The sequence below is a fragment of the Lolium rigidum genome, chromosome 3, assembly GCF_022539505.1.
Source record: "Lolium rigidum isolate FL_2022 chromosome 3, APGP_CSIRO_Lrig_0.1, whole genome shotgun sequence".
In the NCBI taxonomy this organism is placed as follows: domain Eukaryota; kingdom Viridiplantae; phylum Streptophyta; class Magnoliopsida; order Poales; family Poaceae; genus Lolium; species Lolium rigidum.
The window spans coordinates 120,760,345-120,828,840 of record NC_061510.1 but is presented as its reverse complement, the minus strand read 5'-3'; the positions used below and the strand labels follow the sequence as shown (position 1 = coordinate 120,828,840).

Here is a 68,496-nt window from a genome sequence, read left to right as displayed (position 1 = left end):
AACACAAAAATATCTGGTCTAATTGAAGCTATAGGAACCGGACTGTTGGCTGTTCTATCGTGTTTGTGCCTGTATCGTAATATATTTTTGTAAGCATACCATTTTTATTTCCACCACTAATATTCAAAGTTCACAGGTCAAATTGTAGCACATGTGAAAGCATGTGTTGGCTTGCTTTTTCATCTGTATAATACTTTTAGTATACAATTTATGTAGTTACTATTTATACCATAAAAATATGTTTTCACCTGTTCATCTTTTTTGTTGCAAAATAAAAAATTCTTTAGACCTCCATATAGTTGTTAAGGTATACCTTTGACCACTATTTTGTATATTAATATATTATGTTTCTAAGAAAATATGAAAAACGAAACCTTGCAAAAAATAGGTAACTCACATTAAAATTACCAGTTACATATAAAATTTGCCATTTTAATTTTACAAGCCAATGATCAACATAAAATAAAGTTTTAGTTCTACTAATGCGACGCTATCTTATGTACTTTTCTTTTATCACCCTTCAAAAATTTCATACTCCCTCCGATCCATATTAATTGACTTCAATATGGATGTATCTAGAACTAAAACGTGTCTAGATACATTCATATTAGAGTCAATTAATATGAACCGGAGAGGAGTATATTGATTATAATCATATGTAAACCTTATGATTGTGATAGTAATTTTCCGATCTGGAATAGTCGGACACGAACCTGTATTGCCGAAGACCATCGACAATACATCCGGCGACTCCAGGTCGTCCTAAATGTTCCATTGTCTTCCCCGGGATTGTCGTAGTTGAAGTTATTGGAGGGATCAGATATCGCGGGTGTATATGCGATGTGGAGCTTTTCCTTCTTTTTTTAACCGGTGATTTTTTTGGATTTTAATTAAAAAATAGGCAGTTATAGTCTTATACAAATACGTGTTTCATTGTTTTCCTTTTTCATATTTCCTACCAAATATAGTGTCATGTGGAATTGCTCATCTACGTGAAATTAATCGTTTGCCAATATCAATCTCTTGTTAAATCTTAACCATTAATTATAGATTTAACTATTAAACGAATTTAATTGATGTGGCTTAACGTGACATCCGTATATTACTTTTATACGTAGGTTTCTTTCCGGCTACCACGTTCCAACATAGCTATATCGGCTTGGTTTGCATGTCTAAAAATAAAATAGAAGTACTCTTAGGCTGACTTTGTAAACTGACGTATCTAGGTAGGTTTTTTTTTGCAAGCAGCAATGACGTCCGTACAATATTGCTACTCCATCCGTCCTAGTTTGTAGGTCACAATTTTTAAATATCTTAGCCCAAGGTACTAGCTGATTGAGTCTCATTTTCTCTCTCTCATTGGTGCATGCAACCTCTTTCTCTCTCTCATTGGTGCATGCATTCTCTTTCTCTCCCTCATTGGTGCATGCAACCCCTTTCTCTCCCTCATTAAATAAAATTATGCCTTAGAGGTGGGGGTTATGGGAAAATAGTTTTTGGGAATATGACTTACACTTTAGGACGGAGGGAGTAGTTTCCTACATAGATGTGTTTTTGAATGACGTGGGCAGCAGTTACGATTTTCCATATATAAAGCATATTGCTTTACTAAAGCAGTCCATGCCACGTACGATGAGATGTGATTTGCTTGACATATATATCGTGTCAAACATGTTACTTAACTACTATTTTTTCATAAAATCTGAGCCATATATTTTAGATCTAACTATCAAAATTAATTCAGATAATGTGGATTAACCTGGTGTCTCCGTTAAAATCTCTTATTTTGCTTTTAGTATATAATAGATGTAAAGTGGACTCGTCACATAAGAGCTCGGATTTAGACGTTTAAATAGGCAAGCAAAGCTTTGGAAAGAAGGCAGAACTGTCATGTTCTGATTTATTTTATTTGATAACATCTTCCGAAAGCCTTTTCGGAATTCCTAAAAACTGGTCCATAAGGGATAAGATTTTGAGAAAGTCTGAATTTCACTGCAAAGAGAGGATACTTCGTGATTTTTCTAATATCCATGCAATACCTACACATGAAAGTGTAAATGAAAACGTGTGCATTTTTACTACTATTAATATGTTAGTCCTAATAAATAAATATAATAACAAAACAAAACAAAATTCAAAATATATAGATTTGTTTCATGTGAGTGTGCTACATCGGTCGAGGGATATCCAAAGTCTTGTTGAAAGTAATAAATATTTTTTAAATAAGCTAGAGCTTTGCCATCGATTAGGTATTCGACGGAATTAAAGCTTCACTATTGGTACATTCGTATGTTCCACTTCTATTTAAAAAATGTTGCTATTACCTTGTGTATGTAAATAATACTGTAATTCAGTTAAACGACTTTTACCTTGAGTTATGCGAACTGATCTTCATTGGAATCCTTTAACAACCGGCAAACCTTGTTCTTTTGCAATAAAAATATAGGGGAGGCGGGCAACCGCCGCCACTGTGTTCAGTTGACACCTGCTGAATTCCTTCTTTGGATCTTTGTCCTGGTTTGGCAATCATACGTAAAGTTTCTGACTTCGCGAAAATAGAACTCCCAATCACCACTCCGAGGAAAACGGTCGATACAATATCACTGGATGGTGTTAGACCCAACTTAATACATATAAAGCAATTTTTGCCGTCGTAACTATCTCGCTTTGATTCACCTCCAATTATGCCATTAGCATGGAGGGGCCACCGTCAGCCTCATGAGGGACACCCATTAACCTGTATGTAGAGCCAATGGGAACAAAAAATAAGAACAAAAAATAGATGCATAGTATTTAAAAGGGTAGTCCTTTTTTTTACATATCTGTAGAAAAGCTAACATCGTCTAATATTATGAGTTTATGTCAATACTTACAAATCCAGATTGTGTTGTGGTCTTATCTATTGATAAAAAATACAAACCATTTACTTTTTTCCAAAATAAGAGTGGTTTCAAGTTTAATGTTTTCAAAAAGAACATACATTAAAAGGGTATAATTTAGATGAGCTAAACAAGGAAATCATGCAATTAAATGAATACAAATAAATATTAGATGCATCACCTTCAATATAAAACCCAAGGAACTTGGATGTGAAGAAACGGACATTTCTAACCTTACAAGTGATCCCCTAGATCGACACCATGAATTTCGTCTTTTTCCTCCTCCAGCTTCTCACCATCTCTCTCCCTTGCATTCCAAAAAATGTTGTTGAACGGGTCTATGATACAGAAGGTAAGGAACTAAGTAGCAAACACAACTACTACATCCTCCTAGCTAAACGTTTGAGTAGCAGTGGCCTTACGACAATCCCGACTGGCCAGCTATGTCTGCATTTCGTGCTTCAGGAGCCTAACACAACTAGCCATCCCAAACTCCTCTCCTTTTCTATTTAAACTAAATATGGACAACCTTAGAGAAGCAATAACTAGAGTTTGGAAAGTCCAAACGACACGAAACCAATTTTGATGAAAATATGGAAACTGGAATGGGATGATTTTCTATGAATTTTAGAGGGACAACCCATCAATACAAGAAACCGAGAAAATCACCGTATTCGAAAACACAACAAGGGATATACACGAAATCCGTTTTCGATGAACTAGAGCTTATCATGGAAATAACCACAAGCTCTAAAACACCACATGGATACGATCCAAATAACAACCAAGAAAGATGATGCAATAATGCAACGGTTTGAGCTATCTCCGAACAAGATACGATTGAGTTACTCACTCAAGAGTCCTCTTGATAGTACGACCACTATCGTATAAACCGGTCTGCCAACTAAACCACAAGATTGGTAAGAAAGAAACCCTATCAAGAGCAAACATTAAACTTGCACATTCCACTTGAGCTTGATGACGACGACCTTGACCGCAACAAGATGGAATGCCTTTCTTGATTGTGCTTGTTTGATGAAGTCTTGGGGATTTCTCCCCCATACTCCACTAAGGACAGCTTCTTCTTCACATATCCCTAAACACCATATGTGAACGGAAAGATTCAAGCATATGATATCCTCGAAAAAATTTATTCCTATTGATCGGTGGTACAAGTGTAGTATCTGAACTTGTGTACCAACTCACACCGCACGCACACACACCCCTAGGCTCATCTTAAACTTGCACCTCATTTTTTCTTATTGCAACATTGAAGCCAACATATGGTTCAAGCATTGCATATGGACAACTCTACAAGTATAACTTGATGCAAATATTAATCCATAGGGAGTCATTAGAGCATCTCCAACAGTACGCTGGAAAGGGGCGCGTGGAAAAAAAACCGCCGGTTTAGCGCGCGGCGCGAACCCCCAGCGGATGCGGGAAAAAGGAGCGCGCGCGAAAAACTTTGCCGCGCCCGCGCTTTTGCGCCATCCCGCGCGGGAAAGTTGGCGTGTCGGCTGCCGCGCGCGCTATAAACGCGACACGCGTGCGCACACCAACCGCATGAACATTCCGCGTGTCCGCGCCTCCGTCTCTCCCTCTCCCTCTCCAGCGCTCCGCCTCCCGCTCCGGCGCTCCGCCTCCGACTCCGGCAAGATGCCTCCGCTCCGGTGCTCCGCCTCCGGCTACCGCGGTGTTCGCGCGAGGCCGAGCGGCCGCTTCAACGCGGAGATCCGCTCCGGCGAGGAGTGTATCCGCCTCGAAACATTCGACACCACGCACGAGGCGGCGTGGGCCTACGACGCCGTCGCCTGGCGCCTCGGCCGGCCGCGCCGGCAAATGAACTTCAACGATGTTTGGACGCGCGAGCAGGCGGAGATGCTCGCGCCGCCATCGCCGGCCGTCACGACCGAGCAGCGGCGGCGCGCTCGCGAGCTCGGGCAGCGCCCGCACGTCGCGGAGCAGGACGAGCGCCTCCGCCTCGAGTGGGCGCGCGCGTTCCCGAAGGACGTCGCCGCCATGGAAGCTTTCTACGCCCAGAAGAAAGAGGCGAAGGCAAAGGCGGCGGCGAAGAAGAAGGCCGACCGCGAGAAGCGCCGCGCTGAGTCAGCGGCGAGGAAGGCCGAGAGGGTGGAGAAGGTGGCGCGGAGGGCGAGGAGGGCGGATGAGAAGAAGAGAGGCACCGGACCATCCACGAACATGCCCACCTTCTCCTCCTCCTTCGAGTGGACGACCACTCCGGTCTCCGACACGACTCCGGCTAGCGGATTGTCGGACTACGACTGAGAGGACTCGGAGTAGATTAGTTTAGTTTAATTTAAATAAAATGTGGGTGTTTTTCGAACTTCTAATATATTTCGTAATTTTCAGTTAAATTTTCGTAATTTATTTGATTCGTTTTGAACGATATACAATCAAACTAGCCGTTCGCGTGGCCGCGCGCGTGTATTTTGCCGCCTCCGCCGGAGGGCGAGTTTACCGCCCGCGCACGCGCTGCATGTTGGCGCGTCCGGCGGAGCAAAGTTCGGGCAAACGCGCGCAACCGTTTACAGCGCGGCGAAAGGGAGGTTTAGCGCGCCAAATTTTACAGCTGTCTGTTTGAGATGCTCTTAATTACCAAAACCACACATGGGGCTCTATGCTCTTTCAGCCCCCAACTACAGCGTGCCAACGGTCCTGCAGCTCCTTCCCTATCTTGGGATCTACTTTTTTCATCTCGGCAAGGTGGTGGAGCTTGGCGTCCCTTCCAAGCGCAGAGCAAGCGGATAACAATGGAGGTGCTTATCCCGGAGGAATCCTTGCTCTAGTTTGTTCTAGAGACGATCACGACGGCTTTGGAATGGCGTCAATAAATGTCGTTGGGGACGTGGTTTTGGAGAGGCACATCCTGTTAGATTCTTGTTGTGGTTCCAAGTGAAAGCTTTGCGACGATGGTGCCTGCGGGTGTTGATTTTCTTGTTGAAGCGTCACAAGGGAAACTCGTGCTGCTTGTCCGGTGGTGCAATTAGGTTTGGTTTGGTGCGCTTCGACTTCATCTCTTGAGGGTCGTGCAAGCTTGGCTAAATCCGATGATGATGGTAACGGTATTGCCATGAGCTTCGTCTTTCTGTTGCGGTCTCAGTTGATTAGCCCCCTTCAACGGTGCAGCTTGCCTCCTCACCTCGCAAGTGCTTGGGGGCTATCCCTCTGGCCCAGTTCGCGATCAAAGTTTGTTACATTGGCGGAATCACAGTTTTGCAATGGCGTTGGCAGAAACTCCTCGCAGTCCTGGCACTCAATCAGCCGCGCAAGCTTCGTGTATGCATTGTTCTCTCGGTTGAGTAAGGCCCTTCGGCTATGCTAGCTTCACTTGTTGGCCCTCTTCTTCTCATGGTTTGCCATCTAGTGGATACTCGCCATTCAAGTAGGTGTTGGTGCTGCAATCTGCAAGATCTCGGGAATGTGATAGCCTTCGATGGTGTCAATGGCACTCCTCAGGCACTACTTATGCATGTCTTCCTGGTGATGGTTGCTGTGCGAGCACGCCGGTAGTGCTTCTCAAAGTGCACATGTAACCCTCCCGTCCCCAACAGTGTGTGAGTTGGTGTGTGTTGGTTTTGTTTTATCTCTCTCGCAGTTCTTCCCTGTAAGTTTCAGGTTCACTTGAACCCACCCATCTTGTAACAGGTTGCAAAGCCTTATAGGCAACATTGAATACAATTCAGGCAGAGGGTCTTCTTCTTCCCACGGTGAGCATTCAAAAAAAAAAGTCATGCATCATTGTTAAGAGAAAGTCCTCAAAATTTATAGGAGGGGCAAATAGAGGGATGCTAGTGTAACAACGAAAGTAAAAAATGAGCGCAAGAAGGATTTTGTTTTACAACCTAATTACAACACCCCTAATTCGAATTTTTTACTCCTTCCGAGTTCCGATCCATATTAACGGTTGCTAATTTAGTTCAAGTTTATACTAAATCAGCGACATTTTGTATACTAAATCAGGGACACTTAACATGGATCGGATGGACTACTACATTCTACAATCATGATTTTCAAGATGCACATATTATCTACAATCTCCTTTTATATTCCAATTGCTAACTGAACGAAATAACTATTCCCAGCAGATATATAACACTATAAATCAAATCTAGCCGCCCAAGAGATCAGGAAATGCATATTTATTTCTGAGTTGTCAGTGTATGAATGTAAACCATCATGTATGTTGAGCGTAAGTTTTGTTTCTCCAGTACACCTGAGTGTGCAGGGAAGCACTAAGGCTCAAATATCACGTTGTTTTTGAAATTTAGCAAGGAGCTCTAGGAGAATGCATATATGGAAGATGGGGGCATGTGAACCCACTTTTTTGAAAAGTTCCGTTTGTGATCTCAAAACATGTTTTCAAAATCGAAACACAAAATGATTTCCCAGATGATCTCAAATATGTGTCCTGGACATGAGTTTCTTAACGAAAAAATCTTTTATTTTGTCTCGGCAAAAAAGTGAAATTTTGCATGGCTATATAGCAGTATATATATGGAAAAAAATAGCGCGCTATTTCAACGCTAATAGCACGCTATAGCATATCTGGAGAGCCGACGCTACGCTATTTCGGCGCTATAGCAAGCTATTCGCCTTAATAGCACGCTATAACATGCTAATAGCGTATTTTTAGATCCACGTTATTTTATTATAGCGCGCTATTTTTTTCTTGAGTATATATGTGACGTATTTTGTCTTTTTTAGATTCTGAAATAAAAAAATGGTTTCTCCGCGAAGACTTTCTACGCACACATGGAACATGCGTACGTACCCGGATATTTTTATTTCAGAATTTTTTAACATTTGGAAAATGCATTTTCAACTAGGGTTCAAATGCACCCAGGTTCAAACCGGACTTTTCCGGAGCTCTAGGAACTACTAGTACTACGTAGTAAGTACTATACTAGTTATGAAGTGTTGGTTCTAACCGACAGCTTCCGTGCTACTTGGGGACAGATTTAGGCAGTTGGTTTCATGCTTCACGCGAAGGTAGAATGTTAGCTGAAAAAATTGGTGCCAGCACGTATAGGTATAGTCTCTGTCTTTAACTGGAGGATCTCTCAGCAGCGACAAGCGGACAGGGGACAACGCTACTTGATTTAAGAGAAGGATAGTGGCGGCCTTCTCATCACTTCTCCAATTTCTTGTTTGCATTCAGTATCCATGTTCCTTCTTTGTCCTACTTGCTACACACTCGCAGAAAATGCTTCCTAGCGAAATCAAAGTCGATTCAAAAAAAAAAAAAAAAATCGTGGGAATGCAGCAGCAGGACTCTAATATAACGTCTGTTTCCGCCAAGAGAGGATAGAGATGCAACAGTGGGACTGTAATATGTGTACAGCAAAGAAATCGTGGGAATGTGCAAGGCATTTGATTCCGTTGTCTTCTCCCTTCCGTGCGTAACTTCTGTTTTTATGGGCTAGCCTGATCTGCTGGTTCTAACCGATATCTTCCGTGCTACTCGGTTTCATGCCTCATACAAACGCTGCTGTTTTGCTGTTGAAGACTGTTGCTGTTAGTTCTGTGTACATGCTGTTTTAGATATTGTTGTGAGCGCTCTATTGTTGTTGTCTGCTGCTGCTTTTCTTCTAAAGCGTGTGCTATTTTATAAACAGAAGGCCTCACGGCCCGGCTTTATAAATAAAGCCCTCCAGGCAACGGTACATGCAGTATCAAGAAATACATTCCACGCACACATAACACGCTCAAGGCGTCACAAGTACGACCCTCCCAGGTCCAGGAGACACATTACACACCGGATACAAAGCCAAAGGGAGCTACACAGGGGGCTCAACCAAACTAGATAGAAGCTGAAGCAAGTCCTTGGTCGAGTCGCCGCACGAGTCATCCGCTACTCAGCCCGCAGTCGCGCGTAGAGTCTCCTGGACGTCGTCCACCGCCGCGTCCAGCATCGCCCGGTCCTTCTGTCCGACCAGAACCCTCCGAGGACTGCATATGAATGAGCATGTGATAGAAAATATCAGCAGGGTTCCCAATCATCTTGCCTTCAAAGATTAGTTTGTTGCGCGTGTTCCAGAGAGTCCAGCACATAGCCGAGAACGTGAACCAAACTAGCCTACGAAGGGGGCCGTATAGGCCCTGGGCGATTGCAATGAACTCCCCCGGTCCCGTGGGGTTCCAGTCGCAGTGGAGGAGTTCCCTAACTCCCGCCCACTGATGGCGTGTAACTCACACGTTCATTGGGAACCCCAAGAGGAAGGTATGATGCGCACAGCAGCAAGTTTTCCCTCGAAAGAAACCAAGGTTTATCGAACCAGGAGGAGCCAAGAAGCACGTTGAAGGTTGATGGCGGCGGGATGTAGTGCGGCGCAACACCGAGGGATTCGGCGCCAACGTGGAACCTGCACAACACAACCAAAGTACTTTGCCCCAACGAAACGGTGAGGTTGTCAATCTCACCGGCTTGCTGTAACAAATGATTAGATGTATAGTGTGGATGATGATTGTTTGCAGAGAACGAGTAAAGAACAAGTATTGCAGTAGATTGTATTTCAGATGTAAAAGAATGGACCGGGGTCCACGGTTCACTAGAGGTGTCTCTCCCATAAGATAGCATGTTGGGTGAACAAATTACAGTCGGGCAATTGACAAATAGAGAGGGCATAACAATGCACATACATGACATGATGAATATTGTGAGATTTAATTGGGCATTACGACAAAGTACATGGACCGCTATCCAGCATGCATCTATGCCTAAAAAGTCCACCTTCGGGTTATCATCCGAACCCCTTCCAGGTATTAAGTTGCAAAACAACAAACAATTGCATTAAGTATGGTGCGTAATGTAATCAATAACTACATCCTCGGACATAGCATCAATGTTTTATCCCTAGTGGCAACAGCACATCCACAACCTTAGAACTTTCCGTCACTCGTCCCGGATTTAATGGAGGCATGAACCCACTATCGAGCATAAATACTCCCTCTTGGAGTTAAGAGCAAAAACTTGGCCAGAGCCTCTACTAATAACGGAGAGCATGCAAGATCATAAACAACACATAGGTAATAGATTGATAATCAACATAACATAGTATTCTCTATCCATCGGATCCCGACAAACACAACATATAGAATTACAGATAGATGATCTTGATCATGTTAGGCAGCTCACAAGATCCGACAATGAAGCGCATGAGGAGAAGACAACCATCTAGCTACTGCTATGGACCCATAGTCCGGGGGTGAACTACTCACTCATCACTCCGGAGAGCGACCATGACGGTGAAGAGTCCTCCAGGGAGATGAATCCCCTCTCCGGCAGGGTGCCGGAGGTGATCTCCAGAATCCCCCGAGATGGGATTGGCGGCGGCGGCGTCACAGTAAGGTTTTCCGTATCGTGGCTCTCGGTACTGGGGGTTTCGCGACGAAGGCTATTTGTAGGCGGAAGGGCAGAGTCGGAGGGGTCACGGGGGCCCCACACAGCAAGGCCGCGTGGGCCCCTCCTGGGCCGCGCCGCCCTATTGTGGCGGCGCCTCGTGGCCCCACTTCCTTTCCCCTCGGTCTTCCGGAAGCTTCGTGCAAAAATAGGGCCACGGGCGTTGATTTCGTCCAATTCCGAGAATATTTCCTTTGTAGGATTTCTGAAACCAAAAACGGTAGAAAACGAGCAAGCGGCTCTTCGGCATCTCGTTAATAGGTTAGTGCCGGAAAATGCGTAAATACGACATATAATGTGTATAAAACATGTAGATATCATCAATAATGTGGCATGGAACATAAGAAATTATCGATACGTCGGAGACGTATCACCCACATGAGCTTGGCGATGGGGCAAGAGAAGAAGATGTGATTACAATCTTCAATCTCCTGACAAAGAGCGCACCTCCCATTCGAGGGTCCGTGGCGCTTGGCAACTTGTTCCGCCGAAGGCAGCCTTCCACGGATTAGTTGCCAAAGGAACACGCGAATCTTCGGGGAACCCTGGTGCGCCAAGCATCTATAAAACAAGTGACCGTCGCTCCCTGCGTCAGTGCAAGATAAACCGAACTGGTTGTGTAGGTCCCCGAAGCGTCAAGGGACCAAGACACCTTGTCCTCCTCTAGGCCCGGATGCCAACCCATGGCCTCCCGCCGGAGGTTGTCCCATTCAACCATTTCAACCATCCCAAATTGTCGCTGAAACTCGATACCCCATTCCCCGGGGTGCCCCTCCGGTGGTTTTAGCATCAAACACCGAAATGAACGGGTCCGTGCAGCAACTGAACAGGTGCGGGAACCTAGCCATAAAAGGGCCCCTCCCCATCCACCAGTCCAGCCAGAACCTGGTGCGTCTCCCATTGCGCGCCTCGTGTTTGGCTCCCAGTTTGAAGTACCATTTAATCTTTCGAATGGAGTTCCAAAATTGGGAGCCTCTCGGTAGGGACCGTATCGTCGAAGAGGTCCCTCCCGCTAGATACTTAGCACGGATTATGTCCGCCCATAGACCGTCCGCGTCTTGGTATAATTTCCAAATCCACTTGAGCATCAAGCGATGTTCATGAGTTTGGTAGTTGAGGATTCCCAATCCTCCGAAACGCTTTAGGTTTACATACCGTAGCCCAATCTACCATGTGGTACTTGCGTTTGTTGCCCACTCCTTCCCAAAAGAAGCGAGCTCTCAGTTTGTCCATGGCCTTATGGGTACTATCGAATAGCATGTAAGAGGCTCATGGCAAGCCGAGGGAGGCCGGACAGAGCACGAGTTGGTCAGTCTCCAACCTCACCTGCCGAGGCCAAGAACAAGCCCGTGCCATGGGTCAACCTTGTGTCCTATCTTTTCTGGCAGGAAGTTCCAATCCGCTACCCTTAGCGCCTTATCACCGATCGGTAGGCCCAAGTATTTGATGGGGAATTCACCCACCCTTGCGATTGAGCATGTGGGCCACCCGGTGTTGAAGTTCCAGTGGGATCCCCAGTCACCACCACTTCGCTCTTATCAAAGTTGATGTTCAGACCTCGACATATTCTCGAAGCACAACAGGATAACCTTGATGGTTCGCAATCCCTGCGCTGTTGGCCGATCGGACCAAAGTATCATCGGCATATTGTAGTGTGTCACCCCCCCCGGGGATGAGATGCGGGACCACTCCCTCGATATGCCCCGCCAAGCTAGCCTTAGCCGGGATGGCCGCTAGCCCGTCTACAATGAAATCGAATAAGATCGGAGAGAGTGGGTCGCCCCGACGAACGCCCCGCGCATTGCGAAAGTACGGACCAATTTGCCCGTTCACATTGATGGCCGTCTGGCTGCCCCCGACCAATTGCATCAGGCGGTGCACCACTCGTGCCGAGAAGCCCTTCCGTAGGAGAATCTCATGTAGAAAGTCCCAGCCGACTCGTCATAGGCCTTCTTGAAGTCTAGCTTGAGGAGCAAGCCCTCTTGCTTCCCAACTCCGAGTTCATGTGCGATCTCGTGGAGAGGCGGAGCACCCTCGTGCAAGCATCTCCCTTTGATGAAAGCCGATTGGCTCCGGTCCACCGTCCTATGAGCTAACGACGCTAATCTAATCGCATAAGCTTTCGCCACAAATTTAAAAATGACATTAATCAAGTCAATTGGCCTAAACAAGGTGATCTCGCTCCGCCCCTTGATCTTCGGAATGAGGGAGATAATCCCAAAGTTGAGTATAGCGACAAAAATCCTAAATCCAAGCATGAAGTGTGCGCCGCGCAGATCCAAATCGACCGTACCCGCCAACAACGCTTGAGCATGAGGTAATCAGCACAGGGGCATCGTGAACGCCGACACATCGTGTTCTCGTTTCCGACTACCTCGACTAAATCTGCCCCGGCTGGCACGTAGAAGACACCATCGACGATGTCTCCTTCGCCAACGCCGCGGCCATAAGTCTCCGCCCATCTTTTTCCGTTGTTTCCCGGGCGAGGCCGCGGATGCGTGGGCCGTAGTATGGTGCGCCGGCTGTTCAACCGTGGGGCAAGGCTTGCTTTTGCTGCCACTGGCGCTGAATCACCGCGGACGGGACGTTGAGCAGCTGGAGGAGAGATGGGGGACCAGAAGCGTCAGGTCAAGAGGTCACACGCGCGAGACATGAGAGAAAAACAAAGGTGAGGCGAGCGACCAAGGAGAGGAAAGGCGGAGGTAAAACATACGAATCGGTATTTTATTTACCTAGTGGCATTGTGCTGTAATTTTAACTAATTTTATGGGCAACAAAAGATGGACAAATAAGAAATCTTATTTTCTTTATTGGTATAGATATAGATATATAAAATTATTTTAGGTTCAAACATTTTTGAAATTTAAAAAAATTTAAATTTTGAAAAAAATTAATTTAAAAATTAATTTGAACACTTTTACTCTGGACATTTTAAAATGTGACTTTTTCCGTATTTAAACATTATTGAAATTTAAACTTTTTCAGTTTAGAACATTTTCGATTTCATATCTGAACATACTCAAACGAGTTCAAAGAAACTACTTGTTAGGGTACTGATGGCGTGTATTTCACACGTTCGTTGGGCAACCCCAAGAGGAAGGTATGATGCGCACAGCAGCAAGTTTTCCCTCGTAAAAGAAACCAAGGTTTATCGAACCAGGAGGAGCCAAGAAGCACGTTGAAGGTTGATGGCGGCGAGATGTAGTGCGGCGCAACACCAGGGATTCCGCGCCAACGTGGAACCCGCACAACACAACCAAAGTACTTTGCCCCAACGAAACAGAGGAGGTTGTCAATCTCACCGGCTTGCCGTAACAAAGGATTAACCGTATTGTGTGGAAGATGATTGTTTGCGAGAAAACAAGTAAAACAAGTATTGGCAAGAGATTGTATTTCAAGAAAGAGAATTGGACCGGGGTCCACAGCTCACTAGAGGTGTCTCTCCCATAAGACGAACAAGCATGTTGGGTGAACAAATTACAGCTTGGGCAATTGACAAATAAAGAGAGCATGACAATGCACATACATATCATGATGAGTATAGTGAGATTTAATTGGGCATTACGACAAAGTACATAGACCGCCATCCAACCGCATCTATGCCTAAAAAGTCCACCTTCGAAGTTATCATCCGAACCCCTTCCAAGTATTAAGTTGCAAAGCAACAGACAATTGCATTAAGTATGGTGCGTAATGTAATCAACAACTACATCCTTAGACATAGCATCAATGTTTTATCCCTAGTGGCAACAAGCACAACACAACCTTAGAACTTTCTCGTCATCGTCCCAGTGTCAATGCGTGCATGAACCCACTATCGAGCATAAGTACTCCCTCTTGGAGTTACAAGCATCTACTTGGCCAGAGCATCTACTAGTAACGGAGAGCATGCAAGATCATAAACAACACATAAGCATAACTTTGATAATCAACATAACAAGTATTCTCTATTCATCGGATCCCAACAAACGCAACATATAGGATTACGTATAGATGATCTTGATCATGATAGGCAGCTCACAAGATCCGACAATGATAGCACAATGGGGAGAAGACAACCATCTAGCTACCGCTATGGACCCATAGTCCAGGGGTAGACTACTCACACATCACACCGGAGGCGACCATGGCGGCGTAGAGTCCTCCCGGGAGATGATTCCCCTCTCCGGCAAGGTGCCGGAGGCGATCTCCCGGATCCCCCGAGATGGGATCGGCGGCGGCGGCGTCTCCGGAAGGTTTTCCGTATCGTGGTTCTCGTGCATCGGGGTTTTCGTCACGGAGGCTATTTGTAGGCGGAAGGGCAGAGTCGGGGGCCGGACGAGGGGCCAAACCATAGGGCGGCGCGGGCCCCCTCGGGCCGCGCCGCCACGTGGTGTCGCCACCTCGTGGCCCCACTTCGTGTGTTCTTCGGTCTTCCGGAAGCTCCGTGGAAAAATAGGCCCCCGGGCTTTGATTTCGTCCAATTCCGAGAATATTTCCTTACTAGGATTTCTGAAACCAAAAACAGCAGAAAACAAAGAATCGGCACTTCGGCATCTTGTTAATAGGTTAGTTCCGTGAAAATGCACGAATATGACATAAAGTGTGCATAAAACATGTAGATAACATCAATAATGTGGCATGGAACATAAGAAATTATCGATACGTCTGAGACGTATCAGCATCCCCAAGCTTAGTTCTCGCTTCGTCCCGAGCGAGTAAAACGATAACACAGATAATTTCTGGAGTGACATGCCATCATAATCTTGATCATACTATTTGTAAAGCATATGTAGTGAATGCAGCGATCAAAACAATGTGTATGACATGAGTAAACAAGTGAATCATATAGCAAAGACTTTTCATGAATAGCACTTCAAGACAAGCATCAATAAGTCTTGCATAAGAGTTAACTCATAAAGCAATAATTCAAAGTAAAGGCATTGAAGCAACACAAAAGAAGATTAAGTTTCAGCGGTTGCTTTCAACTTGTAACATGTATATCTCATGGATATTGTCAACATAGAGTAATATAATTAGTGCAATAAGCAAGTATGTAGGAATCAATGCACAGTTCACACAAGTGTTTGCTTCTTGAGGTGGAGAGAAATAGGTGAACTGACTCAACATTGAAAGTAAAAGAATGGTCCTCATAGAGGAAAAGCATCGATTGCTATATTTGTGCTAGAGCTTTGATTTTGAAAACATGAAACAATTTTGTCAACGGTAGTAATAAAGCATATGCATCATGTAAATTATATCTTATAAGTTGCAAGCCTCATGCATAGTGTACTAATAGTGCCCGCACCTTGTCCTAATTAGCTTGGACTACCTGGATTATCACCGCAATACATATGCTTTAACCAAGTATCACAAAGGGGTACCTCTATGCCGCCTCGTACAAAGGTCTAAGGAGAAAGCTCGCATTTGGATTTCTCGCTTTGATTATTCTCAACTTAGACATCCATACCGGGACAACATAGACAACAGATAATGGACTCCTCTTTTAATGCTTTAAGCATTCAACAACAATTAATTCTTTTCTCATTAGAGATTTGAGGATGTTTGTCCAAAACTGAAACTTCCACCATGGAACATGGCTTCGGTTAGCGGCCCAATGTTCTTCTCTCACAATATGCATGCTCAAACCATTCAACTCGTAGTAGATCGCCCTTACTTCGTACAAGACGAACATGCATAGCAACTCACATGAAATTCAACAATGAGTTGATGGCGTTCCCGCAGAAACATGGTTATCGCACAACAAGCAACTTAATAAGAGATAAAGTGCATAATTACATATTCAATACCACAATAGTTTTTAAGCTATTTGTCCCATGAGCTATATATTGCAAAGGTGAATGATGGAATTTTAAAGGTAGCACTCAAGCAATTTACTTTGGAATGGCGGAAAATACCATGTAGCATAGGTAGGTATGGTGGACACAAATGGCATAGTGGTTGGCTCAAGTATTTTGGATGCATGAGAAGTATTCCCTCTCGATACAAGGTTTAGGCTAGCAAGGCTTATTTGAAACAAACACAAGGATGAACCGGTGCAGCAAAACTCACATAAAAGACATATTGAAAACATTATAAGACTCTACACCGTCTTCCTTGTTGTTCAAACTCAATACTAGAAATTATCTAGACCTTAGAGAAACCAAATATGCAAACCAAATTTTAGCATGCTCTATGTATTTCTTCATTAATGGGTGTAAAGCATATGATGCAAGAGCTTAATCATGAGCACAACAATTGCCAAGTATCACATTACCCAAGACATTTATAGCAATTACTACATGTATCATTTTCCAATTCCAACCATATAACAATTTAACGAAGGAGAAACTTCGCCATGAATACTATGAGTAGAAACCAAGGACATACTTGTCCATATGCTACAGCGGAGCGTGTATCTCTCCCATAAAGTGAATGCTAGGATCCATTTTATTCAAACAAAACAAAAACAAAAACAAACCGACGCTCCAAGAAAAAGCACATAAGATGTGATGGAATAAAAATATAGTTTCAGGGGAGGAACCCGATAATGTTGTCGATGAAGAAGGGGATGCCTTGGGCATCCCCAAGCTTAGACGCTTGAGTCTTCTTGATATATGCAGGGGTGAACCACCGGGTGCATCCCCAAGCTTAGAGCTTTCACTCTCCTTGATCATGTTGCATCATACTCCTCTCTTGATCCTTGAAAACTTCCTCCACACCAAACTCGAAACAACTCATTAGAGGGTTAGTGCACATTATAAATTGACATATTCAGAGGTGACACAATCATTCTTAACACTTCTGGACATTGCATAATGCTACTGGACATTAGTGGATCAAAGAAATTCATCCAACATAGCGAAAGAGGCAATGCGAAATAAAAGGCAGAATCTGTCAAAACAGAACAGTTCGTATTGACGAATTTTAAAATGGCACCAGACTTGCTCAAATGAAAATGCTCAAATTGAATGAAAGTTGCGTACATATCTGAGGATCATGCACGTAAATTGGCTTAATTTTCTGAGTTACCTACAGGGAGGTGGACCCAGATTCGTGACAGCAAAGAAATCTGGAACTGTGCAGTAATCCAAATATAGTACTTACTTTTCCATCAACGGCTTAACTTGGCACAACAAAACACAAAACTAAGATAAGGAGAGGTTGCTACAGTAGTAAACAACTTCCAAGACACAAAATAAAAACAAAGTACTGTAGGTAAAAACATGGGTTGTCTCCCATAAGCGCTTTTCTTTAACGCCTTTCAGCTAGGCGCAGAAAGTGTGTATCAAGTATTATCAAGAAATGAAGTGTCAACATCATAATTTGTTCTCATAATAGAATCAAAAGGTACCTTCATTCTCTTTCTAGGGAAGTGTTCCATACCTTTCTTGAGAGGAAATTGATATTTTATATTACCTTCCTTCATATCAATGGTAGCACCAACAGTTCGAAGAAAAGGTCTTCCCAATATAATGGGACAAGATGCATTGCATTCAATATCCAAGACAACAAAATCAACGGGAACAAGGTTATTGTTAACGGTAATGCGAACATTATCAACTTTACCCAAAGGTTTCTTTGTAGAATGATCAGCAAGATTAACATCCAAATAACAATTTTTCAGCGGTGGCAAGTCAAGCATATTATAAATTTTCTTAGGCATAACAGAAATACTTGCACCAAGATCACATAAAGCATTACAATCAAAATCTTTAACTTTCATCTTAATGATGGGTTCCCAACCATCCTCTAGCTTTTTAGGAATAGAGGCTTCGCGCTCTAGTTTCTCTTCTCTAGCTTTTATGAGGGCATTTGTAATATGATGCGTGAAAGCCAAATTTATAGCACTAGCATTAGGACTTTTAGCAAGTTTTTGCAAGAACTTTATAACTTCAGAGATGTGGCAATCATCAAAATTCAAACCATTATAATCTAAAGCAATGGGATCATCATCCCCAATGTTGGAAAAAATTTCAGCAGCTTTATCACAAGCAGTTTCAGATAGCTTTAGCAGCTTCAGTGCAGCTTTTCGCGCTTTGCATTAGAAGTGGAAACATTGCTAACACCAATTCTTTTATTAGTATGAGTAGAAGGTGCAGCAACATGTGTAGCATTAGCATTACTAGTGGTGGTAATAGTCCAAACTTTAGCTATATTCTTCTCTTTAGCTAGTTTTTCATTTTCTTCTCTATCCCACCTAGCACGCAGCTCAGCCATTAATCTTATATTCTCATTAATTCTAACTTGAATGGCATTTGCTGTAGTAGTAATTTTATTATGATGATTCTCATTAGGCAAAACTTTTGATTTCAAAAGATCAACATCAGCAGCAAGACTATCAACTTTAGAAGCAAGTATATCAATTTTCCCAAGCTTTTCTTCAACAGATTTGTTAAAAGCAGTTTGTGTACTAATAAATTCTTTAAGCATGGCTTCAAGTCCAGGGGTGAACTCCTATTATTGTTGTAAGAATTCCCATAAGAATTACCATAGCCGTTGCCATTATTATAAGGATATGGCCTATAGTTGTTACTAGAATTGTTCCGGTAAGCATTGTTGTTGAAATTATTATTTTTAATGAAGTTTACATCAACATGTTCTTCTTGTGCAACCAATGAAGCTAATGGAACATTATTAGGATCAATATTAGTCCTATCATTCACAAGCATAGACATAATAGCATCAATCTTATCACTCAAGGAAGAGGTTTCTTCGACAGAATTTACCTTCTTACCTTGTGGAGCTCTCTCCGTGTGCCATTCAGAGTAGTTGATCATCATATTATCAAGAAGCTTTGTTGCTTCACCAAGAGTGAGGGACATAAAGGTACCTCCAGCAGCTGAATCCAATAAATTCCGTGAAGAAAAATTTAGTCCTGCATAGAAGGTTTGGATGATCATCCAAGTAGTCGACTCCATGGGTTGGGCAATTTTTAACCAGTAGATTTCATTCTTTCCCAAGCTTGAGCAACATGTTCAGTATCTAATTGTTTAAAATTCATTATGCTACTCCTCAAAGATATAATTTTAGCAGGGGGATAATATCTACCAATAAAAGCATCCTTGCATTTAGTCCATGAATCAATACTATTCTTAGGCAGAGATAGCAACCAATCTTTAGCTCTTCCTCTTAATGAGAAAGGGAACAATTTTAGTTTAATAATATCACCATCTACATCTTTATATTTTTGCATTTCACATAGTTCAACAAAATTATTAAGATGGGCAGCAAGCATCATCGAACTAATTCCTGAAAATTGATCTTTCATGACAAGATTCAAGTAAAGCAGGTTTAATTTCAAAGAATTCTGCTGTAGTAGCAGGTGGAGCAATAGGTGTGCATAAGAAATCATTATTATTTGTGGTTGTGAAGTCACACAACTTAGTATTTTCAGCGTTGGCCATTTTAGCAACAAGAAATAAAGCAAACTAGATAAAGTAAATGCAAGTAACTAATTTTTTTGTGTTTTTGATATAGCGAACAAGATAGCAAATAAAGTAAAACTAGCAACTAATTTTTTTGTATTTTGATTTAGTGCAGCAAACAAAGTAGTAAATAAAACTAAGCAAGACAAAAACAAAGTAAAGAGATTGAGAAGTGGAGACTCCCTTGCAGCGTGTCTTGATCTCCCCGGCAACGGCGCCGTAAAAGAGCTTGATGGCGTGTATTTCACACGTTCGTTGGGCAACCCCAAGAGGAAGGTATGATGCGCACAGCAGCAAGTTTTCCCTCGTAAAGAAACCAAGGTTTATCGAACCAGGAGGAGCCAAGAAGCACGTTGAAGGTTGATGGCGGCGAGATGTAGTGCGGCGCAACACCAGGGATTCCGGCGCCAACGTGGAACCCGCACAACACAACCAAAGTACTTTGCCCCAACGAAACAAGTGAGGTTGTCAATCTCACCGGCTTGCCGTAACAAAGGATTAACCGTATTGTGTGGAAGATGATTGTTTGCAGTAAAACAAGAAAACAAGTATTGCAAGAGATTGTATTTCAAGAAAGAGAATTGGACCGGGGTCCACAGCTCACTAGAGGTGTCTCTCCCATAAGACGAACAACATGTTGGGTGAACAAATTACAGCTTGGGCAATTGACAAATAAAGAGAGCATGACAATGCACATACATATCATGATGAGTATAGTGAGATTTAATTGGGCATTACGACAAAGTACATAGACCGCCATCCAACCGCATCTATGCCTAAAAAGTCCACCTTCAGGTTATCATCCGAACCCCTTCCAAGTATTAAGTTGCAAAGCAACGTACAATTGCATTAAGTATGGTGCGTAATGTAATCAACAACTACATCCTTAGACATAGCATCAATGTTTTATCCCTAGTGGCAACAAAGACAACACAACCTTAGAACTTTCTCGTCACCGTCCTGTGTCAATGCGGCATGAACCCACTATCGAGCATAAGTACTCCTCTTGGAGTTACAAGCATCTACTTGGCCGGAGCATCTACTAGTAACGGAGAGCATGCAAGATCATAAACAACACATAAGCATAACTTTGATAATCAACATAACAAGTATTCTCTATTCATCGGATCCCAACAAACGCAACATATAGGATTACAGTATAGATGATCTTGATCATGTTAGGCAGCTCACAAGATCCGACAATGATAGCACAATGGGGAGAAGACAACCATCTAGCTACCGCTATGGACCCATAGTCCAGGGGTAGACTACTCACACATCACACCGGAGGCGACCATGGCGGCGTAGAGTCCTCCGGGAGATGATTCCCCTCTCCGGCAGGGTGCCGGAGGCGATCTCCCGGATCCCCCGAGATGGGATCGGCGGCGGCGGCGTCTCCGGAAGGTTTTCCGTATCGTGGTTCTCGGTACCGGGGTTTTCGTCACGGAGGCTATTTGTAGGCGGAAGGGCGAGTCGGGGGCCGGACGAGGGGGCCACACCATAGGGCGGCGCGGGCCCCCCGGGCCGCGCCGCCACGTGGTGTCGCCACCTCGTGGCCCCACTTCGTGTGTTCTTCGGTCTTCCGGAAGCTCCATGGAAAAATAGGCCCCCGGGCTTTGATTTCGTCCAATTCCGAGAATATTTCCTTACTAGGATTTCTGAAACCAAAAACAGCAGAAAACAAAGAATCGGCACTTCGGCATCTTGTTAATAGGTTAGTTCCAGAAAATGCACGAATATGACATAAAGTGTGCATAAAACATGTAGATAACATCAATAATGTGGCATGGAACATAAGAAATTATCGATACGTCGGAGACGTATCAGGTACTAGATCATATCCTCGCGTCACGCACAGGCACTAGATCATAGTATCGAGTTTATCTGGATGAATCCAGTACATGAGGAAGAGAAGAGGAGGTACAGACGGAGGGGATGAGCAACGCTCAGTACAATAATCAACGATAACGTGATTCCTCTTCCTAACGCCTATTTGTCTCATGCCGTGACCTCGGAGTTGTTGGCTGGGCCTTCTCGGTGACGGGCCGTGCTTGGCGGGCTAAGGCCCGTCTCTGGTCGCGACGACGGTGCCATGTCTTGATGGGTGGTGTCGTAGAACTCCCCTCCCCTTGAAAAGCTGGTTGTCCCCAAGCAGCTGCACCAGGATAGCGACGACGGAGCTCCGTTTCAGGTTCCCGTGTTGCCGTGATGCCGGTAGTCCATTCCATCCGACGTGGACTTGGTTGGTGAATCCGCGGCCGCGTTTGATCATGCGGTCGCCCGAGCACCTCATCGGGATAGACCGAGATCGAATCATCGTAATAGAAAGGAATGCTAAGTCGAATCATGAACCTGATTAGGAGGAACCGCCGCCTTCGGCTGCGAAACGTGCAGGACAGGATGTATCTTGGCGCCAATGGGTAATTTAAGTTTGTATGCCACCTTCCCAATGCGTGCCAGAATTTCATACGGGCCAAAGTACTTGAATGCCAGCTTTTGATTTGGTCGACAAGCCATTGATGTCTGAATATAAGGCTGGAGTTTCATGTACACCTTGTCCCCGACTTGAAACTCACGTTCACTACGTTTTTTATCTTCCTGGTGCTTCATTCTTTGTTGGGCTCGCAGCAGATGCTGCTGAATAACAGCAGTGAGTTCTTTTCTGTGCTCCAACCAAGCTGCCAGCTCTGGTGGAGTGTCAGACTCAAGTTGCTAATGCCCAGGTGCCTAGGCTGGTTGCCGTACGCGATCTCGAAAAGGGGTCTTACCGAGAGCCGAATGAAAATTGGTGTTGTACCAATGTTCAGCTAAGGGAAGCCACTTGGCCCATTTCTTTGGTGTAGCATGAACTGCACATCTCGATAAGTTTCCAGCATTGATTAAGCTTTTCTCGTTTGTCCATCTCGTTTGAGGATGGTTGGCTGAGCTCATGTTCATCTTGGTGTCGCAGAGCTTGAACAATGCTTGCCAAATCTTGCTTGTGAAGACGGGATCTCGATCGAAATAATAACCGAGGGAAGCCCATGTAACTTGTATACCGTGTCCACAAACTTTTGTGCAACAATCATAGCAGAGTAGGGTGTGTAAGAGGTATGAAGTGGCCATACTTAGTGAATTTGTCAATGACAACTAGAATACAGCTTGTAGGAACCTCGACTTGGGCAGTCCATCGATAAAGTCCATGCTAATGATGCTCCAGGCTTCTGTTGGGATGGGTAATGGATCCAAAAGACCAGGTAAACGGACATGCTCTGACTTTGCTTGCTGACAAATTTGGCACTGCTGAACATAAGTTTTTATATGTTGTTTCATGTTAGGCCAGGCAAACAAAGCTTTGATTCGCTGGTAGGTTCCAAGAAAACCAGATGCCCACCAACACCACTGGAATGCAAGGATAGAAGAATCGTCTGGTGTGCTTCACTATTTTTACCAATCCATACACGATCCTTGTACCTAATGAGGCCATTGCACAAAGCATATCCTTGTGAGTTAGGGCTGTGTAAGCTCAACTCCTGGAGAAGCAATTGAGCTTTTGCATCCTTGAGGTAGCCTGCTACAATAATTTCTAGCCATCTGGGATGAGCCAACGAAATGTTGTATAGCTCATTAGCAGCTGGATTGCGAGAGAGAGCATCAGCTGCAGTATTGTCCTTTCCTTTTCTGTATACAAGCTTGTATTGTAACCCCATAAGTTTGACAAACGCTTTCTGCTGCATGTCTGTTGTTATCTTTTGATCAGCCAAATGGACCAGGCTGCGGTGATCTGTAACAATGGTGAAGGGTGCATGTTGCAAGTACTGGCGCCATTTGTCCACAGCCAACAATATAGCTAGACACTCCTTTTCATAAGTGGAGAGGGTCTGAGCTATCTCGTCCCGTGGCTTTGCCGAGATAAGCTACCGGATGGCCTCGCCCGCATGAGAACTCGCTCCTACTCCACGCTTAGATGCATCAGCTTCAATAGTAAAAGGAATGGAAAAATTGGGCAACGCAAGAACTGGTGCTTCCAACATTTTCTGCTTTAACTGCTCAAAAGCTTGTTGCTCTGTTTGAGTCCAGCGAAACACTGTGTCTTTTTTGAGCAAATCTGACAGTGTACGGCTGATGAGACTATAGTGCTGAATGAATTTTCTGTAGTAACCAGTGAGACCTAGGATTCCCCTTACTTGCTTGACATTAGTGGGAACTGGCCAATCTTGGACAGCTTTGATTTTACTTGGGTCTGTGGCCACCCCTTCCTTGCCGATGATATGTCCCAAATACTCTAGTTGCCGTCGGGCAAACATACATTTGCTTCGTTTGATGGAGAGCTGGTTCTGTCGCAAGTATGTGAAGAACTTGTCGCAGCTGAACTAAATGCTCACTCATAGATGGGCTATATATGAGTATGTCATCCATAAACACGAGCACACACTTGCGCATGAGGTCAGCAAATAAGGAATTCATGGCATTTTGGAAAGTGGCCGGAGCATTTGTGAGCCCAAAGGGCATCACCTTGAATTCAAACAAGCCTTGATGAGTTTTGAATGCTGTTTTGTGCTGATCAGCCGGGTTGAGGCGAATCTGATAGTATCCAGACCTTAGATCCAACTTAGTGAACCATTGTGCCCCAGCAAGCTCATCCAGAAGCTCGTCCACCACTGGCATAGGATACTTGTTCTTGATAGTGATGCTGTTGAGTGCTCGGAAATCAATGCAGAACCGCCAAGTGCCATCCTTCTTGCGGACCAACAAAACAGGAGAAGCAAATGGGCTCGAGCTTTCTTGAATAATGCCCCTTGCAATCATTTCAGCCACTTGTTTTTCAATTTCAGTTTTCTGGTGAGGGGCATATCTATAAGGCTTGACGTTTACTGGTTTGGTGCCGGGTAACAGAGGAATATGATGGTCAAATTTGCGATGAGGTGGTAGAGTTTTTGGATCATGAAAGAGCGTGTCATACTCCTGCAAAGACTCGCCTCGAACCTCCTCCGGAATTTGCTGTTCCGCCCTCCCCGTGTTTCTGCCATATGTTGTAACTCCAGGATTTGACAAACTTCCCCACTGTGAATTAGACCATGCAAACTTGCTGCAGATATCAGAGTGCAACTGTCCATATTGTTCTGCACTCCACGGAGAGTGATTCTCTTGCCCTCATGTTTGAAACGCATTGTCTTCTTCTTCTTCTAGTTTACCCACATCTTGCCATCATTTTGGCTCTCAAGCCAATCCATTCCTAAGATCACATCATATGAAGTGAGGGGCAGTACCTTCAGGTCAGTGACGAACTGATGTCCTTGTGTGTGCCAAGTGACTGCTGGTAACATTGCTGTGCAGGCTAACTTCCCGCCACCTGCTACCTGTACCTTGGCTGGAGGAATATTTTCAGCTTTGTATTGCAGGCATTCAGCTAACTGCTGACTGATGAATGTGCTCGAGCTCCCAGAGTCAATGAGAATGAGAGCAGTAAACTTGCCAATTTGACCTTGCAAACGCATGCTGCGTTTGCTTGTTGTTCCCGACATAGCTTGCACTGAAATTTTCATCGTTTCTTCAGTGTCTGAATTGTCAGTCTCAGATTCAGAGGTGTCAGTGTCCGTGTCAACTGGAGTGGGGTCTTCAATCTGCAGAGACTCCAATATTTCTTCGAGAACTTTAAGCTGCACTTGGTCAGGACATTTGTGTGTCGGCCCATACTTTCCACCACACTTGAAGCATTCACCCTTGGCCCTGCGTTGAGCTCGAAGAGAATCAAAGCGGGAGGGAGGTTGTTGTGGTTTAGCATCACTCTTCTTTTCCTCTGGAGGTGCCCCAAGGAGGCCAGGTAACGGAGCATGCTGTTTGAATTTGAATTTCATGGCCTCTTTTTGACTGAATTTGGTGCTTGCTAGATGAGTATCTTCTACCAACATTGCCTCCTGCGTTTGAGCCATAGAATACGCCAGATCAACAGTTCCAGGATTATGTAATTTTATAGCTCTACGGATGTCGACTTGAGTCCCAAAATGAATCTTCTAACAAAGAAGGTCTCATCATAAGCATGGTTGTAAAGCAGGATTTTATGCATGAGTTCCTCGAATTTATGAGCATAGTCATCTACACTACCACTTTGCCTATGAGCAAAAAATATGTCCATGATTTTACCATATTTGTCTCTATTGAATTTACTGAAAACGCCTACACACAGAGCTGCCCAACTATCAATGCTACGCAACGCCTCATAGGTTTGAAGCCATAATGCAGCATTCCCTTTAAAATGCATGGTAGCAAAATCAACCCACAATTTGGACTCTATGTTATACAGTTTAAAGTATTTTTCAGCACTCTTTTTCCACCATTTGGGGTTTTCCCCATCAAACTTAGGGAAGTCTGATTTGGGCAACCGAGAACCAAAATTGTTGCCACCATGGTGGTGTATATCCTTTGTGTGTTCACTATCAGATATGTCATGCTCCTCTATATCACTATCAAAAATTTCCTGATCATAGGTTACAGATCGCTCACCCTTTACCAGGGCGCGACTGGAGGTTTGATCCTCTCCAGTACCAACACCCTGGGTTCGATGTGACGAGCGGCGCCTGCTGGGCTGTTCATGCGTCGAGAGCTTGGCCGCGGTTGCCTCCACGGATGTTAACCGCGTCGCCACACGCTCCATCGACTGGCGCAAATCAGCTACCGAGCGATCCAGCGCCGTGTTGGCGGAGATCACCCGCTCAAGCGTCATCTCCATCTTCGACGCCGTCCTCGTGCCCTCCTGCTGCGCGAGAGTCAGCTTCTCCAGGGAGGAGTTGATCTCGGAGATGTGCTCGGCGTTGACTTGTCCCGCCTCCGCTGTGGCCTTGTTGGCCTCCGCCGCGGCCGCCAGCAGGTTGCGGAGATCCGCCATGGACACCTCCGCCATCTCGACTCGCTGCGTGAGAGTAGGTCGACCGGATCTCGCCGTCGCGCCTGGCTATCCTCCCGTCGAACCGATCTAGGGTACACCAGCGGTGTTTTGCGCGAATCCGAGGTGGATCCGCACCCTTCGACAGGATTTTACCGACGGAAATCAGCGATTTCGCGACTGGGAAGACGAATTCCGGGATCGAAACGACTACTGATACCACATGTTAGGGTACTAGACCATATCCTCGCATCACGCACAGGCACTAGATCATAGTATCGAGTTTATCTGGATGAATCCAGTACAGGAGGAAGAGAAGAGGAGGTACAGACGGAGGGGATGAGCAACGCTCAGTACAATAATCAACGATAACGTGATTCCTCTTCCTAACGCCTATTTGTCTCGTGCCGTGACCTCGGAGTTGTTGGCTGGGCCTTCTTGGTGACGGGCCGTGCTTGGCGGGCTAAGGCCCGTCTCTGGTCGCGACGACGGCGCCATGTCTTGATGGGTGGTGTCGTAGCACTACTACGTAAACTGGTGCACGTAATCGAACGAGTTCAAAGAAACTACGAAGTACTATGTATACTAGTGCACGTCACGTACCTAACAAGGGCCGGGCTGTCTGCCTATTTAAATCGCACATAAAAAAATCTGGTCAAATACTCCGGACCATCTGATTTCCTGAGCAGAAGCTTTTCCGATCGTCGCTTAGAGCATCTCTAATAAAGTCCGTAAAAATCTAAACTGAAAAACTCGAGTTCAGTCTTCCAAAAACATATTTACGGATCGCAAAACGGCTAGCGCAGAACAAAACAGAATATTCTAAAAATCATCGTCTTCTTCACAAGAACTGTCCCTAACGCTGCCTAGATCTCCCCGCGCGGGGCGCCGCCTATGCCCTAACTGCAGCCGCGAGCTTGGGAGACAGCCACGCACCAAGGTGGCTAGAACCAATACTCCCCTTCTCATGGGCGGAGATTTCAACCTCATCCGAGATGCGTGTGACAAGAACAACGACCATCTTAACTGGAGGCTCATAGACCATTTCAATGAACACATTGCTGCTTGGGCTCTTCGGGAGATTCCGCGCTCAGGAGCCCGGTTTACTTGGACAAACCGCCAGCTCAACCCTGTCCGCTCGGACCTCGATCGAGTTTTTATCTTGCCGACCCTGGAAAGTTTCTTTCCTTTATGCATGCTTACAGCTGAGACGAGTTTGGGTTCCGATCATACCCCGCTCATCTTTAACTCCGGGGAAGGGCTGCCGGAGCGAAGTAACCGCTTCTTCTTCGAAACTGGGTGGTTCGAACGCCAGGATTTCCTTCCCATGCTTCAAAACACCTGGTGCAATCTCTCCTCCAAAGTGGGAGGTTGAGATATCATAGACTGGTGGCAGTTTATGTCTGGTTGCCTGCGTCAACACCTTCGGGGCTGGGCCCGAAACCTTCGTGTGGACAGCAAACGAGAGAAAGAGAGCCTGATGGCCCAAATTATGCAGCTCGACGTCCAGGCAGATTCCAGTGGCTTGGATGAGGAGGAGTGGGCACAAAGAGGAAGGGTCAAATGGGCGCTCCAAGGGGATGCGAATACGGCATATTTCCACGCGGTGGCCAACGGTAGGAGAAGAAAATGTACGATTTCTTCTCTCAACCTTGGGACCGAAACCACCAACGACCCCAGGAAGATTCAATCGGCGATTTATGAGTTCTACCGCGACCTTCTCGGATCGGCAGGGAGCCGTTCCTGTGGTCTGTCTCCTAGGACTTGGCCTCCCGTTGCTCGAGTTTCGCTTGATGATAACAACCAGCTCATGATCACCTTCTCTGAGGAAGAATTGGATTCTGTCGTCCGGGAGATGAAATCCGATACGGCTCCTGGCCCTGATGGCTTCCCTGTCCTTTTCTTCAAACGCTTCTGGCCCAACGTTAGACTTGGGGTGCTCCACATCCTTAATGATTTCATGCTGGGTCGCATTGACATCTCCCGGCTGAATTTCGCCATCCTCACCTTAATCCCCAAAGTCCCTGGGGCGGACTTAGTCTCGCAATTTCGTCCAATCGCCCTCATCAACGTGATCTTCAAAATCGTCTCCAAGGCGTTTGCGTACCGTCTGGACCCCATTGCTCATAAGACGATAAGTCTCAATCAAACGGCCTTCATCAAAGGGAGAAACTTGCTTGAAGGACCGCTGGCGCTCATTGAAATTGTTCATGAGCTGCGCTCCAAGAAGCTAGGAGGTATCCTTCTCAAGCTTGATTTTGAGAATGCATACGACCGGGTCAACTGGGAGTTCCTGGGGGAAGTGCTTCGGTGCAAAGGGTTCGAAGAAGCTTATATCCACAGAGTGCTGCAGCTTGTCTCCGGTGGAAAAACCGCCATCTCCATTAACGGTGTTATCGGCCCATACTTCAGGAACAAAAGAGGGGTTCGCCAAGGGGATCCGCTATCCCCTCTCCTGTTTAATTTCATTGGTGAGGCGCTATCTGGTATCCTCTCTGCCGCGGGGGCGGCAGGCCACCTGCAGGGTGTGGTTCCCCACTTGATCCCTGGTGGGATCTCCCATCTCCAATACGCGGACGATACGCTCATCCTAGTCCAAAACTCGGAAGAAAACATCGCCAACCTCAAATTTTTGCTTATGTGCTTTGAAGACATGTCAGGCTTGAAGATCAACTATCATAAGAGTGAAGTAATCGTGATGTGCCAACCCCTTGAAGAACAACAGCGCATTGCGAATAAGCTCAATTGTAAACGGGGAGCCTTTCCTTTTATGTATCTGGGGCTCCCTATCTCGGACAGAAAGCTTCGCCTGGAACAATGGCTATTCTTGGTCCGCAAGCTCGCCGGTAGAACTGAACCGTGGCTGAGTAAACTCCTCACTTCCGGGGGAAGACTGATTCTGGCAAACGCTTGCCTGGACAGCATTCCCATCTTCGCCATGGGCCTCTTTCTCCTGCATGACGGGATTCATGCTAGATTCGACTCGCATCGCTCCAAGTTCTTCTGGGAAGGAGCGGGTAATAAACGCAAGTACCATATGGTTAACTGGCCCTCGGTTTGCCGGCCGAAATCCTCGGGTGGGTTAGGCCTGCTTAACTCCAAAAAGATGAACATTGCCCTTCTGTCCAAATGGATATGGAAGCTATACCAGGACGAGGCATCGTTCTGGGCGACGATAATCAGAGCCAAATACCGAGACGCCGATAATCTGTTCGAGGGCTCAGGGCAAGGGGCCTCGCAATTCTGGAAATGCTTGCATAAAATTAAGCATTTCTTCAAGCTTGGTGCGAAACACATCATTGGTGATGGGCGACGCACGTTTTTCTGGACTGACTGGTGGTGCAGCGACCAACCTATCAAGGAACGCTTCCCTGAGCTTTTTAATATCTGTGATAATCCTAACCTCTCGGTGGCTGAGGCCCTGGAAGCTGGGGAGCTCCTCATCACCTTCCGGCGCTCCCTTAGCCCGGAAGGAAGGCGGCAGTGGATCGACCTTGGGTCACTCGTTCAGCCCTTCACCCTCTCTAGCACTAAGGACAAGGTGGTTTGGCACTTGGAACCCTCAGGTGTTTTCTCGGTGCAATCGTTGTATGCCAAGCTCTCTCAAGGGGCGACGGTTGCACATCATAAGGATGTCTGGTCAGCCAAGGTGCCCCTGAAGATCAAGATTTTCGCTTGGCAGCTCATCATCGATAGATTACCTTCTAGTCAACAGATTGCAACTCGCCATGGCCCTACCTCGGGCAACTGCGCCCTTTGCGGCCAGTTGGAAGATGCTGGGCACATCTTCTTCTCTTGCTCCCTCGCTAGGTTTGCTTGGAGCGCCGTAAGACAAATTCTTAGTTGTAACTGGAATCCAGGGAATTTCCCACAATTTCATGCCATTCTCTCTAGCCTTGCGGGAAGGGCCCGTAGGCTAGTGTGGAGTCTCTTTCTCGCCCAATCGTGGGCTCTGTGGAACATTCGTAATAAACTTACTATTGAAAAAAAAAGTCATTAACCATCCCGCTAATGTGATTTTCAAAACTGCCCTTTTTCTACAGCTTTGGAGCGGCATGGCCAAGACAGGAGATCGGGAGGGCCTCCGGTGGCTGGAGAACAAGCTGAGGGAGCTGTACGCCTCCGTGAGACCAAGTCACTCAAGCCAATGAAGATTAAGTAGTCAGGCTTGCGGAGTTGCTTTTGTCTGTGTTCCTTCTGTCGGTGCTCGGTTGGACCTTTGTTTTTACCTCGTTTACTCGTTCTTCCTTGGCTAAGCTGTATGCCGCAGCGTTTGTATAACTTGTTAAACCTCTGGGCTTTATTAATTTAAAGTCGGGCATGTTATTGCCTTTTATCTAAAAAAAAACAGCCACGCACACGAAAGAGCCGAGGGCGGACGGAGCCTGGACAGACATGCACAAGAACCATTAAACGTAAATACCAATCACCATGATTGCTTGCTTCGCCCGCGCGGACGGAGCCTGGGCGACTATGCACAACGCAACGAGGCCAACTCTTGCCCAATTAAACGTCAATACTAATCAATCGTTGCTGATTGGCCGCGCTGCTAGCTGCTGTTGCTTGCTCCGCTCGCGCGATTGCTACTTGGCCGCGCTGCTAGCTGATGTCGTGCTGCCTGCTGTTGCCGTTCGCCGCGCGCACCGCCTGCAGCCACGTGCTTGGTCAGCGGTACATAATTTTAACAAAGCAGCCAGAAATCACCGGCTGGAGGTGGTTGTATGGACGGCGGCGCTGGAGGTGCGGTGAGAAATCCGTTCAGTTTTTTTTTTTGAAATGGGGAAATATCGCCCCAGCTTCTGCATCCAAAGGATGCACGCAACTTTTTTTATTAGATTATTTACAAAACTTTACAAGACAATACAAAAGATCAATCTCGAAGCAACCTTACTGTACCTACAGTGGGATGAAGAGGGTGACAATACACCAACTCATATCATCCAAAAACTAAATGCCTACCCAGATCGCCCAATAGCAGGTGAGAAGCACATTCAGTCAAGCAGACTCTCAGCGCACGCCAACGCACACGCCACAGAAGTTGCTCCCGCCGTCTTCCTCAACTCCATCTTCAAGGGAGATCATCGCATTAACCTTGCAAGACCTGCCGTCGATGCCACCATGACACCAGACGGCTCCACCATCCTGCACGTATACATCATCCCGCATCTGTCGTCGATACCCTGCAACACCATGCCATTGAGACTCAGCGCCAATAATGTGGTAGATGAACACCACTCCACCGAAAACCGCCAGCATCCAGCAGCTGCTCCAAAAACGATGCCCCAAGAGGTAGAACGACGCAGGGGGCGCCGCCATCGTCTGATCCGGGAGACCCGGACCTAGGGTTTCCCCCGGAGCAGCACGAGTGAGAGACCGCAGACTGCGACGACGATGCCTTCAAGAAGGAAAGCGACGCTTAACGCCGCCATCGCCCGCCAATCATGGCACGGTTTTCACCGACAACCGCAAGTCCCCTACTCGGCGAGAGCGAAAGTAGAGGCCAACAAAGATGATGCCTTCGCAAGGGAACGACGCCAATAGCCGCCGCCATCATCCGCCAAGAACGAAGTCAAGGCTCGGTGTTCACCGGTGGCCCCTTCGCCGCAAACTCGTCGTCGACTAGATCATCATCACCGGGGTAGAGGGATCTCGTGATCCGCCACCCCAGCAACCAGCCGACCTCCTCCGGCGAAGAAGAAGGCCGCCTCCACCTTCGAACCCGAGGCTGATGCCCCGGGCGTCCTCGTACCGCGGGAGAATCCCAAGATCACCCCCTCGCACCGGCGAGAAGCGGAGGGGATAGCGCTCCATCCCACCACCAGCCGCCACCGGTGTGCCGCCGCCGGGAGGCAGGGGAGGCCGCAGCACAGAGGCCACCGTCGCCCCTCCATCCTCCGACCGCCGCCGCCCCGCCATCACACGGGAGGCCGGAAGTCCACCGCCACCGCCCCACCATCACGGGAGGAAGGAAGCCGCCGCCGCTGCATCGAGGAGAGGACCTAGCCGTCGTCCCCGCCGCGCCATGAGGGAAGCCCGCCGCCACCGCCACGCCCCGCGGCCTTTGCCCGGCGGCGCCGCCGGCGGCGGCGGCGGGAGGAACTAGGGTTTCTGGGTCGGGAGGGTTGCGCCTGAACAGAATTGATTTCAGAAATCCGTTCAGTTTTGTTCGTGTAAACTGCATTTGGGTCTGTATTAGTAGGGGTCGAGTTTTAAACTTTTCGGGCCCCTGAAAAAGTTTTTGGATCGGACAGCGAATTCAGTCTCTATTGTGCGCTATTTTTAATCTGAACCCGTAAATCGGTCGGAAAAATACGGCTTTGGTGGACGATGAGTAGGCGCACTCCCTCGCACGAGCCAGGCGCCGAGTCGCAGCCGCACCACTATTCCTTTGCCTCGAGCACGCGAAATAAGGAGCGAGGCCGCGCGAAGTCCCTAGCGGCAACCCGGCGACGGCGCAATCGAGCGAAACCCTATCTTCACCGTGCCTCCTCTCGTCCCGGCCTACGATCCCCAACCGGCCGTGCTTGCTTTCATCTGGTAATCGCAGAACCCCAGATCCTCTCCCTCTTCCCAATACATTCAATTCTACACACGAACTGCGCAATCGAAAGCTTCTTTCTACTGATTTTGGAAAAAAGATTAGCCTTCATTATATCTAGTACCTTCGAGCTCGAATAGATCTGCGGTAGTATGCATAGAATTTTAATCTTGTGCATATGCTTCAGCTTCAGTCATCCGTACTTTCGGTCCGGACTCCGGAGTGTCATGCGTGAGACAAATTTGTGTGTTACGCTCGTGCATACTTTTTAATCTTCTGCACATATGCTTCGGCTTCAATCATCCATACTTTCTGGAGCATTTAGAGCATCTCCAGTCGCGTTCCCCAAACCGTCCCCCTAACCGCGCCGAATCGAGCATTTGGGGGACGTGTTTTGTTCGTGCTGCGTTTGGGGGACGTCGCTCCCCAGCCGCGTCCCCCAAACGCCGCCCCCAATCAGAAATTCAAATAGATGCATTCAAAAGAGATCGTTCCCGCCGATTCGTCGCGATCAGAGTAGCGGCGATCGATCAAAGTACTGGGCGCGCGATCATATTACAGACCGGTGGTGCATGCAAATTAGAAGAAGGGGCAGGGGTTGGTCGACGGCGTCGTGTCCTGAGTCGACGCAGGCCCGTCGAGCACGACGACCTCGTCGCGATCTGCCTGTTCCTGTGCATGGTGCGTCTGCTCCGTCGCCGACGCGGAGGCCGACGCAGGTGTAGCAGTAGAAGACGCGTCAGCCTGCTCTTGCTGCGCTGCCGCTGCCAGGGCCGCCGCGTCCGCCGCCGCCATTTTGGCTTCAATGTCGTCGAGGATCTGGCCTTTGAAGAAGTTGTGCGCCGCTCGCGTCCGGGGAGACATTCCCTCTGTCGACGTTCTCAGCAGGGACATGTCGTCCCTGCGTTTCTTGAGCTCCAGCCTTCTCCTCTTGCCTCTTGAGCAGCTCGGCCCACCTTTGGTCGGCCTTCTTGTCGCGGGAGATAAAGGTCGAGGAGACGTCGGCGAGGCATTTCGTGATCGACGCCTGCGTCTTCTCGGACGACGCAGCGTCGGCCAAGGCGGCCTTGGCAGCCTTGTTGCCAGTAGGACGCCCTGTCGAAGTTGCCAGCGGCGCGTCCAGATCAATGGCGTCCTTCCCCTTGGACAGCGACAAGCGCGTCAGCCGCCATTTCTCATTCATTTTGAGCTTGCCATAGCAATGCATCAGCGCGAACGGCTTATGCCCATCTGAATTCCTCGCGTAAACCTCCATGGCCCTATCAAACTAACCAAAGGAAGCAGAGTCATTTCATCGAACACAATGTAGGCGCTACAGATTATGGAAGAAACAGTCGTACCAGTTGGGCGACGTCGGCACCGCTGTCGCCTCTGGTCTCTAAGTCCTGATGGTACCCATGGAAGGAGTTCACCGACGCCTGGATGATGGCCCATCGCGTCGACATTGCCTTCTGGCTCCTCTTCATTGTCACTTTCTGGTAGTCGCTGTTGATGAGCTTGCGCTCATCGAACTCGGCCTTGATCCTCGCCCAATACTTCCCGCCTTTTGGTTGGCGCCGATGATGGAGTCATGGCTCACCGTCGCCCACGACTCGCACAGACAAAGATCTTTCAGAGGCGTCCACTTCGGGCCTCGTGTGCCCGACGCCTTCTTCTTCTTCTTCTTCTTCGTCCTCACGCCGTCCGCGTCTACCTCCACGAGATCATCGTCACCGGCACCCTCGTCGTCCTCTTCATCAACGCCCTCTTCGTCCTCATCGTCGTCCTCCTCGTCGTCCTCCACCCCCTCCTCTTCCTCGTCGTCCTCCTCCTCAACCCCGTCGTCCTCCTCAGCACCGGCGCCGTCGTATTCGAGCGGACCCCTGCGGCCGGTGAAAGGGTCGCCGTCCGGGCCGAGTCCTGGCTCGCGCTGCTCGTACGCCGGGGAGTAGAGGTTGTTGGGGTTGAAGCCGCCGTGCGGCAGCGCATCCTGGTAGTGCGGCGACAAGTTAGGCGTCACGCACCCGGGAGTGGCGGAGGGGCCGTCGTTGTAGAAGGCGGCTTGCGACGGAGAGATCACTCCGGGAACGTACACCGGCATGGACGTACTCCATGGGCTCGCGTTGGTGGCGGCGATACACCCGGCCATTACGTGCTGGTGCTGGCGCGCCGCCTGAGCCTTCTTCTCCAGCTCCACCGCCCTCCGTCCTTTCCGCTCCGCCGTCGATAGCTTCCGGCGCAGGCAATCTTGCTGCCATTGATCTTCGGTCATTTCTTCAGGCTTCTTCTTCGCAGCCGGCGCCTTCCGCGGCTTCGCGAATGGCGCTTTCGCCCCTATCGTCGCATTGCCCGGCGGCTTCTTGGCCGCTTTCTTCGCCATCTTTTTGGGGGCTGTCGGCGGCGCCATGGAATGGGGAGAGGGTAGCGGCGGCGGGTGGACGGCGGGAGGGAGAAAGAAATCGGCGGGATAGGAGAAATGAATCGGCGGCGGGATATGTTTTGGGAGGCCTGTGCGCGGCGGTATAGGCGCGATTTGGCGGGAGCGGCGGGATTTGGCGGGAGTGTGAGACGACTTTTCCCTGTGCCGCTGACGGGTCGGCCCCGCGTCGGTTGGCCTCGCTTTTCGTTGTGTCCGGCGTCCCCGGAGCGTCCCCTGTGGGACGGGGACGGGCTCGGGGCGCCGGACACCGTATAGGGGCGCGCCGGACAAAAATGGGCTTTGGGGGACGCGGCTGGAACGCTTTTTTTGTCCGGCGCGCCCCAAATCCCTTTGGGGGACGCTTTGGGGGACGCGACTGGAGATGCTCTACCATGTTTCTCCTATACATTAGTCCCCGTTTTGTTATAATACTCTTGGACATCAACGTTGGCAGTTACCGTGTGTGACTATTACAACACACTATCAGGCCTCATTTCGTTAAATGACTTAAATTCATCAGGTAGTACTGTTTGGCAAGGACATAGTACATTGAAGCGATTGTTGGTCAAAGTTTGCAATCTCTGAATTTGAAACTGTGGACCTTTTTGCACATCGCGCACTGGCTGCAAATTGACCAATATCATTTTCTGTATAGCGAACTGGCGGCTATTTTTGCCAAATGATAGAAGTGCCACACTAGCTGTAATTTTGAGGTTTCTTTGAAAAGTCTAACGTTCAGGCTAGCGCAAAATCTATAAAAAATAAGTATCAAACTAAACATGTTATGGTAACGACATGGATGGTAATTCTGCACTTACTTTCAGGCAAATAGACACTGAAACTAGAATCCACGCCTGTTCTTCAGCAATGGAGATAGTGAACGAAAAGAAGGCAACTGAAGCTGCTTATGGTGAAGATAATCGTCAAGCCAAGGATGTATCAAACATGGAAGCAATTGATCCTTGGAATCCTCCCTATCCTCCTTGTGCACCTGGTCCTTGTAAAGATTTTACAAGCCATATCAAATTAATCAAGGAGGTGCGGTAACTAAACCTCCTCTATGATATTTCGCTCTACTTCTGTTTCCTTTTCTTAGACATGCCACTTCATGCTTGCATATTCTCTGTTTCAGTGGATGGATCGAAAACAGGCTATTCTTGCTGCCTACAGAGCAACTCATACAATCATCCCAGACCGTACTCATGAGGTTCTTTGCTGTCCACGTTACTGTAATTGGATTGAAAAATCATTTAGTTATAATTGTCTTTTCAGTTTTCATCCCTGCAGTACCTGTGAATACTTAACTTGTGTGTTCCAATGATTGTGCTTTGTTGTCATACGATGCATTTCAGCTTGTCTTTTTTTTCCCTATTAAACTTTGTTGATTGGATCATTGATTACCTTTTCACCCTTTCACTTTTGTATGGATAAATCTAAGATGGCAAATGATGCCTTCTTCGATAAATTATCCCGCCTGGCACCCATCCTGGAAAAGGATAGTGTCAAGCTTTTCCTCAACTTATTCGAGAATGACAGAGTGGGCTTGGCTTGGGGTTTCGTCATAACCCCACAGACCTTCAATCAGATGATTGTGCAAAATGCCCTGCGATGTGCCAAAGTTGCCTTGGAGGGCAAGGCTCCTGAGCTCGATGGACATCGTGCCAATCCCAACTACATGAACCAATGTGGGTACTTTCCCCTCCACCAAGCTGCTGAGATGTTCTCTACTGACATGATCAAGTTGCTGTTCCACTATGGCGCATTGGCCAATTTACGCACAGTTGGCCCTGAAGTCGTCGAGGGGCTACTCCCACTACATGTTGCAGTTCAGAACGCTTGCCTGCATAAGTTTCTTGAGGACAATCTGTTACCTGACAAAGAGAATAGAGACTATGTCTACAGGCTCATTCAACTGCTGTGCTTACCTGAAATGGTTTGTCCCACTTTCCTGTTGACCCATAGTACTGTCATTTCTTCAACTACATTTGGCATCTCCATATTCTGTGCGGGCCATAATGTTTGTCTCAGATTCATCCCAGCATGAATTACTATTTCTGAAACGTAACAAGTGGAATTTCTAGTGTGTCATTACTGATGTACTAGTTGTGAAAGACAGAATAGTTTCCCTGTGGAACCTTTTTTTTTTTTGTAGTCCATGTATCACATCTTTTTTAATTTTTAATCAAGAAAAGGAAGCAGTGACTACAGGTTGATGTTAAAAAATTTGAACATTCAATTTTCTTGTGCTTGGCAGTGAGAAAACCGGTGGAAGTTATTCAACGCCACTTATTTGTGTATAATGCCAAAGGTACTCAGTTTATGTTCCATTTTCGTTTTTGCAGAAGATCTTCTTGGATACAACCAGAATGATTGCAGAAAGAACAGATGATCTACTTGCTGAGCTCTGGAAATACATAAAGGATGGAAAGCTTGCTGAAACAGCAGTTTTGCTCCTGTCAGCTCAAAAACAGATCCGCACAGGATCTTCGTTCAAGACAAATGGCAATTGTGTAACAAATGGAGATGGGTTTTTTATTATATCTAAGCTATGTGCAGATGATATTCTTGCCTTAGATTCGGAAATTTCTCAAAAAAAAGCTGTAAATAAGCGGCTGAAGGCGGAGAAAAAGCTTAAACGTATGTCATGGGTCCTTGTTAATGCAATTAATGAAGCTGGTGAAGCTCTTGATTCTTATATCCGGGCGCACCCAGAGGTATCAAACCGTTTGTATTTGTAGCTACAGTGCATATCTTCTTGTTTTTTCTACTATACATGCATATAATATGGTAAGCCTTGGCTTTTAGGAAATACATGTATTAATCTGCTCGATTTAAATTATGAAAATAATCATATTGATTGAGAGAAAGAACAAACATCCAATGTGCCTAATAGAATCATTGTAGGTTGACTTACGATCTTTAAACAACCATGGAACCAAGAATTCTAAATCCAGAGCTTAATTACATCAGCTGACCCCCTGCAATAATTTTTTACAATGTAAATTTAAAAGGAATAATAAACACAGATGTGCATCAAGATCTAGGATTAAACTTTGTTGGAAATAAACTAGCTGTTAGGATAGTTTCAGTTTCATCAGAGTTAGGTGTCGAAAAGTTCTGCTTCGTTAGTCTAAGTGTTAGGTTATAGTTTGTGAGTCTTCAGGAGTTTGGGCTGGGCGATGACGCGGTCTATGTGTTCACGTACGGCATTGTACGGTCACCGTGGTCACGTCCCGAGTCATGGGATGGCACAATTCAGTAGGGGTTGTGGCGATTGCCACGGCTTGCTTTGAGTTTCAGAATAAAAGGGAGAAGAGATAGAAATGTTGCAAGTTGAATGCTGCACAAAGATACCGTCATCTTTTCCTCTGAACCTCTCTCCAAATTGCTGTGTGAGATTGAGAACTTGTGTAATGTAGGAAACAAACTTTCCCTCTCACAGAGGCATTTTCTTATACAGGTTTAAAGTGTCATGCAGGTGACCAGTGCCATGCAGGTGTCCCATGTCCATGTCCTTGAACGTGTCTCATCGATTCTCAAGAACCATGGTGTATTTCCTACTGGAGAATGCATCAACACTGGAAACCTGTACTTATTTTCAATCTTTTCCACCAATATATTTTTGCATACAACTACACGTTGAGCTATGTTCATTAAATATTTTCTCCTATTTGTTATTGTAGCTGCCCCTATGAGCAACAATTGTCCAGATCTTCCAATGGAGAGCTACCTGTCAAAGATGATGTGCATGGTACAGTCGAGAAGGTAAAATATTCTAGAACTGGTGTGTTTATATTTTCTGCAGTATGCTTGTTTGGTATCCAAATTCCGCGGCTGGGTATCAATTTAAAAATTTCTATTTGTTGAACAAAGGAAAATATTTTGGCACAAGAGATGTAATCTTTGATGTTCTTGCTTTGGTCAATATACAAGGGCCGATAAGATATCTTCTCGCATGGGTTAAATCTATTAGTTCGTTAGCTAAAGTAACCTGACTTGCAAAAGTTAGTCCAAACTGTGGTGCTAGCTGTATTGTGACAACCGAAAGATGTAACAGAAAAAAGTAACCAACTAAGCATATATAGTCAGTAAAAGAAAAGAAATATCTACTTGGCATCAGATGGTACTAAAGATGTGACCGGTTTGATTGATAATTCTTTGTTTTTTCATTTAAATATAGTGGCATTCAAACCAATTACTCCATTGATCCAGGTATCTTCTATTGAGAACCAGTAAAAAGGCAGACAATTTATTTTTAACAAATCATCAGTATTCCATACTTGAGAATAAATTTGAAATAAGAGATTGAAATATTTTCTGAATCAAGGGTTCTCCGTACGATGAATCCTACTTTATAGTTCACACTCTTTGATTTGCGGCCAGCTTATATAATGCCTATAAAATCAAATGGTACATTTGCTATTTTGTAGTATTCTTACTACTTTTTACATGTCTAAAATGCTGATGGAACTGAAGTGTTTCACATGAAACCATATGGCAAAAGCAGAATTGATAAAAAGAAAACTAAAGTGTGAATATTTAAATTTGATTATCATTGACAACCAAAAGGTGAAAAAAAAAACTGGAATATATAGCTCTTGGTTGCAATTTTCTTGGGGGATTTAAGGTCAATAACACTGCTACACTGTTTATAAAATTAACATCCACTGGAACTAACTTATTAGTACCCATTGTTTCCTGAGTTGTGCAGCTTGCATGATCTCTGTAATGATGCTCAATAATATATAGCATTGGCTTACTGTGGAATTTATTAAATTACCAGTAAAAATTATTTCTTCTTTTTTCTTGAATTTTGAAATATTATTGGATTTGTGAGGTAAAGGAAATAGCAGTGTCCAGAGGCAATGGCAATGGCAATGGCACGTGTCACTTTACATATTCCTTAAATGAAGCTTGCCATGCCACTTAAGTGGTAGTATACTCTGAAAAGAAATATATGAACCGACCACATATTCCAGAGCAATCCAAACAATATGTAACAGAACATTTGGTCTTGTGGAAATATTTTATGTGTTCCAGTTTCAAAATCGGCATTTATTGACCATTGATACAGGCTGCCAGAAAGAAACGACCTAAAGGATGGGAGCTCGAATATACAAGGAGAAGCTTCTTCCCATATTGGAAATCAGTGTTATCCCAGCTGCAGGATATGTCTCCCATGATAAAGTTGCAAACCATTCAAGAGACCGAGGAAAATTGGAATAGATCATTGGCTGAAAGATCCTCTCCAATTTCAAATAACAATCTTGGATTGTTGGGAAGAATTCCACAGTTAACAAGTAATCAGCAATCCAGAAGGCTGTTCGGTACCACTGCATCAATAGTCTTGAAACTCTTAAAGCATGCTTGAGTTGAGAGGTACGCTATATTAATCGTATTTTTGTAGACATTGTTAATCAGCCTGTCTAATATAAACTTCTTAGAAGGATGGAATTTTTTTGTAGACATTGGGAGAGAAATTATTTCTCTCCGTAATTATTCTCATGTGATTCTAGAGCCGGCGACATAGTTTTAAGCTAGAGATAAGGCTAGTCGTAGTGGTAGTATATTAGGTGGTACTACTATCATGCAACATGGCCCCACTAAAAAGCTGATGTGGCAGCTAATAAAAGAAGAGAAAAGATTGGAGTAACATATGGAGATATTGTATCATATGACACGTTACGACATAAATTATTTTCAGATAAATCTTGTACATTGTCTTTTCCATTGAGATTCTACAAATCAATAAATATAATGAGAATATGATACTCCTACATGATACAATGCATTATAGAGATAATATCAGTATTATATGCATAAATAGTACCCACTATGACTAGTCTAAGACCATCTTCACAGGCGCGTCCTAAATAGGCGTCGGCAGGTGCGGGGGGGGGGGGGGGGTGGGGGGTGTTGGCAGCTGCTACCGCCGACCCCGATAAGAACCATAAAAAAACTCTGAACAAGCAAATGTAAATAAACTACGAAATTGTAGTTATATTTCATTCAAATTAAAATACTAAAAGCTTCTGCTGGCCCTCACCATCTTCGTGGCAAAGGAACAACATTCAAAAACCTAAACTTCGCCATCCCCGCCTTCGTCGGTGCTGCCGTCGTCGTAGTGCATGGGCAGCATGTGCCGTCAAACACCTTCAAGCCAGCTCGTCGTCCCCTTCGTACTTGAAGTTTAGCAAAGCGCCGACCTCTAGTTGTGGGCGTGGGCGAACCTCTCCGAGCCGGTGTGGAGGAACATTTGACATTGCCTGTTGAATGGGACCTCTATAGGCCAATGGCAAAAGCCGCTACCGACCGGCGAGAAATTGCGCGAAATTCTGCGGGAGCCTCTTTGGGCTGAAAGGGTCCTCGGTGATGAGGAAGACAAACTCGAAGAACTTATCGTGGAAACAGTCTATATCCTCCTCGGGCGATGCTGAGTATTCAAGCGGTGGGGATCCTGCACCGCAGCCCCTGCCCTGTCGCGATCGCGACCCCTAGACCTGCCATGGATTGCGTGGGGGAGAAGGTAGAGTCGGGCGCTAGGGTTTGTGTTAGTAGGGGCCGGTGCCTGAGCACCTGTTTTGTATCCAGATGCAGGTGTGTGGGCGGTGGTGCGCATTAAGACTGGCACGCATGGCTAGGACATTTATTTTGCGTGGCTGGAGATAGGCAAAGGTAGGTGGGTGGTGGCGCCATTAATCTCCAGCACCCTCGGAAGTCGAGCCGCCGTACTCCGTCGACGCGTGTTTAACTGCTCATTCAGCGGCTGCCAAGCAGGCCCGAGGGCTTCCGTCTGATGTGGCGTGAGGCGCCGGCGCGCCTATTCGGCGTCCCGCGCAAAGAGACCGGCACGGGGTTACCAGCGATTGTATTGGGCTCATTATTGGGCGCATCGGTGCGGTCGAAAAAAGCGCTGGATCAGTATCAGACAAAAATGTTGACTTTAATAAATATTGAGCACTGCATGGTGCCGACACATTATTATGTACGTATTTATCCCTTAGTTGATTGCCTTGCTACATTCAATTAACTTAGATATCAAAAGATATCAACTAAAATATACTCCCTCCATCCACAAATAAATATACTATAATATGATTTATCCAAAGAAAATTTTCTTAAGTTTGACCAATTCCATAAAGAAAAAAATGTTTGCAACACCAAATTAATATGACTAGATGCATATTGAAATGTATTTTCATATTATGCATCTTCGAATGTAATTTACAATATAGTAATTATAAGTGCGGCTATTGAGAGTCCAGGGCTGGCGATGGTGAAGCCGCCAGGATGGGTGGCGCTGCTGCAAGAGGCTGCTGGCGCTGCTACCAGGGAACAGCGATGCTGCTGCCGACAGTTGCTGGTGTTGCTACCGCTGCTGCCAGCAACGGCGGTGCTTCCAACATGGAAGAGCGATGCTGCCAGGGCATGGTAGAACTGCTGCCAGCCGGAGGCAGCGCCGTTTCTAGACCCGGTGGTACCTGCGTGGATGCCCAATGCTACCAGGGTGGATGCGATGTGCTGCCAGGGCACATCATCGCTGCTGCCAACTGTAACTGAAGGTGGTGCGAGTGGAAGTCAACGCGAGGCGACGGTGTGTTGCAACCGGAGGACGCTGATGCTTCCAAGGAGAAAACCAGTGCTGCAAGCGGCTTGCCGGAGATATAAGCCAGAGTAAGCCTCGCGGGGCACCAGTGCTGCTCGCTATTGTAGGCAGGGGCAGAGGGGCAGCGCTACTGAGAGCCGCCATGGTTTGTGGGTGGAGTTTCTAGAGGAGCGTGCAGATGGGAGGAGAATTTTTTCTGTTCATCCGCGAGAGGATGCAGGAGGGTGTTCGTTGGCATGCGTGGGTGGTCCCGATCCAATCCAACCGGTCTCAATGAGATCATATGGTTAGGAATCCGGAGGATTGGGGTTCCTAATCCTATCCTGTGAGGATTGGGGGTTCCTAATTCTCAGGGTTATCCATTAAAAAAGGCTTGACTTTAACTAGTATAAAAGTAGGACATCGTTATTTTCTAGCATTTGCTGAAACACACCGCTTGATTGTGTCTTTGTCAGGTACCATTACAATTTTATGGCACATTTGACAGAACACACCACCTAACTAAAAACGGAAAGTAATGTGCCACAAAATTGTAATGGTACCTAGCAAAGACACAATCGGGTGGTGTGTTTCAGCAAATGCCCAAAAATAACGGTGTCTTATGGCAAATTTTCCCATAAAAGTATATGCAGCAGACGCAGAAACTAAAGAATAGTTCTGCTGCGGTTGAAAAAAAAATCACATCATCCTTTACGAACATACACATAATCACCAAAGACTCATGATCTAAACTAGTTGGAGCTACACTCTTCAGTCTTCCCTGTCCATTTGTATCAGCGTAGGCAGAGGCGGCCTCATGGCATGTTGGCGATCAAGATTGGCGCCGTAGCCGTTATACGTGGCCGACCTCTCCATGGCAATGTCGCCCATCTGCACAACCGGCGAGCTCATGTCGCCGTCACTCATTGCCACCATCGCGTCAATCTTGGGCGGGCACGAAATGCTCCGGAAGTAGGTCGCCGACGCCTCCCGTGGCAGCGGCATCAGCACGGCGCGGCCATCCTCGTTGCGCGCGCCGTGGACGACAAACCGATCGTCATCGACGTCGTAGAAGTTGGCCGTGCGCACCTCCTGCGCCAGCGCGCAGCTCCAGCAGAAGAGCCACTTGGCGCAGTCGCCCACCGCGGCCCAGACATGCCCGCGGTCGCCGCTCGCCGGCAGCTTGTACCGCTTCCTCATCTGCATCCGCCAGTAGCCGCCGTAGAGGAAGCCGAAGAAGCCCAGGAGCACGCCCACGGCCACGACGATGAGGCGGATGTCGTGGTCGTGGATGTTGAGCGCCGTGGCGCTGAAGACGAGGAAGGGCGCGATGCAGAGCAGGATGAAGGTGAAGGTGTGCACGCACATGTTGCCGAACCCGAGGCGCTCCATGTTCCAGCCGAAGACGCAGAACGTGCACGTAGCCGACAGCGCGCACACCGTCGCGTCGTCGCAGCAGTCGAACACCCCGCCGCTCCACTCCGGGCTGCCCACCACCACGGACCGGTTGTATACCCTGATCTCCACGTCGCCGTCGTTCTCCCCGCTGTGAACCCCGTGCGCCTCTTCGCCCGGGGACGACTCCGTGCCATGCTGCTTGTGACCCAATGGGCTGTACGCCATGTAGATGACGGCAATGACGGGGAACGTGGTGCCGACGCCGTAGCCGATGTTGAGCGGCCAGTCCGGCCGGTCGGTGCGCGAGTAGCTCCAGAAGAGAGCGCAGCAGAAGTACTGGGCCAGGCAGGTGATGTGCAGCAGCGCCACCACGACCAACATGTGCGCGCGGTCGTGCGGCTCGGCCGGCGCCCCATCCTTGCAGTACACCTTCCGTACCTCGTCGCGGTCGCCGTCGGGGCGCCACCGGAGGAGCAGCACGAGGTGGTGGAAGATGGTGGGGTGCTGGTAGAGGCACATGATGGTGAAGAGCGCGTTGAGGATCTGGTTGATCACCTCCGTCCAGTCCTTGCGCCTGGCGTCCTGCGGGATGGCGCCGTCGAGCATCCCCGTCATGAGCAGGAACAGCAGCAGCAGCCCCGCGGCCACGAAGGCCAGCCAGATGATCATCGCGAAGTTGGCTGGCCGCTTGCACCACCTCGCCGCGGAGGACCACAGCTTGCCCCACTTGATCTTCCGCACGAACGGCACGCGGAACCGGCCCCGCCTCCGCAGCCGGCACTCGCCATAGTTCTCGTCGGAGTCGTCATGGTCTTCTTCTTCTTCCCTGGACGTGATCTGGCTCCTGCGGCGGAGGCGGCCGACGAAGGTTGACCGCAGGAACCAGTCCTTGGACGGGCGTGCGCGGAGGAAGTCCAGGAACCGCCTCTTGCGCAGGCTCCTGCTCAGCGCGCCCTTCTCCACCGTCGGAATGTAGATGGGGATGAAGTCCATCAGCCGCGTCGGCTCCGGCGCGTCGACGACGATCTCGTGCCTCTCGCTGCTGCCGTGACTCCCGTCGTCCGGCGGATCCATCTCTCTGCCCAGCTCCTTCCCCCGTTAGTGCCACTTCGCTACTTCAGAATCAGAGAAACACGTCGTATGTTCGTGGTCCGATTAGTCTGCACCTGCAAGAGTTTCAGAGTTGGACACGCCCAAGCATCAGCACACATGCCACGACCAGACAAAGTCCTATGTGTAAAAAAAATTGTCAACTGGCTGCAGCACAACCAGAACGAACTGGTTTAGTATGATACCGACTGGCAATCACCTCTAGTTCGGTATTGGTATTTGTCAGCCGACTGAGAAACTGATGAGCCCTGAACACGCTGTTCCGGCCAAACGGTCAAACATGACATGCCCTACCAAATTAAATGATCCATGTACGTACTGATTCTGACGCCACGCATTTCATCTGTACCATCCTTCAAGATCGAGACCACAAGCAGACATTTACTACGACTCGATCTTGTAAGGAATATAACGCCACTTACTGAGAGTCTGAGATGCTACATTGCTACTGGCTAGTCCTACAATGTTTGATGCTGTTTGGTGCACTGAATCTTAATCGCTGTCTATAGGATCACTGTGAATCGTGGCACGTTGAATACTGGCACCAATGTTGTTCAACTTTTTTGAATCTAGCGTTTCATTGTAAGGTTGGTCATAGTGCAAAGTATCATATAGTATCATTCATATGATACCAATCTATGATACTCCCTCCATACCGGATTAATGGGCAAATACGCACTTCGAGAAACAAATTTGACTACTAATTTGGTCAACAAAATATAAGATATACTACAAAAATTATACCATATCTCTCCACATTAATTATACCACTAGCATATCTCTCTTCATTAATTATAGTGCCACATCAGATATTTATCAAGGTGGCATGCATGATACTCCTTATGATACTAGCACTATGGCTAGTCTAAGGAGCGACAGAAATATGCTCTACTTACTATATAGCGATGACGGGACCTAGACACCTAGTTAATGCGTGAAGAAGCAGCCGCGTGTCTCCGAACCTTGTCATCTTTGTTGCAATGGCAAATTTCAGATATTTTCAAGCTAATCTTTTTAGTTTGAACTTTGCTTCTTTTTTTTCAGCCGGGCTTCAACCCCTTTCCCATTGCAATAACAGAAATAACCAGTCTTTCTTACACAGTATCACAAACGAAGAAAGGGGTGAGGGAACAAGAAGCGAGTTGGGGCAATGGTTGGAAAACCACCGTGCAACACCTCGCCATCAAGGAGTTCAAATTTCAGATATTGCCAAGCTAATCTTTTTAGTTTGAACTTTCCTAGTTCTAAGTTGTCTGAAAATTTTAAAATCTTAGTCACCTCAGCAACATATCTGTTCTCCATTCTTCGGTTGTAGTGTGAAAATTACGTAGTACTTCCACCACTCTTTGTTTTTACCCTTTGAAAATATCGTAGTCTCAACGAGTATCAAACCAAACATAACAATAGGCAACAAAAAGGTAAAGACGTTTCGGTGTCAGCCATGTGACACTTGGTGATTGTCCTGCGCAGGTAATTTCATCGGTACGAGGCGGCTGAATTTACTAGTGCTTTATGTTTCGCAAACCATGCTGGGCATCACTATCAGTACGGTGCCGTTCCGTCGCCAACATTCTCTGTAAACCCTTAAAGAATGTGGAGAGAAAAGAACATGCAAAAGCTAGATCCAACAGCCGTAGCACCCAGCTCTGCACTATGCTAAAGAGATCGCACACAAGCACATGGATGGTGGCCATTTCCACTTGCTGCTCCAAACATGGAGCATGAATTTGCTCAAAGAAGTTGCAGTTTCAGAAAAGTTCACCTGGCTAACTCCTGAATCATAATGGCAGTTCAGTTCCTAATACGATTTCTACGGTTCTACCGCCACACTTGATCAACTAATCGTACTTTACCTGTCCTTTATAAAATTACTGCTTGTCCTGCTTTGCACAGTGTGACTCTCTGATGGCAACTCGCAGAATTTGCATAAATGAAAACACGGAGCAGTCGACAGGGTTAAAGGAACCGACAATCATTGTTTATGAAAGAATCCGGGGCTCTGGCAGCTAAGACTCTTAAGACAAACTCGATCTCAAATATTCGGTGTCGATCGAGTCGAAAGAAAACTAAGCTTAGCGCAAACCTGACAGCTGCAGCGCCTCGTTCCCCTGTCCTGAAGACGAACCAAGATCGATCCTCTCCCAGTATATTTGCCGCTCGATCTTCTTGCTTCATTCAGGATTTCAAAGTGTCACTGCTGCAGCGTTGTCTTGTCCTGACTCTTTATTGTGGCTTGTATAGCCTTGGACGAGCTGTTCCTCGCGCGTGTCTATGGGGACTGGGGTTTTCAGTTGGCGGGGGATGGGCCGCTCTTATGAGCATCTAGAAAAGAAAAAGTCTCTCTTCTGGGTCATATTGACTGCGACTGCAAGGGAGGTCTCGCATCTTGTTCTTGTTCGGAGGGAAGCTTGGCCTCTGCTGCATGACTTATGGCGACCTCGCGGGGAGGAGTCAGAGATGGCGTGTCGGGCAGATTAGAAAATGCTACGGAATGGTGAAAGTCCATGGCAACTTTCGGCATCGTGGAGCCGGATGCCGCTGTGCCGGGCTGTGGGTAGAGATGCAAACGGATCGATCCCACCAAAATTTCACTCACAGTTCATTTTATGATTTCTAGTTTTAAATTAGTTTTAAAACTTGAACTAGAAATGAAAAATAAAATACCACTGTAACTATGACGGGATTCCGATTGACTTCTTGGTTGTAAAGTTACGGGTGGAAAATCAAATTATTTAACAATCCACTTGTATTCTTTTGTAAGGAAAGCTCTCACTAAGAGAAAATAATAATTACATTTTTTTCGGGTTGAAATAATTAATTACAAGATCACCGTCTAAAGAAAAATTGATCTAATAAAAAAATGTGAAATGCTACACCTAAACCAACAGAAGACTACTAAAAACATTTGATATGTTGAATTGATGCACTATCTAACTTGACAGAAAAGTTTGCCTAGACAATATATTTAGGCTATTTTAATCCTTAGACACGAGCTTGGTGTAAGCTGCATTTTTTTTTAATACTGCGTTGGTGTGGTCTTAAACTCGAGATCTTTTAACCTTGATATGGTTAAAGGTTTACCGTCCATACAATACAAAGTACTGAATCCAAGTACCATCCTACGTGAATACTTAAAAAGCCAATCCTAAGGAGCCATTTATTTTTCTTTTAACGTGCAAAGAATATCCCATTTAGCCCGTTTGTAATTCTTTCTATGTTGATGAGATTGCTAGAAAAGTATGGAACGGTCAAACCTGACAAAAGATATCTGACAAAACTAGTTAGCTTGTTGTGTTAATGAGTTGATTCAAATGTCTCATGGCTGATGCAATTCCATGCATATTTGTTGTTGCTGAATAATTTTTTAAAGCAGAGTGCCTTATCCATTAAAAAAGGAGGTGTCTAGTTAATTAGCAGAAAACATGACGAAACTACACAACAACGCCAACACCAATGGGCACGCCCACACTCGCCAGAGGAACAAGCCCACTTAAGATCCAAGAACAACCCGAAACATCACTCTGTCAAGACCGGACAACATTTCACCCCCGCCAGAGAGAAATCATTGTGAGTGCTATAGAAAGAGCAAAAATGGAACGATCTAACGTATATGAAGAAGCCGATGCTACGAGGAGCTGCACCAAAACGATACCGGCGACCAACATCAAAGGCAACCTCGCCGTCCACACGACACGAGGTCAAGACCTCAACACTGTCAGCATTTTAGGTCACCCCCTCGACATCTAGCTGCTTCGCGACACCCAGCGGATGACCAACATCATGTTTCGGGACCACCATCTCAACATGCCACCGCTCACACTTGTGCTGCCGAATAACGAAGATATTCTATGTCAAACTTTGGTAGCGGCAGCGTGCAAAACAACGTTACTTTACAGTCTTACAACATGGGTGAAGCCACTTGTGTTAGTACCTTTTTTTTTCTTTTCGATTAGATAATGACTTGTCTTCCTTTCTAACGAGCAGTTCATGTCGCTAGTTTTCCATGGTGTGCATTCTCTCCCCCGTTTCCATGGTCACAAACTCACAATGGTACAAAAGGCCGGGTGCCACGACCTAGACCCCGAACACAAAATCTGACGAGGCCAATCATGCACATTTCTTCAGAAAAGGGACACCATCCTACACGACTTGATCAAAGAAAGGCGCCTGCCTGTGCTGTACATCATCTGCTTGTCCCGATCGACTAGAAGCTGATGGGATCGGTAGTGGACTGAAGGGAGATATAAGGTGATTTGTGACTGGGACTTGTGTCGCACCCCCACTCAATTCTGCCCGCACCAATTGACGTGTTCGCACCCCTTTCCACTGTCAGTCATTGGTAATGACCCTTATGACTTTGATTCTCCATTATGCCCATCTGCCTTCTGGATGATCAAATATTCACGGGCGCCAAATGAGACTACGGTTTAATAACGACCACTGCAGACAATTAACCCGCAGCTGCCGCCCAACTGTGGAAGAAAACACAACTGTCTGAACTGGCCGGTATTTCGCTTCTGTGACGTCTTCCGCTTGGATCATCCGACTACGTTTCATGTCCTACTTTTCGGTCTCGCAGCCGACATGCATTATCTGAATGACGATGCTGATGCGCATGCTATTTCATAGCCATCAAATGTTTCCAGCTATCTTGAATTCTTTTTGTTTTTTTTGGACACGAAAGGGTTCCGAATGGCCCGGCATTAAAGGTTTCGTCGTACAAAAGGTCCAGGAATTAATAGAAATCACCACCAGGACCAGCACTTTTGCACCAACAACCCTGAAACAAATTTGGAAAACGATGAGACACACTCGACGCCCGAGCCAGCTTTGCGGCCACCGGGTACACAAACCACTTGGGGTAACGCAGCCGAGGAGTGCCCGAATAGAGTAGTTGAAGATCCTCCGCATCGGCATCCTGCCCAGAGAAATAACGGTCACCATTGTGTGGTTGATGAGGGCCTCCCTTCGGCTATGAGAAGATGGCCAAAGAGGACGATGACCATCCTGAGTCCCTGCTAAGGATCTAGCCCCAAGGAGCGTTTGCAGCTCGAAACCCCACCTAGCCTTTTTTCAGACCAGAGCCACCGACAAACCTCATTGAAGAGGAGGCTGAGGTAGCGATGCCTCCCTTCTTCGGCTGCTTCCTCGGGAGCACCACAAACAACATCGTTACCACCACCATACATCGGAAGCCGCTTGCAAGCTCCATAGAAGAAATCCACATCGGCACCGACTACTACTGCTACTATAGCTGCTGCTGCTACTACCGCTGCTGATGTGGTGATGGAGCACCGTATGGAGCATATGTCGGAGCAATGTACATCGTAGGAGTGTATGTTGGAGCAGCATGATTGTCGAGCTTCAGCTGGCATGGCGCAAGAAGCCTAGTGGCAACGGTGGGCAGACGAACGCCAGGCTTCCAGGTTTAAGGTGCATTAATTGTAAATTGCCATGTATGGTTGTGAGTGACCCTGGCCTTTGCATCATGTTAATACACACAACCTTTTCTTGCATTTTTTAATAAAGGGTGTTTTATTACTTATTTAAGCATTACACCTGGCATATCTATAACTAGGATGCACATCTTTGTCGAAAAAAATAATTAGATGCACACAGCTACACAAGTCCAGCAAAAAGGAGAGAAATAAAAAAAAGGTGTAATACAAGTAATCCACACATAAACTGTAAAGACGCATGTAGCAATGGAGGTCCAATCCGTTGATCACGCTGCCATCTATGTTGGATAAAAGTATCTCTCACCGTGTACTCCAACCGCGTAGACACCTCCATAAAAAGTCTCGATTCTTCACACATTGTAGAGACGGTCATGAACGGAGCAAAGTTGTGCACTGGTAGATAGCCTTTTATTGCATAATTCATAGTTCATAAAATTTTAGATCTCAAGTGTTACATAGGGTTTATACAAAAATCTACCATTGTAATATCATAAATCGCCATATGCATCTACGATCCTATTAGAAAGTTGCCAACGAGCATCGCTGGAGAAATCCTGAGCAACCATTAGCAGTCGATTGCATCCAATAACGATACAATCCCTGTTGTTGTACGGAAGAAAGAGTCGCCATAGTTGTATCCAGTGCACATCAAAGTGGATAACCTGCAAAAATAGTTGAGGCTCATATCCTATTAAAAACTATGTTATTGCTGCAATTCCAAATTGACCAATATAAAGGGGAAACACCTATGCATATGATAGATTTTTTTTTGCATCAATACCATTAAGCCAATTCCAAACATATTGGTTATATTAGTTGGTGGAGAGATATTACAGGTCAAGTGAACAATTTGCCAAACATGCCGAGCAAAAGAACATGAAAGAAATAAATGTGCAACCCATCTCATCAGAATCACAAAAGTAACATTTCTATCTCCCATCACATTTTCTTTTACTAAGATTTATCTTTTGTAAGAAGAACAATTCCATGTTTGGCAGTAAAGAGCAAAAGCAAGTGCATTCGGTCAACAGTACTAGAACGAAATCCATATGTAACAGTAACTTGCATTTCTCTACTGCATTTATATTGAAGTTGTACAGTAGCCCCTAGCATATACATTTTTCTATAAATTTTCCAAAAACCGTATACAAGGCTAAGAGATAGAGGTTAGCAGGCGCTAACGAACATAAGGTACCAAGTAACTGAACTAACTTGGACAAAACAATTGACCGAAGTTGCTATGCCAGCATAAGTTAGACAAAGGAATTTCCACTACTGCATTTTGTGAGGGAAAATTAAAATGAAGGAGTAAAACTTGGAGGCGACCTATGCATTATGTGGATATCTCTGCGGGAAATGCATGTAGTCCTACTCTCCTTCTACTGACAACATTTCTAGCCACGCTTCTATAGAATTACGTGACTTTAAGCTCTGCGTGCTTCTAAGCCAAACTGTCACCCCATTTTGAGTGTTGAAAAGTAAGCTGAACTTATATGGAACCATTGCCAACTCCAATGGAAGGAACTGAACGGAACACCACAGAGGTAGGTGCATATTCTATCAGAATAATGGCTAGAATAATAATTGCATGGCATATTTTTTATCTCTAAATAGGAAACCCCCACTATATGATTTCTCTCAACATGCAAGCATGCCACATCATCAACCTGCCACCTTACCAATTCTCATATTTATCCCATTATTTATTAGAGAAACACCTCCAAATCAGAGATAAATAGTCATTTAGTTGCCCAACCCTACTTTCATGCTAGCCTGAAGTGCCCGGTTTCAGAGAAACCAAACGGCAACATGCCCTCTTCTCTCCCCACTATCATCGCATAATCACACAGCCCATCACTTTTAGTTGTTCTGGAAACGTCTCCCCTTCAGATTCTAATTGATTAGAAGTTACAAGTTGCCGAGGTTATATACCCTACCTTCCGTGCAAAAGTTCCATCTCCAATAGCACCTCTGCAGGGCTCCCTGCTCTCAAGCAACAATGCCATTCGACTGTGTGTGGTCCGCCATCAGGCAATACTAAAGATGGTCGCCGCAAGTAGAAGCAGTTCGGCATGTCACCACACTACAGATCGTTGCCGCCAGCGCCTGGTCACGGTCGCCGCCTGAGCGCCTGGTGCTCCGGTCGTCGCTACCATTGCCTGGTCACGGTCGCCGCCTGGTGCCCCGCTCATCATCGCCACCGCCTGGTCGCGGTCGCCGCCTGCTGCCGCTCTCGTCGCTGTCGCTCTCTTCGTTGCCTTGGCCATGGGATGTCGTCGGTTCTCACTCGTGTCCCCGTGCTCTTCGCCCCATGCGGTTCGTGCCGCGTCACATGCAACACAGGAAGCAAAAGGCTGAAGGATTGTCGACGGTACGTGCAACAGGCAATGGTCAAGTAGCGAGGTGAGGCGCTGCTCAAGTTGTCGTCCGGCTTCCTTTTTTTCTTTTAAACTTTCCCAATCCAGATCGATGCCCTGTTCAGCTCGTATTTTGTGTTTCTGAACTCATGCAGTCACGGGCTCATAGAAAATATGAAAGGGTTGATTAACCGACAGAACATGTATGCTTAATCAAACGCCCCAATTGTTTTTTTTGCGACCCATGTATGCCAATCACTTGGGGCAACATCTTCATCATCGAGTACACATGTACCCTTACTCAATACATCTTCTGAATAATCGTGGCTGCAAGTGGTAAGAAGAACAAGGTTCAGGAATGGTTAGTTTATTGCCGAGCAAGTGTACTTTACCGTCCGGTAGCATGCTCCCTTTCTGCTACGTCTAATGTTCCATTTGAAATAAGTAAATATGATTAGAGTTGATTGAATCATGATGTTGTGTATCGAGCAAAAAAATTCTACAATTTATACCTTTAAGTGAGCATGTGAACGAAGTCGTGTTTAACATTCTTTTCGGCTGGGATGCAGCTATTGGAGTTCTTAGGTTGTTTTCCTCCATATTTCCTGTTTAAAATGGGCATTACTCACACATTTTGCGTCTGTTAATATTTTACACTAATGTCCCAAAGAGAGACAATGCAAATGAGTATTAATTCCATAGATGGTTTATGGTTTTTTGCTTCACGAAAATCATCTCAAATGCCCACAGCAAAGCGCGGGGAATCAACTAGTATAAAAAATAGTAAGTATCGCTAGTTGGACATGCATGCATGGTCGTTTCTGACATTTAAACAGAACGCTCAGATAAAAGATATTGCTGAAATGTAAACTGAACTTATAGAAGCATTGCAAGAGAACAGAAGAACACTATAGTGGTAGGTAAAAGCATGTTGAATCCGTGCAGGTAAAATTAATGATTACATTGCGTAGATTAAACATAATATATAGGACTCTATGACTCCGTTTTCGTCCAATTTTTCGTTAATTAATTGGGTACCTATCTTGCGCTTTATTAATTGATGAGGCAAAGCTTTTACATCCGTTTTTTATAAAGAGTCTGTAACTAGTTGGACATGGTCTCATATTGCTCCCATAATCCACAAGTATAATTTTAGCTCGCAGTGCATCCAGCCCAGAACTATTCTATGAAGTCAAATGTGCCGATCGAACCCAAATAAGTATAATTTTAGCTCGCAGTGCATCCAGCCCAGAACTATTCTATGAAGTCAAATGTGCCGATCGAACCCAAATAACAGTATATTTCTGATGCAAAATATCACTGCAAGCGGGTAGAAAATTAAACCAGATAATATAATAATTCTGGAACTTGCATTTAATCCTCCAAGTAAGGCAGGCACCTTTTGCCATCATTACAATTCCAGCATACATGAGTATTCATCCAGAGCTTACTGAGATAATTAAGCACAGGTGAAATCGTACAACCCCGGAAAGATCGAGTAGTAGCACAAAGCATTTCAAGTGCTCCTCCACTTATTTAGCTAGCCGTATAAGTGTTGATACATATGTAGACGGACAGCATACATATGTAGTACGTCCGATCCTCACTAGCAGTTGCTGGGCATAGTGAGACCGCACTTGCCGGGAAGCGCCATGGCACGGTTGGCATCTATGTGGTACATTCTCAGCCATACGCCGGCGACGCCTTTGTAACGACAGATGCACGACAGGTTAGCCTTCCCAAGCGCGGCACAACACTCAGACGAGGGGCTGTCCGTGGGGTTGTTCACCGCCGCTGCGGGCTGGCAAAGCTTGAATTCGCCGTTCGACAAGCCGCAGATGCCATGAGCACCCTCTATTGCGGCGAGGTAGACCACCAAGAAGAGCAGCAGTGATGCAGCCAATGCCTGTGGCTTTGCCATGGATGCTTCTGGTTTCTCGTCGATTTCTAGGTGGTTTGTATTTTAGGTCTTGCTTGGGGGATGTGTGAGATGATTGTTTGGTTAGGGCTATATTTATAGGGGCGGGCTGCATCAAGCAAGCACTTAGATGCAGCAAGAGTTCCCCACAAACACAAGCACTAGCACCATTACCGTATCATGGAAATATCTGCACACTTTGACTCAGTCGCTAAAGCAAGCATGCAGTCGGCTAGCTGAGTGATAATGACAGCCATAATTGTCCAACATGAAATATCAGGAGTACGCCGCAAAGGCCAATTCCCCCGCTCTAGCTTTTTTGCATTGAAAAAGGAAGATGGCTCGTATAACATTTAGTAGTAGAAGATTGAATTGTTTAACTGACCAAATTGACTAGGACAGGCACCGAAATCTCTTTATTTATGTTAGGCTGCCGAACTATATGAATAGAGAAAATAGCTTCATTACCTATGGCATGCCAAAAAAAAAATTGAAGTAAGGTATTACACTAGGCTTTAACTTTGTAAACCCCCAAACTGACAAAATGATCTAAAGTGTTGAGTTGAGGTACTCAACATGTATGCATGGCAAGAAGAAGCCAGTAAAATAGCTTGGCTTTTAGGCCAGAGCGAATGCGGAGATCACGGCCGGGCGGCCCTGACGGCGTTGCGGGGCGGCCAGCGGCAGAGGCAGCAGCATGGGAGGTGGCAGCAAAGGGGCCTTTTGAGTCGCACGCAAAGCTTGGGTTTTTTCCGTTCAGGATTTGGGCACTTATTGTTATAATCGAGATGCACAGTAAACGAAGAACGAAAAGTAAAACACTGCAGGGGACACGAGATTTTAACGTGGAAAACCCTTGCAACACACAAGGGAAAAAACCACGGGCGCCAGCCAGCAAAACTTCACTATTTCGGTGGTGTTTACAAACGCCGTGGGTGTACAATGATGCGATGAAACCCTAGCGGCGGCTTACAGGGAACATATATAGACGGTGGCAACGATCCGTACCGCGGGCCTCGCTCCGCTCGTCAGAAGTTAGCCTCCCTTTAGTATATGAATTTGGATCATAATATAACAAACTCCACCTTGAGACAAATTCCTTGTAGCATGAACTTCAACAATCACCTGAATCAACAAAGAAAACACTTGCTGGCGCCAATAGCCACTTGGGCTAAACAGTTATACCAACCAAGCTTGAGCAAAGCTCAAACTTGGATACAGGGACAGGCTTAGTCATCATATCAGCAGGATTATCATGAGTACTAATCTTGCATACCTTCACTTTACCTTTTGCAACCACATCTCTGATTGTATGGTACTTAATATCAATGTGCTTTGTCCTCTCATGGAACATCTGATCTTTAGTAAGATAAATAGCACTTTGACTGTCACTGAACAAATTAATGCAAGAATTATCTCCACAAAGCTCAGCATATAAACCTTTCAGCCAAACAGCCTCAGTAGTAGATTGTGCAACAGCATCCTGCAAAGTAGCCTTCCAGCTAACAGCACATCCACCAACAGTAAACACATAACCTGTGAGGGACCTTCTCTTATCCAAATCGCCAGCATAATCTGAATCCACATATCCGGCGAGCCCCTCACCAATCCTCGCCAAACCTCAAGCAAGCTTTTGATGTGCCGCGAAGGTACCTGAAAATCCACCGAACAGATTTCCAATGTTCTTTACCGAGATTAGCCATGTATCGATCGACCAAACTCATAGCATATGACAGATCGGGACGTGAACAAACCATGGCATACATCAAGGAACCAACAGCACTAGAATAGGGAACTCGAGACATGTACTCAATATCATCTTCAGAGCTAGGACATTGCAAAGCTGACAACTTGAAATGAGAAGCAATAGGAGTAGTAACTGACTTTGCATCATGCATATTAAAACGATGAAGAACTTTCTCAATGTACTTTTCCTGACTAAGAAACAACAAACTAGACTTTCTCTCCCTTTTAATTTCCATGCCTAGTATTTTCTTAGCAGGACCAAGATCCTTCATCTCAAACTCACTACTTAATTGATTCTTTAAAATAGTGATCTCTTTCATGCTCTTGGCAGCAATCAACATATCATCAACATATAGCAAGCAAATAAATAGGTGATCCATTAACAAACTTGATATACACACAACTATCATACCTGAGATCTCTCAAAACCATGTGTAAGCATAAATGAATCAAACCTTTTATACCATCTGTCGTGGCGATCGTTTCAGACCATAAGGGACCTCTTTAATTTGCAAACAAGATCCTCCTTACCAGGCACAACATAACCTTCAGGTTGGTCCATATATATCTCCTCCTCCAACTCACCATGCAGAAAAGCAGTCTTTACATCTAGCTGCTCAAGCTCAAGATCATGCATAGCAACAAATACCAAAGAAAGCACGAATAGAACTATGCTTCACAACCGGGGAGAATACATCATTATAATCAACACCAGGAATTTGACTGAAACCTTTTGCTACTAACCTTGCCTTAAACCGTGGAAGCTCATTAGGAGACAAACCTTCCTTTCTTTTAAATATCCACTTGCAGCGGACAGCCTTCTTTTGTTTAGGCAAGTGCACAACATCCCATGTGCCATTCTTCTCAAGCGATTGCATCTCTTCTTGCATCGCACCTACCCACTTATCTTTATCAACCGAAGGAATGGCTTCAGTATATGTAGCTGGTTCAATATCATGCTCCACCTGTTCAGCACAACTCAAAGCATAATCAACAATATCACATTCTTGAATTAATCGGGAAGGAGGTACAATATTTCTCTTAGGGCGGTCAGCAGCAATAAACCGTCCTTGTCGCTGAACAAAAGGTGGTGAAGGTGGAACATCATTATCATCATTGTTGGTTTCAGGAACCACATTTTCATTCTCCTTTGCGTGCTCCACTCCGCACGCCAATTCTGTGCTGCTCATCATCGAAACATCAGGAGAATCAATAGCATCGGAAATATCAGTAGACGGACTATCATTAAACATAACCGCCTCATTAAAAACGACATTCCTGCTCAACACAATTTTCTTAGTTTCGGGATTCCATAATCTATATGCCTTAACTCCCGAACCATAACCAAGGAAGATGCACTTAACGAGCCCTTGGCTCCAACTTTCCATTATCAACATGAGCGTAAGCGAGTGCAACCGAAAACTCTCAAATCTGAATAATCAGCAGACGAACCGGACCATACCTCAATTGGAGTTTTCTTATCAAGTGGAACGAAGGTGACCTATTGATGAGATAACATGCGGTGGAGGCCGCTTCAGCCCAAAAACCTCTAGGCATCTTTGCATTAGACAACATGCAGCGAGCCCTCGAAATAATGGTCCTGTTCATGCGTTCAGCCACGCCATTCCGTTGAGGGGTGTACGGAATGGTATGATGTCTTACCATCCCATCATTGCTGCAAAACTCATCAAATTCATTTGAACAAAATTCCATACCATTGTCGATACGGAGTATCTTAACCTTCTTTTCAGTTTGGGTTTCTACCATAACTTTCCACTTCTTAAAAGCATTAAAAACATCAGATTTATGTTTCGGAAATATGGCCACACTTTCGTTGAGTAATCATCAATAATAGTAAGCATGTAATTAGCACCACCATTAGAAGTTCTACGGGACGGACCCCAAACATCAGCGTGTACATAATCTAAAATGCCTTTGGTGGTATGAACGGAAGCATTAAATTTTACTCTTTTATGCTTACCAAAGATACAGTGCTCACAGAACTCAAGCTTACCAAAATCGCAGCCATCAATTAGCTCTCTCTTTGCCAATTCTGCCATACCAAGCTCACTCATATGTCCAAGACGCTTATGCCAAAGGTTAGTCTTACTAGATTCATCAGAACTAACATCAGCAGCAATACCAGGCAAAGTGCTACCTCTAAGGACATATAATTTCGCAGAATTCATATCACCAATCATAATAATGAGAGAACCTGATGATACCTTCAAAAGTTTGTTCCCACCTTTGTACTTGTACCCGTCACAATCAAGGGTACTCAAAGAGATCAAATTTCTCGCCATGGAGGGTATGTGTTTCACTCCTATCAACGTGCGTGTCATCCCATCATGGGTCTTGATCCGAACAGAACCAATGCCAACAATGCCTGCACCGGTTGTCATTCCCCACACGCACAAAATCTCCACTCGCACGGACTCATAAGAACTGAACCAATCTTTGTTACAAGCAAATATGAAACAAACATGCGGTATCAAGAATCCATTCATCATCACGTGAAACACATGCAGCCAAGACAGCTAAGCAATCTCCATCGAACTATCACTACCAGACAACAACGGCAGCCTCACCCTTACCGGTGACAACGGCAGCCTTACCATTACCATCATTATTTTTCGGTTGGTAAGTTCCGTTCCTTTTCTCCTTGTTCTGCAGCTTCCAACAATCATCAATATTGTGGTTAGATTTCTTACAATACCTGCAGAACTTGTCACATCCTTTGGACTTTGAGCGATCTCTGTCGCCCTTGCTCTTATCTCTGTTGTTGTGGTAGTAGTTATCTCGCTGCTCAGGCCTGCCACGGACCTCTAATGCCTCCGCCTTGGAGGACGAACTTTTAGCCTGCACCATAGATTTCATTTTCTCCTTTTGTTGGAGAGCATCATAAACTTCCGCGAGAGTTAGTTTGTCGCGGCTCAATAATATGGTGTCACGAAAATTACTCGAAAGAATTAGGCAGCGAGCATAAAAGAAGAAGACCTAAATCCTCATCCTCATACTTAACTTCTATAGACTGCAAATCAGAAACAATCTCTTTCCAGGAAGATAGGTGATTCATTACCGAACCTCCCTCTTGCAACTTATGCGAGAACAGCTTCATCTTCACGTGCAATCTGCCCGTGAGATCCTTGGACAAACAGATCTCCTCTAGTTTGACCCATAACTCGGCGGTGGTTTTCTCCTGCGGCACTTCCTGCAGAATATTATTGGACAGATGGAGTTGAATCAACGATAAAGCCTTACGGTCTTTCCGCTTCTCCGCATCGGTCCAGGTATCCTTCGCTTTCTCGCCGAAAGCATCGATCGCTTCATCCAGATCTGAAGATTGGGCGAGAATCGCCCTCATCTTCACTTGCCACAAAGCAAATCTCATGGTGTAGTCCAGGTGCGGTAGATCGAACTTCAGTGACGACATCTCGTAAACCCTAGATCCAAAGAACACGGGCTCTGATACCACTTGTTATAATCGAGATGCACAGTAAACGAAGAACGAAAAGTAAAACACTGCAGGGGACACGAGATTTTAACGTGGAAAACCCTTGCAACACACAAGGAAAAAACCACGGGCGCCAGCCAGCAAAACTTCACTATTTCGGTGGTGTTTACAAACGCCGTGGGTGTACAATGATGCGATGAAACCCTAGCGGCGGCTTACAGGGAACATATATAGACGGTGGCAACGATCCGTACAGCGGGCCTCGCTCCGCTCGTCAGAAGTTAGCCTCCCTTTAGTATATGAATTTGGATCACAATATAACACTTATCATATTTGACACTTACTCCAAGTGTAATATATCATGTCTTTTGAATACTTTTTTATGGAAAACAAAATATCCACACTTATTACTGTGATGTAGTACTAGTACACTAAATGCCCCTTCAGAAATCTAACAAAAAGCACCTCAGTTTCAATGAAAATGGGCTGCTACTAGTTAACTAATTATACAAACTACATTCACATTACACATTGGATGCACCCACCGTGGCTTAAGAAACCATAGAAGATCTGGTTGATCCTGGCAGTTAATTGGTGGCTACTTTTGCCGACTATTTTCAGTAGTGATGTTAAGGGGAACAGCTAGAAAAGAACGTATGAAAGATTGCGACAGATTTTTTGTGGCGGCTGTGGAAGGGGAGAGCAGCCTGGTCTTTGCTCGTCGTGATAGCATTTCAGGGAATGCAAATCCACAGGGACGTCGATGGGCACTTAACGATTACTAGGTGGACAGTTAGAGCATTTTCACCTGCGGCCCTGATAGCGGCCCCGGTAGCGTCTTGGGGGCCGGCAGCAAAAATAGACTCACACCGGTACGCCTCAAACGGCGCCAGCGCTTTTTCGAGCCCAATAGAAGCGCCGGAAACCCTGTGCGGGCCCCTTGGCTAAGGCGCGAATCAGGCGCGCCGGTACCTCGTAGAACGATGATTTTCGCGGGTGGGGACGTCTTGTCAGCGAGAGGACGCGGCAGTTCGTATCGAAAACGACGAGGGGAGGTTGGTCATCGGCGTTAATGGCCTCCCGCACGGAAACCCAAACGGCGAGGGCAGCGACTGGCCACGTGGCATCCACCTACCTTACCCACGCGTCTTTAATGCGTGTCCGCCGCCTCCCTTAAAACCCCATCGGCACTTCTCTCTGTTCCCCGCCGTCCAACCCTAGCCGCCGCCGTCCAACCGCCGCGCAAACTTCCCACGCACCCCGCTGACAATGGTGCACAACGACGAGGCCGGCGGCAGCGGCGGCGGCGTGCTCCGCTCGTTGCCGCTTAGCCTCGACGAGGCCAACGTACTGTACCGGCACCGCATCCCCGTGCCAGTACAGTACAAACTGTCGCACAGCTGGCACGTCTCCAACGGCAGCTTCGCCGTGCTGCCGTCGCCACCGCCAGGAGCACAGACGCGGGGCCTCGCTAGGGAATGGCGGAGCCTGATGACGCCGGAGAAGAGGAGCTTACCGGGCAATGCTATCGACAGCCCGGCCTAGGCACGGTGTTTCAAAGATGAGTGCGCAATCGAGCTCGTGCGGACGGCCAACCGCTCGAGCGGCCGCATCAATACCGTCGGTCGCCGTGCTGGTGGTACGGCCGTGATATCGACAACACGCTCCGCCAGTACGGCTTTGGCCAGCACGTCCATACCGACAGGCAACGGGACCAAGTGTACTTCCCACATGTAGCGTGCATGGCGCCGGCGCCGACCCTGCAGAGGGTGCCGAAAAGGACCGCGGCGTCCGGAAGCTCGCGCACCAGATCGTCGTCTGCCGTCACGCACGCGCTCGGCCGCGCCCGCGCCTCCTTCCGGAGGAGTCGTCATCCGCGACGAGGCGAGGCGCGCGTCCTTTGCTCCGACCCGTCGGATGACGGGGTCGGGCCGCCGCCCCCGTGATACGTTCAAAACGTATCTACTTTCCCGAACACTTTTGCTATTGTTTTGCCTCTAATTTGTGTATTTTGGATGCAACTAACGCGGACTAACGCTGTTTTCGCGTGAACTGTTCCGGTGTCTCGTTTTGTGCAGAAATCCAACTTTCGGGAAAATCCTCGGAATTTATGCAAAAGGTCTTATTTTCCAGAAGACTCACGGAGCCAGAAGGGCAAGCCTGGGGGAGGCCCAGGGCCCCCAGACAGTAGGCCGGCGCGGCCCAGGAGGGGGGCGCGCCGCCCTGTCGTCTGGCCCCCTCGGCTGGCCTCCGACGCCCTCCTCTGGACTATTTAAGGTGTTTCGATCTAAAAATCGCGACCACGAAGTCGAAGTCGCCAGAAACCCTCCAGAACGCCGCCACATCGCGAAACTCCGTCTCGGGAGCCAGAAGTCTCCGTTCTGGCACTCCGCCGGGACGGGGAATTGGAGGAGATCATCGCCATCATCACCACCGATGCCTCTTCATCAACCAGCCATGTTCCCCCCATCCATGTGTGAGTAATTCCCCCGCTGTAGGCTGAAGGGGATGGTAGGGATTGGATGAGATTGGTCATGTAATAGCATAAGATTGTTAGGGCATAGTGCCTAGTGTCCGTAATGCGGTGACCCAGCATACCACTGCATGTTGTAGTATACAAGTCGTTGATATGATCTTTGCGAAGGGACTTCTTCACAATTTGCCATATCCCTCAGAGTGGTACAACAGAAACATTGCAGGTCATAACACTCCATACTTTATTACAATCATTGTCTTAACAAGTTGGTATTCTCACAGGTCCTATGAGAACACCCTAAGATACTACTTAAGTACGATTACAACTCATAACAAATATAAGAGAGCTCAACAACTTATTTAGGTAAGTTCTACGTTGCTCGGCTCTATGATGCTAGGGTATGTCACTACTCCTTCACCTCCGTGTCATCTGGTCCGTAGACTATCCCATAGTCTACGCCTTCCACTCCGCCGGTAAGATCGGGTTCTTCGTAGATCAGCTCGTAACTTCCTTCTGGTGCTCCATCGTTGATAGCCTCCACTTCCGTATCACAGTCTAGCAAGGGTGTCGAAAGAAAGTGAGTACAGGGGTACTCAGCAGGTTCTAAAAGAGTAAAAAGGTGTTTGATGCACTAGCTACGACCATTGATCAGGAAATCGCCGGTCAATGCATGTTTTGCAATCATTTCTTCAAAAGGTTGCTTTTATTATGAAAACTATGCCCGTCGGTCTTCACGGAGTTGATTAGAACTTCGTGGAGTTCCTTTCTGCCCGCGTTCACGTTCCCTTCCCGGAACAAGGAGTGACAGCCACAATTTGATACACTCTGCGGAGGTGCGTTACTTTTCCCACAAGAGATCTCACCCTTTTTGCCATCCGCGGGGACTTGCCCCCGTTCACACTTCCTTTGGTGTGAGGCCAGGTATAAAGATCCAAGCCCACACCGCCTTCTCCGCGACCGCAAACCCACCCTTTTGTCCAACCGTACACCCCCGATAGACTTCCCCGATAATACGGCTTTACTCACGGTGTACTCCGGACAATCCTTCATAGATCGTAGAGCCATCATCACTAATGGATGGGGATTTAAAAGGCTATCCCAACCTACGGCAGTGCCTCCAACACCCCGCCGGCTCTACCAATTCGTTGGCGTGCAGAAGGGAAAAGATACGGCTGGCTTTCCCCAGAGCCATTATAGATCTCATGGTCAACGAGATTTGTACGGCGCTAGAATCACTGGACGGCATTGGTAATTAATCCTAGGGTGATATAACCCATTGCAATGGAACCTCCACCATATCAACACATACCATGGTTCCATTGCCAGCCACATAGTCATATTCATAGTTGGAAAGTAACATTTCATTTGCGATGCGGGAATGATAAGTATATAGCTTTGCATTAAAGTAATAGAAAATACTCAAGTTGACATGAGCAAGGGTGAACTTGCACGTGGACTGCGAGATAGTGCGGTTCAATGCGGTTGATGGAACCCGGACCTCGGGTTACGTAAGAAGCATCATTGTCCGGTAAGGACAATGTAATAAAATCCAAATAATGCAATCATGGATGTATTATTTTATGTTGAAACCCTTTACCCCGATGAGTTATAGCAATTTAGGGTTGCGTTTAAGATTTATGTCTTTGACAGTAATTTACAATTGATTTAAAAGTATAAATCATTTTAATTCACACAAAGTACAGCAATTCAAAGTAAAACTATTTTACTTGATTATTTCCTTAATCATTCCAAAAATAATTTGAAATTATAGAGTTACCTCTATAGTTTTTGGAATAAAAAGGAATATAGTATTTTTCTTGGAAAAATACCTTTTTCCAATAGAAATGACTTGGAATAGTAGAATTTCATTTTGAAATGTTTGAAAATAAGTATTTGAACTTATTTAAGATTTTTCCTTGAATTTTAAATACAAGGAAATAATAGTTTAAAATTCCAAGTTATTATTTTAATTCTTGAAATTCATAATTTTGAATTTGTTTCATAAATTCCATTTTATAATTTATTCTTGTTAAGATTTATCTTTCATTCATTAATCCAATTTTTAATGGATTTTTAGAGTTGTATTTGATTTATTAAAAATTGGTAAAGTTCTGGCCTTTTATTAAATGTTAAAAGTCCAAAATACCCCCCTGGACCCATATTGGGCCCAGCCCATTTACCTAAACCCAGGGACAGCCCAATAAGGCTAATCCCTTTTGGGTTCGGTGGCGCCGAACGGCCCACCTGTCTCTCATTCACTCGGCCCTTTCTCTCTCGTTCACATCTAACCCTAATCTCTCGCGACGCTCTGGCGATGGCGTCGCCGCCATGGCCGCCGCCTTGCTCCGGCCAGTTCCGTGCTCCCCGCCGTAGCCACCTACCGAACTAGAACCACCGCGTGCAGATCTATCGATCTGTCCGCGTAGTTTTCCCCTTCTCTTCCTCTCCTGGCGAATCGCCTCCGTTCTGGATCTCGTGGAGATTCGCCTCGACGAACTCCGGCGAGCTCTCGTCCTCGCCGACGATGGGTGCGCTCTTGGGGTTAACCTGGTGCGGGTGCTGCTCGCAGTACTCGTGCCGTCGCCTCAGGTGCTCGCTACGGTGGTGTTGGTTCGTGTTTGGGTTCGCCGGTGTAACGTCGGCGCCTACCCTGGACTTGCAGCTGTTAGGGCCGCGCGAGCACTGCCTCGCCATGCCCTAGCCTCTGCTTCCAGGCGCAAGTAAGTTACTGCACTTCCTCTTCCTCTTCTCCATATCTGTGCGCCTCCCCTTGTTACTGTTCTTCTTCCTCCTCATGCTCTGTTGCTCTCTGGTGGTCCTGTGATCACGCAGAGCCATGCTATTGCTGCGCAATTTTCCTGTGCTTCTGTCTACTGCAAGCTCATGGCCAAATTACCAGTTACTGGTACTGACCCATGTTGCTTTGCTTTCTATTTATGCTGTGCTTGCTTATCTTGCTTTCCTAGCATGCTCTGTACTTGCCATACTCTACTGTGCTTGCTCAAAAGCTTGCTATGCCATGCTATGCTTGATTATGGCTTGCTTGTGCTTACTGGTATATCATGCTTGCTTGTCTAGGTGTATTTGTGATGCATCAGTGACACTTGTGTGGGTGCCAGTGGTGCCTGTGATATGCTTCAGTGCTTCCTATGCAAGCCAATGATCCATTGGATCATTTCTTGCTTGTTGGCTAACTTCCATGTGTAGCTTGGCTTGCTATAATTGATCCATTTGATCAATTCAATGTCAGTGATGGCTTACTGATTAATATTGTGGCTAAATGATTCAATTTCCTTGTGATGCTAATGCTCAAGCATCACTATGCTGTTGCTTACTTAAGCTACTGGACTTGCTCCAGTGGCTATAGTGCAGTGATTAAACTGTGTTGCTTAATAGTATGCTACTGTCAGTGCTAAGCATGGATCTGTGATAAATTCATGCTTGTATTAATTAAGTTATGATGAACTGCTTATGCAGTAATGATTTAAATGACTTGCTTGCAAATGATTTGGCTATTCATGAGTGTTTAGCAAGCAATTGAACCTGAATCCATTCCTGGATAATGATGTGCTATGTTTGGCTTCCTTTTAATTGATGCTAAGTGTGATGTGACCTCAGTAGCTTTGCTACTGATTGGTTGCTCACCTATTTAGTTGGATCTTGTGGCTACTCAACCTTTGCTTGCATATTTGGGAATCATACTTGATATGAATGCCAATATGTTTGCCTGATGAAATCTAGGGTTACTGATGGTTCATAGCTTAGGATTTACTGTGTAGTCTTAGCTGCTAATCCTTGCAATTCATCTACTGGTGCTATCTGTGCATGTGATCTGGCTATGGTGTGCATCTGTGCATGTGTGCTAGTTTCTGTGTACAAGATCTGTACCTAGATGTTTTCATTTATAGTAGCTTTTGACTGGCAGTAATCCTTGGTGAAAACCAAGTGATGATCTACCCATATGAGCATCTGCTCATTCCCATGCTTATTTCATGCATATGTGATGGATCAGATCCATTGGATCTGTCCAGGAACTTGGTATACCTTGTTCCGGCTCCTAGTGTGAAATATTTGGTTGATGCGGACTTGGGGTTTTACGTGCACTGACCCTTCACCTCCGATGTCATCGGTTGATCTTCTCAGGTCACCATGATTCCTGGTGGCTAAGTTGGTTGTGTTGGTTTCTGTGCTTGAGTATGAACTGGTGCTTGTTCTTGCTTCACCCTTACCTGGTGATTTGCATTTCTGGTCGACTGTCATTGTTCTAGGGTTTGTGTGCTATTTATATGGCCTCTACTTCTCCCCTGGCCATGACACACAGGCTCATTTACTTTATGACTCACCCCTTGCATTGCCTTGCTGTTGCTTGCCTAGCAACAGCCTTCATATGGTGAAACTTGAGCCCCTGTGGCTTGCTCAGTGTTGGTCGGCCTATGTTTATCTGGTGATGTCCAGGATTTTGGACAAGCACAAGTGTGCTGTGACAGTTTGCACTGTCCAAACTGAATCTTGTGTTATTTTGCTAACTGTCCAAACTGAACCTTGTGTTAACACTTATATTCTGGCTAGTTCTTGTTCTCTGTTTGATTTTGCAGGTTTGAATTATGCTATGGCCAGAAGATCATCCTCAAGACACTTTAGTCTAGGTTTAGTTTAGAATAAACTTGTAATTTTCCTTTTCTTTTTATTCTGTTTATTATGTCACAATTCTTGTATCAAGAATATTGTAAAGACCTTATATATGTGTTGTATATCAATAAAGCTCAAGTTTTGGTTTATGAGCTTTGTATTATGTAATGTTTACATTCTTGACTAAATATTGTATTTGATATTCACTTTGAAATTCAAAGTGATTTGAATTTTATATCTTGTGTTTGAATTTTAAATTCATTGTTATATTGTATGATGTTTATATTTAAATGTTTAACAGATATCATATGCAATCATTTCCCCAAAGTAACAAGATACAAAAGAGATCATGTCGAAATTTCCCTAACTCACATTGCCTAACCCTAAGTGCAAAATGAGAGAGAACCTCGATCCCTCTTAGGTTTAGTTGCAATAAGGTGCGAAAATTTCCCCCGTTTCGCGATGAAATGCACATCCCATTTCTAAATCTACCCTTCGTTGTTCCTATGTTCTGGGTTATTACACGTAATTGGTACTTTGATGATATTGTTGCAACTTGTTATGCTTAATGCTTGTCACTAGGGCCCGAGTGCCATGATCTCAGATCTGAACATGTTATTGTTTCATCATGATATTCATTGTTTTATGATCTTACACCGCAAGTTGTATACACATGTCGTCTGTCCGGAACCAATGGCCCCGAAGTGACTGAAATCAGGACAACGGAGGGGATGGTAGTGATGTGAGGATCACATGTGTTCACGGAGTGTTAATGCTTTGACTCCGGTACTCTATTAAAGGAGTACCTTAATATCCGAGATTCCTGAGGCCGTGCATCGAGTGGTAGGACAAAAGAT

The 68,496-nt window shown here is 46.1% G+C and overlaps 3 protein-coding genes across 5 annotated transcripts; 1 reads left to right on the top strand and 2 right to left on the bottom strand.

The window, feature by feature from the left end:
* The first annotated feature begins 33,007 nt into the window (after nt 1-33,007).
* On the top strand, nt 33,008-47,112 carry LOC124698113. 3 transcript variants are annotated; one of them, XM_047230635.1, is made up of 9 exons: nt 33,008-33,108; nt 36,332-36,545; nt 36,640-36,714; nt 36,946-37,440; nt 37,850-38,221; nt 38,986-39,095; nt 39,191-39,272; nt 40,582-40,886; nt 47,071-47,112. In XM_047230635.1, exons 2-8 carry the CDS (start codon nt 36,375-36,377, stop codon nt 40,876-40,878), a joined length of 1,602 nt encoding a protein of 533 aa, XP_047086591.1. In that variant the 5' UTR covers nt 33,008-33,108; nt 36,332-36,374; the 3' UTR covers nt 40,879-40,886; nt 47,071-47,112. The 3 variants fall into 3 exon arrangements, with proteins under 3 accessions (XP_047086591.1, XP_047086588.1, XP_047086589.1); XM_047230632.1 differs by lacking the exon at nt 47,071-47,112 and adding an exon at nt 46,703-46,873; XM_047230633.1 differs by lacking the exon at nt 47,071-47,112 and having other exon boundaries at nt 40,582-40,971.
* Nucleotides 43,864-45,564, bottom strand: LOC124695430. The gene has a single exon (XM_047228283.1). It carries the CDS (start codon nt 45,562-45,564, stop codon nt 43,864-43,866), a length of 1,701 nt encoding a protein of 566 aa, XP_047084239.1.
* Nucleotides 47,113-54,747: 7,635 nt separating the features above from the next.
* LOC124698112 (putative lipid-transfer protein DIR1) lies at nt 54,748-55,375 on the bottom strand. Its single transcript, XM_047230631.1, has one exon. It carries the CDS (start codon nt 55,335-55,337, stop codon nt 55,023-55,025), a length of 315 nt encoding a protein of 104 aa, XP_047086587.1. The 5' UTR covers nt 55,338-55,375; the 3' UTR covers nt 54,748-55,022.
* Nucleotides 55,376-68,496: the final 13,121 nt, after the last annotated feature.

Bases quoted from the DNA above. Each gene is read 5' to 3' on its own strand.
- LOC124698113 (XM_047230635.1), top strand. From the start codon at position 36,375: ATGGAGATAGTGAACGAAAAGAAGGCAACTGAAGCTGCTTATGGTGAA. The intron at 37,441-37,849 runs GTTTGTCCCACT...TCGTTTTTGCAG, and splicing joins TGCTGTGCTTACCTGAAATG to AAGATCTTCTTGGATACAAC. The intron at 39,096-39,190 runs GTACTTATTTTC...TTGTTATTGTAG, and splicing joins TGCATCAACACTGGAAACCT to CTGCCCCTATGAGCAACAAT.
- LOC124695430 (XM_047228283.1), bottom strand. From the start codon at position 45,564: ATGGATCCGCCGGACGACGGGAGTCACGGCAGCAGCGAGAGGCACGAG.
- LOC124698112 (XM_047230631.1), bottom strand. From the start codon at position 55,337: ATGGCAAAGCCACAGGCATTGGCTGCATCACTGCTGCTCTTCTTGGTG.